The sequence below is a fragment of the Populus euphratica genome, unplaced genomic scaffold, assembly GCF_000495115.2.
Source record: "Populus euphratica unplaced genomic scaffold, PopEup_1.0 scaffold1.1, whole genome shotgun sequence".
NCBI classification, from domain to species: domain Eukaryota; kingdom Viridiplantae; phylum Streptophyta; class Magnoliopsida; order Malpighiales; family Salicaceae; genus Populus; species Populus euphratica.
In genome coordinates this window covers 7785471-7840875 of record NW_011499845.1, presented here as the reverse complement: position 1 = coordinate 7840875, position 55405 = coordinate 7785471, and the positions used below count along the sequence as shown (strand labels likewise).

Sequence of the window (55405 nt, the reverse complement as noted above, 5' to 3'; positions counted from 1 at the left end):
TCTCACATAATTTAACCTTATTTAAAATGACTTGTAATTATAATTATCAACCAGTTTAATATTAAAAAAAATAAAATTAACAAAGATAATTTAAAAAAATCATAAAAAACATATTGAGAGACACTCTAGTAATCCATAGTGTTTTGTAAGGAAAGTTACAATGCTTTCCCCACATAATTAAGCTTTATTAAAAAGTTAAATTCTAAACAAATTAATATTAAAAAAATAAAATCAATAAAGATAATTTAAAAAATCATAAAAAAATAAATAAAAAAACTATGCAGAGAAACACTGTAGCAATCAACAATATTTTTTTAAAATTACAAAACTAAATTCTCAATCAGCTCAATATTAAAAAAATCAATAAATATAATTTTAAAAATAAAAAAATAAAATAAAAAATCATGTGAAAAAATACCATAGCAATCCAAAGTATCTTAGCTCAATATTAAAAAAAATCAACAAATATAATTTTAAAAATAAAAAATCATGTGAAAAAATACCTTAGCAATCCACAGTATCTTAAAGAAAAAAATTATAAAATAAAATTTTTAACCAACTCAATATTAAAAAAAATAAAATTAATAAAGATAATTTCAAAAAAAAAAGGGGAAGTTGGAAAAAAAGAAAAGAAAGTAATTTTGAAAAAAAAATTAAATGAAAAAAAAAAGAGAAAAGGAGATAGTTGGAAAAAAATTGAAAAAAAATTTAAAAAGTAAAAAAAAGAGGAATTTGTAAATCACAGTATATTATGTATGGGTGAATAGTAAATTCTCCTTACCCTATAACTTATTATTTAATATTAATTTTTTATTTTATTTTTAATTATATAAAAAACCAAGTAAAAACTTTTAACCAGCTTAATATTAAAAAAATTAATAAAAATAATTTTACAAAAAAATGGACAAAAAAAGGATGAAAGTTGGAAAAAAAAAGAGTAATTTTAGAAAAAAAAAGAAGTTGAAAAAAATTGAAAAAAGAAATATATTATGAATTACTATTATAATCCATAATATATTAGGTGTATGTGAACAGTAAATTCTCCCAATTCTTTAACTTATTACTTAATATTAGCTTCTTTTTTTTTCCAAATATATATAAAAAATAACTAAAAACTTTTGTTAAGAAAGCATTAGTACTTTCGATCTAGCTACACAAATTATTTTTTATATTTAAATGATAAAACAAAAATATATATATATATATATATATATATGATTATGTACAATTTTTAATAAATAAAACAACAAAGGCATTGAAGCTTTGAATTAATGATTATATTAGTTCTTCTTTAAATTTTTCCTCTTGTTTTTGCTAGATTGCTCTCTAAACTCTGGATATATCATGCAGATTTTGAACCAGTAAAAACCGACCTCTGATTTAGTTAATATTTTTTCACAAAACTTGAAATTAATTTAAAATCTAGGGGCCAAAAAAACAGTGAGTTTCATTGCTAAAAACTACGTGAAGGCAAAGAGAAAAAAGTTATTCCGGCCGTATACACGATTAAACCGGTCCTAGTTATCTCCAGTAAATAAAACCAAAGAATGTGGTTTTTCCCATATATATATATATATATATATATATATATATATACATACATGTTGAATGAAACGCACGTGTTTAAATTCAGAGAAGATACGTTTTTGTAAGAGAATAAAACAGAAACGGGAGCAGGAGCTGCATGGGTGTAAGAAAACTAAGTGCTGGAAAAGTCAAAAGGCATAAATTGCAAGATGGTCCTTCAAATATAAGGATTTCACGTGAGAATGGTGGAGGTACACGCGTCTATATAAAGGCTCTGCATAGTTACAGGATTCTTTTCTCCAAGTAAACCATATCCACAGAACGGCCATCGAATTAAAATTGAAATGATCCATAAGAGACCAGTAAGGCTGCGGCATTAGCGATAAATTCAACATATATATATATATATATATATATATATATATATATATATAAACATGAAATAATTAATTAATACTGTTGAGGAGAGATCGAGTGCTGAAAGAAGTATCTTGGTGGCTTTTTAATTATTGATTTCTTGGTAGTTAAGGACTTGAAAGGGTTGGCTTTTCCTATGCAATTAAAGTGTGAGTTGAGTTCCCCCCACCTTCTTTGCTAAAACATAATCTCCGAAGGCCATTTGTCATGAACACACTTTGTGTCAAGGTCTTGGACCTCCTTTTGACTTTTCAAATTTTATTCTTGGTCTACAATTTGGATAGATTTTGCGATCTTAAATGATTATATTTTCAGTAAGAAGTTAAGAAATCATGTTAAACTAGGAATTTAAATTATTAAATAATTTTATATTATTTTTTTATTTGGATTTTGAAACTAGCACAGCTAAGCTATTAATTATCACATGTTTGACTTTGTTAATTTATATATATATAGTGAAAATAAAGGACGAGACTATTAAAGGGCTTAATTCTTGTCCAAGTTGGCTTACTGTCAAATGCTATTTGTCTGGAAAAAAAAACAATTGGAATTGATTTTAGAACATGCTTAGTTACTATGAAAGGATATGATCATCATTCCTTAATTTGTCCCAATTAAACTAATGCCCGAGTCATGGGTTGGAATTGAAATGCAAGATAGTGATTTTCTTGATTTAAACACGATAATGAATTAAATATTAAACTGTAGAGAATATATGCATATATCAAGGTGGAGAATATTCCACCATTTAGGGGGGAAAATAGCATCCTTGAATGAATGTGAGTTTATTGTGAAGCTTTAATTTAGAGGGGAAATTAAAAGGGAAAAAGAAAAGGAAAGGAAAATAAAGCACAAGGCTTTTAATTAGCATTTGTGGTGGGTCTACATAAACATGGCGACGTCACCAACAAAAGCCAACCATCAATATCCACCCACCACAGATCCCACTCCAAAATGCACTCAAGCTTTTGCAAAAATAAAACCAGTCCCAGCAAGAGACAATGCCAAAAAAACTGACTGGCTCATTCATCTTTGGATATGGATAACACAGCAGGCCCTCTTTTGTGTTTCTTCTGCCAATAAAGAAAAAAAAGAGAGGGATCGAATAATCAAAGAATTATTATATGAGACGCACGAATGTTTATTTATCAATCTCATAATTTTTTCATGCTTACCATGCCACGAGATCCTTGATCTCATCGTGAAGAAATTAATTTTGTCAATCGTATATTTTTCAATTGACTCATTCTATATGAAATTCTCATGATTGTTTCATAGAGAATCCTTACACCGCATGAAACGACTGGAAAATATTAATATGGATGGAGTCAAATTGAGGAGGAGTGTTTATAATTGAAGGACATATTGACATATATTTTATTAGTTTAGGGTTTTAATTGAGGATTTGTGAAAAAGTAATGAATTAATCTGAGATTTAATTTCTCTTAAAACACTGAGATTGGATATATAAACAAGTGGTGTCCACGAAACTCTTGGGTCACCATACAACAGTATGTTGATGGTAAGTGGTAACAAACTTGAATGGCAGCCATTTGAATTGATGTACACACACTGAACCACAGATTAATTAACAGACGAGAGATTGTTTTTATTTTATATAAATAGGTGAGCAATACATCCACTGATCTATTCATCTTTACACCAAATTAACCTCTAGGTTAGGTTGGAGTATGAGCTCAACACCATTATTTGAGCGCGCGCGCGCGCGCACAAATATATATATATATTAAGCTCAAGTGTGGATCACGAAGGAAAAACTGATCATCACTGGTGGCCAGCCTCAATATTAAGCTCAAATATTCAATACGATTGAATTCTCACCATACTTGAGAGATTGTTTTTTCTTAAATCAAACAACATAAGAATATACTCGTGGTCGTAAAACCATTTTGTCACATCTCTTTTTGTACAGGGAAAAAATGTTGCCCTCCACATATAAAGCAATGGATGAACGGTATCCTAGCTGATAGATCCTTTCATTAAATGGCCATCCATGTCGCCCACCACACACACAGTTGTCCCTTTCCTTAAATTCAAATTCAAATCCCCTCCTCCCCAAACAGTCGGCTTCACAGTGAAAGTCTTGTGGTTGAATGTAAGACTATGGCTAGAGCTAGGTAGGTCATCCATATTGCCTTTGAGAAAGAAGTGCTGCTTCTTGGACTTGCCAAAGAAGGTTTACCTAAAATAAGATAAGGGCTATTATTATTATGACTCATTGAAGGGGTCCATAATGCTGGTTTTGAATTACGACCACTAGAGTTTCTATGTGCTTATCCATTTGATTTCTTTTCAACTGGCTGGCAACGGCGCTCGCCAGTTACAGTAGTGCTGAAAGCCATGTTGAAACCCCTACATATTTTATTAATAATACTCGTTCCTGCATGCCTTAAATATTAGGAACGAAACAGAGAATTTATTTCTGTGCTTTATGGTAAGGAAAAGTGGGGGCACCGGTATCTTTTTTATGGACAGAAAAGGAAAGTAAAGATAAAGATACCCCCATCTCTTTTTCGAGAATATTCAACAGAATCACTAGCTTTCTTTCGAAAAATATAATTAAGTTTGGTACCACGTCCGGGCCAGCTTTAAGTTTGGTACTCTTCATGCTTAATTACCTACGACGTCTCCTGTAGCACATATACAAATCACAGAGTCCAGGAATTAATTAATTTGTTTGTAATTTTATTGCTTATATATTCAACTAATAAACAATAGTTGTGTTGCTATGTGCTAGCAGTTAAATTTAACTGTCTAGAGTTAACTAGTTTAGTTTGTATTTGTCTCAATAAAATTACAAACATTCAATCAGTAAACAGTAGTTGGCTCGTAGTCAAATTTAGTTGTCTATAGTTAATTAGTTAGTATTTGTCTCAATAAAATTACAAACATTCGACTAATAAACAATAGCTGTGTACTCGCAGTCAAATTTAACTGTCCAGAGTTAATTACATGGTATTTGTCTCAATAAAATTATGAACATTCAACTAATTAATAAACAATAGTTGGGTAGCTCTGTGCTTTGCAATCTAATTTAGCAGTCTAGCTAGAGTTAATTAGTTAGTATTTGTCTTAATATATAAAATTATAAATATTCAAAAGCTGCTGTAGCTGTGCGCTCCCAGTCAAATTTAGCTGTTTATAGTTAATTAGGTGGTATTTGCCTCAATTATTTGAGAAGCCCAGCAGGAATTGAACCCTTGCAGTAGACATGAATAACATGCATGGTGGATGAGAATCATAATTAATACGGTGAATTTCACTACTAGCACACTCAATTTGTGCTTATGGTCCCTTCTAAGCCGGTTTCCCTTATTAATGATTTGTCATTGTGAAGTGTGAGATATTGATTAGAACAGGGGAAGGCTATAACTGGTGCAATTCAAGCCATCATAAGATGTTAATGAACTTAATTATTGAAAACGAGTGGCTAATTAGATTTTTTGTTCTTTTAATTTGATGTTACCATGCATGGAAATGCTGCCAGTGAGTCCTTCATTTTATAGATTTTAAGTAGATTTTTCTTACGATCTCTACACATGTACGTAAGAGTACTTTTATAGGGATCAAGATTGGCATATTATTGAACCTACAAGAAAGCACATAAACAATGAAAATTAAGAACTCTTCCTTTTATCTCTTACGAATTCTTCTTTTTCATGCAAGAAGTTTTGTGTCCGATCGATATTTTCACTCTTCCTTTAAGTGATTGTGTTTGATCTCCCAGAATTCCGGTCTTTAACGTCTAGGGATTAACTTTTTACCGCAAAAAAGAGAAAGAAGACATGAACAACTCACCCAACAAAACATCTTTTCAAGCACTTTAGTCTCCTCCCAATCAACTAAAAAAGTTGGCTTTTCCTTTCAAGGGTGGGTTGGGTTCGGCAAAAATCTCACCACCTCCATGCAAAAACAGGAGAAAAAATAATTAATAAATGCTATAGAAAAAGGGCCTTCCTTTGATCATTAACTTTTGACCTCACCAACCACTTACACCCGATAAAACAGGTCGTAGTAGATTACATTGGATTTTGACGGGGAAACAAGAGGAATTCTTACAGATTCTTAAATCTCGAATGATTCTTTTGTTGGGAGACTAAGGCAAGACAGGTTCAATGTCATGTACTTCCAATGGGAAACATGAGGAATTCAAGGGCAGGCGGCCATAAAAAATTCCAGGACAGGTTCATGATCCTTTGAATTACACAAGAAAAGGAAAAACAAAAGAGTAAATTCCTTGCCAAACTCATGATCCTATGGAGGCCGGCTTTGGCAGCATACATATTGTGAAACATGCATGTTAGCACTTACGAAAGCATTGACATTTTGAACAAAGAGAACACTGGAATCTGCCCCTTTTCAATAAATTTGATTAAGGTTCCTCTTGGCATCGTTTGTTTTCCTCCCCCAAACATTGATGATGGTATTTCTCTTCTCAGAATTGATAGGCTTTATCTTGGGAATTCGAGACAGTACTGTTTGGCGAGCATTTTAAGAGTACTTTTTTTTGGGTATAATTATCAAGAATTTTTAGAAATCATTACTGTTACTTTTTTTTCTTGGAGATTGCGCCATACGATGTTACTATTAAAATTACAAAACTCTGACAATTATTCAGAAATTGAAAGAATAATTACTCAGTAACATATTCCAACGTGCAAGTACTAAATACTTAATTTATGTGGGATAGGGTTGGAAGCTTAAGCTACCACCTACCACCGTTTCTTTAACATGTATACAACTTATAAGTAGTTATTTTTAAAAAAAAATTTCATTTAAAAATATATTAAAAATTATTTTTAATATTAGGTATTAAAATAATTTAAAAATACAAAAATATATTATTTTAAAATACAAAAATAAACAGTACCATGATTCCATCAACAGAATTCCGGCTGGATCGAGTGTCCTTGCACATAAAAGAAAATGAATGAAGTCAAAGCCCTCGATTGTAAGTGGGGAGCTTGAACAGTAGAAACTAGGGTTCGGCTCCCACAAATCTCGGCCTAGTTTTCTCGATCCAAATTTTGTCTGTCGGCGTCCTCTAATTAATTTGATTGGTCTAAAAAATCAAATCCCTGGTACCATGAAAATCGTCATTTTTTGACTAAAAAACATGTCGCCCATTTAAAACTCGTACAAAGCGAGGGGAGACATCGTGGGCTGGTGGCATTAGTTGCTGTCTAATCAGGCGTGGAGCTGTTTTGGCAACCCTGTGAAACGAATGGATCGTGGAGACTAAGCTCGCCGGGCCTCCCTTGAGGTTGAGAAATACATATACACATAAAGAAATGACAATGACCCTGGTGGCCGATTTTCAGAAAGGAGAAGACAAAAAAATCCTAACTTTGAATGGGTTTTGATGCCAATACCATTTTGGTGGGTGGAAAAAGAGAGCAGGAATTGAATTAGCTTGAGCTAAAAATGGGATAGAAATTCTATCATAGAATTTGAAATCAGCATTTCTAACGGCTTTTAATCACTCTCCATCAACAGGGTAACATTATTAATATACTACAAAGAAATGATACTTTCATGTAGAAGTAATCCGAATGCAAATTTTATTATTTTTAATTAAATACATTCATCTAGCTTTTGATTTATAATTAAATTTTTAAAAAAATATTTAAAAAACTTAAATATTTATCTTTTTTTACCAAAATAAATTATTCAACCAAATCAAAACACAAATTAAATAACTAATAATTACTTGTTAAGCAACAGTGGATGAAATATGTTTGATGAAATATATTATCGTCAAAGATCAATAAATTTGATTTAGTTATTTAAATTTCCTATAAAAATAGTTGCAAAACTAGGATTTTTTAAATGAGATGGACTAACAAATACTTAATATTATATATACATATGTTATATAAAAAATCAATTTAAAATATATGTATTAACTCATGTTAAGCAAAATTAATTTAAGAATACTTAAATATATATATATATATTATAATTGTTCTTTTCAAGTTTTTATATTTTAAAACTACTTCATAATAACTATATTTTTAATATTTTCTTAATATATATAATCAAACTTTTATTAATCTATTTCTAAATTTTTCAATGACTAGTAAAGTTTTTTACAATAATTCTTTACTAATATGGTATATAACAGCTAAAACTATAACATGAAAGGATTGTAATCATAAATTGATTTTATTCTTGTAAACTTTGTTGTTTTGTATAAGTTAGTTAAATATAAAAATTATTTTTTTTAATTTTTCTATTATATTTCTAATTTTTTTAGTTATCTTGTACTTCATTTTTAATTACTAATAAGTTTATCATTATTATTTTGCATATAAAATTCATAACAAAATTCATATTAATTTATCAAAACTCATATTAATTTATCAAAACTCATTTCAATTCATATTTATATAATATTACTTATACATAAATTAATTCAACAAACTCATAAATTATCATAAACCTTAACACTTTCAATAACTAATTATAAATAAATAAAACTATAGATAATAAAATAAATAAAAAATATGAAGAAAGCTTACCTAACTCATAAAGCATAAAAGGTTAAGAAGTTCCTTACTTAACTAATTAATAGCTTAGGACTGAAGAGAAATTTTATAAAAGAAAAGGAGACAAAGACAAGAGTTTAAAAAGAAAAAAGAAGAGCCTGGATCAATTAGTAGCCAACAATAAAAATTAAACTTGCTAAGTTATTATATTAATATTTTAGTATAAAAAATATTCAAAAAAATAAAGGGGCAATTGCCTCCTCTTATCCTATATGGCTTTGCACTTTATAAAAGGAAGTTCTTAATGTAAAAACTTCGGGTGGTGTTTTTTAGATAGGAAACTTCGGGTGGTGTTTTTTAGATAGGGTTTGTTTACTATATGAAACTTAAAAGATGGAAACAATATATTCAAAAGAGAAGAGATAGAATTAAAAAAAAAAAGAAGATAAAATTATATTTTATAATGGTGTATAAGATAAAATAATTATGATGGACAAAACAAAATAAAATATTAAAAAAATATTTTACCCTTAATATGTATTATTGTTAAATTTATATATTTTAAAACATAATTAGATATTTTTTACTTTAATTTATATTGGATATTAAAATTAATAATATTATAATAATCCTGATTATAAAACCAAGACTGACTTAACCTAGGGCCTAGATTTGGTCTCCACGAATGACTTAACCTAGGGCCTAGATTTGGTCTGAGTTTAAGAAAAAGAGAAATGATTGACTCCATCTAACTCGATTAAAAACTTAAGTCAACTCAGGATAGAAAAAATGGATCAGAAACTAATTTTTTTAAAAAAAATTAGTCAAAATAAGATTATTTTAATTATTTTTAACTTTTTTCGAGGTCAATTAGATTGACCCTCCAGACCAGTGACATGAACCTTGTATCGGGTCGATTCTCAAGTTAGATTTTTAAACTATAATAATAACTATTTTTATTCATACATTGATTTGGGTCACCTCGTGTTAACCCTCTTGACCTATGACCTAGGGCTTGCCCTAATCAACCTAAGTCTTGCTCTAATCGACCCTTAAATCAAGTTTTAAAACTATGATAATAATAATTTTTATTATTATATTGACTTGGGTCAATCTATGTTAACCTTTCTAATCGATGACCTAAGTTTTGTCTTGAGTTAATCCCTAAATCAAATTTTAAAACTTTAATAATGACCATTTTTATTTTATATTGATCTTTTTAACACATGACATTGGTCTTACCTCGAGTCGACACATGAGTTGAGTTTAAAATTATAATAATATTCTTATGTTAACTCAATGTTGACTCAAGTCAACAGTCAACATCACTCATAATCTAAGTTTTGTTTCATGTTAACTCTCAAATCAAGTTTAAAACTATAAAAATAATTTTTTTTCCTTACACTAACTTGGATTAATCCTATTTATGATCCAAGACTTAACTAGTAACTTAAATTTTATCTTAGATTAACTCTAAGTTGGATTTTAAAACTATAATAATAAATATTTTTAATCTTATATATCTTAGTTAAAAATTTTGAAATTGAAAGTTTTTTAAAATAATGTTTTAAAAGTTAGAAATAATAAATATTATCTTTGAAAAGACATGTTTTTTATATATCTTGCTTTGAAAATACACAAAATATATTTATTTTTATATCTTTATCTTTATTTTTTTAACCAAATATATTTTTATCTTTACTATATTTATCTTTTTTTTTAATCCAAAGACAACAATCATATATTGCCTTGATACTGCAAAAACTCACTTAATATGTAGCAATTAGCCGGCCTCTCACTTCCCTCAAATCATCATTTTATACATTGATCATAATCATATGCTTTGTGTTAGATGCATACCTGCAAACAACATAGGCAACCAGCCTGACTCCTGATAATTACTGAACAGCTTCTTACCTTTTCCTATTCTTTACAATAGAGTTTTCTTTTACAGCCTTTTGCTTCAACTTAGAGGCTAGAAAAATGGATACTCACGAGCCACGAGTGTACTGTTTCTTTGTACCTCCCAAATATAATAAAGCTACATCCTCTGCCAGCATGAGTTGCTTAATATATCCATCAAGCATTACTTGATCACCTCCATGTTTTGAACATAAACTCAAAAAATACTTCATTCTCTCTATGTTTTGAGTCCCGCAACAACTTACATCAACTTAATTTACCTCAACGAGGTGGAGAAAAAGCATACAAGGATACTGCTTATATCAACTGAACCACAAGGATGTAATACAATGGGTGGAAGGTTGCCTATGGCAAGGTGCCGCTTTATATTATCAGACACCATTTCACCAGATATATATAACTAGATATACAGTAAAAACTTCAAATGGAAAAACATGTTTCTTTTTTCCATTAGGCAATAAGACAAATACAAGTAATGTACATACATTTATTTCCCAATAAATGCAAATCGTAACCGCTCTCTCTGTTGCATTAGAATTGGATCCTTCGGAGATGATGTCTTCCCTCCTACGCCTGCCTGCCGCATCATCTCTGCAATAAGCACTCAAATATCATACCGCTTAAAGAGATCAATAAATATATCAATTATGATTAGAGCCGAACTCGTGTCAAATGCAGCTCTGCAATAGGCACTCAAATATCATACCGCCGAAAGAACTCAATAAAATGTATCAATTATGAGTTTAGAGCCGAATTCGTGTCAAATGCAGTCTCATATGATCTTTTGCTGGTAAATTGTTCTAAAATTTCGTTTTGCATGCTTTTGCCACATTGTTTTTTCAAATAATTTTTGCGCAAAAGAAATCTGTTTGCAAATATGTCCACACATTTTGTCAATATAACTAAACAACTTCAACTAGAAGGATCAATACGCAAGTTGCATGAAGGCAATGAAATGTTGGGGCCCTAGAAAACTATCTACCTATCAAGGGCTAGGTCAAGTCATGCTACTAAGTTCATGAGAAATACACCACCAACCATTTTCAGCTCAATATGCAAACATATCTTATTATACAAGAGGTCATCCATTCACTTGCTCATCTTGCAGCCCGCCCAACCATCTTCACATTTTCATCACCTAAGGGTAAAAGTCCAGGACTCAAGAAAGAGTTAAACGTTTTTTCAGAAATAGCATTTCTTTTCTCAAGCATCAATACATGCGGCACTTTGAGAATGAGATGAAGTTCTAATACCAAGACTTCAGCTAAGGAAAGAAAGCCTCAAATTTACCTCAATGGTGGTTCATAGGACCAATCCCAGCAACAAAAAACTGATAGAAATTTAGTCTTAAAATCAAGATATTAAATTAAAACTTGCCTCGTTTTCTTTCAAGTTCTTGATAAAGCTCTTCTTCCCATTTTCTTTGCCTCTCAGAGAAGTTTGTACTGCAAGTCAAAGTAATGTCATTCTCAGGTAACAAACATATTTCAGATGTGATTCTTTAGTAAAATTAAGATAAACCAGGCAACAAATAGTGGCAAACACACCTAGACGTAAGTGTTTCCTGCTGGCCATCATGAAGAAACTCTTTCCACTCACTAAGCTGAGGTGGCTGAATTTCCTGCAAAGCTCGATTGTGTATACTACTTTCGTTTGCTACATGATTAGTTTGACGACCAGGACTTGCAATGCTGGGAGCATCAACAACTGCAGAGAGTCTTCTGCTAGGCAAACGTTTGGGTGACCTGCTTTTGGGGGGTAAACTCGGTAAATGAGTAGGATTTTCACTGTTTTCTGTTCCAACTGCAGTTGGGGCACCCATGGTATTCAAAGTGCTGTTGTAAAACTCTTCATATAGAGGTGTCTGCAGCTTCTTCAAATCTAAAGCCTAGTGGAGTTTTAAAGAACAAGTATTAACAATTTCATCATACCAGTGAATAGTGTTACCAAAAGAGGGAAAGGCATAAACAAAATTTTGATTACATTACATCTTTGACTAGTTAAAGATGTAAACCTCCAATCCGTGTTACAAGGATGTAATAACTCAATAAAAAACCAAATCTAATAATAAAAGACAAGAAAAAATATCAATTAAAAAAACAAAAACAAATATTTTTTTATAGGATCGGGTAAGTTTATTTATTGCTATAATAATTTCCCAACATGTTTTAGTGTATTGTTAATTGGTGCCCACGAAAAAAAAATGTACCTTCTCATCCAAAAATGCTCTAATTTTTGACTCGGTAACTTCATCATCATCCTCAGGTACCACTGGACCACATGGAAATGTGAAGTCGTTCTGTCCCCTACCGGATGCTTCATGGATATCAATAGCTTCATGGTTTGATTGACTGCAAGACAAGTTATATCCACTTCTAGCTTCATGGTTTAATTGACTGCAAGACAAGTTATATCCACTTCTCTTAAACAATGGATCCTCATGAAACTTGCATGGCCAGTCATCCAAGGGTTCGCACATTGGGTTGACACTCTGGTTTAAAGAAACAATTCTGTCATTAAAGATAATACAAGCTCCTGAAACGCATAGTTAGACAAAGAAGTGTTCGTCACCTTATTTAAATCAGCAGATGCTAAGGTAGATTTGAACCCAGTGGATGCACTAACCGCAAAATCATCTTTATCATCTATCAGACACATGTCATCATCAAAATTTGCTGCACCCCAGTAGGATCTTGATGTTGACAAATTATCACGATATACAGTTGAGGACTTCATACTACCCATTTCACAAACATCCTTCAATCCTGCACATGTTGACCTTCTGATCACAGAGTTCATGCTGCGCCATCGATACATCTTCAAGAGTCAAAAATAGCATAATAATAATAATAATGAAAATGAAAACACGCGAAGTTAAAAAAAGCTTACGAGCTCTTGAGATTCGACCCGGTCGCAGCTATCAGATTTCCAGATTCCTAAACAGGAAAAAACACATTAATTGACATGTCGATGGTCACAGAATACAGTAATCAAACCAGCACATCTTACTACACTTACTCTAACTGAGTTGCGGAATACTGAATGAGTTTCCTGATAATCCCCAGTGACAAATGGATGCTGCACATGTTTAGAAAAGGATGCAATGAGATAAAATCTAAGCCGAGTTTAGTTCGCTATAATTAAGCAATACCAAATAGTTTGAATAAATTTTGTCTAGGTGATAGGAACAGGAATACAAGAATTGATAATAATGAAGGTTACTGCGGTGATTTTCAAAACAACCAAAATTTAATCTTCTATACCCTATCATTATCTCCAATCAACAGCACATTTGTCATCCCGCTAACCTAATTCTCTCCATTCTTCAGCTCATTAACTTCTTTTTCAAGTATAAAATTTGAAAAATCTTTTCACGTCCAGGTATTTCTGCCAAGCATATGTTCATATTTGAGTAATATTACGCCTAGTTTATAATTTTTATAAACAATATACATATCAAAATCACCTGCAATAACTCAGATGCAGCAGGCCTTAAGTTTGGTACCCTGCCACCACGTATATACATAAGAGTTTAGTACAGACATATATCTAATACAATTCATAGAAATTATGTTTCAGAATTCATTGATGAAAAATACAGAGTCACTTCTGCCTAAAAATGTTGGCTTGTTCAAAAAGAACAAAGATTACTAGAGAAATGAAGGACTTGAGATAAATAAAAGTGAAACATACTCCTGAAGACATTTTAATAAGAAATCCTTTGCCTCAATAGATAGATGTTCAGGAATTGGAGGATGAGATTTAGTTGTCCCAATGTGGAAGAGAGCAGCAACCTGAAACCGAAACTTGTTTTCAGACTGCAAACTAATCTAAAAACCAATAAGCACCAACCAATACATTATAGTCAATTTTCTTACACATTAATAGAATTAAAAAAAGAAATCAGTCAATGGCATCAAATCTGTACCTCCTGATACTGTTGACTCCATGGAGGTTTCCCTGTGGCCATCTCAATCACAGTACAACCAACGCTCCATATATCAGCAGAACTATGAAATTGAATGTCAAAGACAATGGCGTCCAAAGAAGAAGAATTAGGACTAGCACACAAATCTATTTCTCTACTGAAGGAATAAGTGCACAACGATACACTACTGCATGAAAGCGTGGCATACATCATTAATTTCCTCTTATGCAAGTTCTGACATTTTTCTAACTTTATAGAACTGCAAATAAAACTTCAATACCCTCATATTATGCAAATGCTGACTAATCCACAAGTTGTATTGGTCATTATCTCCATGCGTTCCAAATATAAATTATATTGACACTTTTTTTATGATTCAAAAAATCCAACTTTTAACTTGATTATTGATATGTAAATATCTAATTCCTCGCTAAAGGAATGAATAAGATCACCCTCTGCATAAGAGAATAGCACACATATTAAATTTCCTCATTTGCAACTTCTGACATTGTTTAAGTTTTTCGAACTACAACTAAAAACTCCACGTGTCACAAATGTGAGTATTTTTTTTTGACATTATTTATGATTCCAATTATGTATTATTACATCCTTGCATTTTAAATCCACTGCATGATTTTATGATATGAGATTGTGATTTTATGATATGAGATTGTGTGGAGCTTCCATTTGAAGAAATCATATGGTGGACCATGTCATAATTTTTTTTTTAAGAAAAATCTACTGAGATGGTCAGGGAGGATTTGAAATTGTGATATCCTCTTTAGCAGAAAGGCGTGGCTACCTGTAAGATTATGCCTTAGCCATGTCATAAAAATCACAGAGAACTTGATTATACATATGTACATACTTCTACTCTAATGTAAAGATACATAATGGACAAATATGAGGAGAATAAATTGAAACATTGTTCTTACAAGCTATGCCCAGTCTGGAGAATAACCTCGGGAGCCATCCAATATGGAGTACCTTTCATTGACTTGGCACCATTTATAGTAGCCTGTAATCAACATAGCAACTTAGCAAAGATGCCGACAGAAACTCAACCAGTAAAGAAAGATTTTAAAATAGTAATATAAATAATACCAGTTCAACTACTTTCTTGGATGCTCCAAAGTCAGCAAGTTTAATGCAACCCTTGTTATCAACAAGAATGTTTGCCCCCTGAAACGAAGCATGCTCAATGTCAAATTTTGGAGAAAGAGAGGGATTTTCTAAATAAAATGTACTTTATATAACAACAACACAATACCTTGATGTCCCTATGCATAATACCATTCTTGTGAAGGTATCCCAATCCCAACAACAGCTGTTTCGTATACATTCTTATTACCTGCATATAAAATGATTTTAAATAGGACCATCATCAGCATTTCAAATACCACCGACATTCTAATATTTCAAAACTAGAAATCACTTACCGACTCAGGGAAAGATCCAAATTTTCCCAGTAACGATGATATGGATCCACCCGGTACAAATTCCAATAAAATATTCAACGAATCATCCTCTCTGGCAGTTCCCAGGTATCTCTAACAAACATGGAAATAACATAAATAAGCCAATAACCAGCCAAAGTCGCCAAAATGAAAGAGAGCTAAATATCATACTCACAACAATATTTGGATGCGAAAGATTCTTGAGAAGCTTCACTTCTTCCTCGAGCTCTCTGATGTGTGCCTATTATAAAATTTTAAGTAAAAACTTCTCTGTTAACCATGAGAATACTTGATCAAGAATAATTCTGGATTGAACTGGTTAAAAAGTTGTAGCTTTAGTTAGCTTTCCTATGTTTTGAGAAAAAACATAATAAAAACAATAATAAAGCAATATTGTAATAAGTGTCAGTGTGCATGACTTTTTAGTTTGAGGCATAATCCAAAAGCTTTTCCTAACAAACGTGAGTGGAAATCACTTTAAATTAGAAGTATGTTAGATGAAAAAGACTCAAATCAACTTTTTATAAGTTAGAATCCATAAATAAAAATTAGAAATTTTAACTTTCAATTAAATCAATTTTTTAACTCAATTTTGTAACTAATGTTTCATTTAAGCCATTCAAGCATATTTATGACTTTTCTACAAGACAAAAGTTAAAAAAAAACTTAAATCAATTTGCAAAATTCACGCCAAATAGAAATTCAACCATTGTAATTGTCAAGAAATTCAAAAAAATAAATTAACCATCTAAAATTACCAAAATACGCCAAAAGTAACCGAAAAAGAAACTAATTGTCCACGTAAAAGTAAAATTCAAATCCAGCCCTCACCTGCGTTTTCTCCTTAGAAGCACTACTGGCAGCAATCGAAACCTGCAAAAAATATAATGATTTATAATGATCGAGTAATTGTTAAAAAGCAAAGGAAAAAAATAGCAATTGAAGTCATTAACCTGTTTAACAGCGAGAAGCTCTCCAGAATCAAGATTCATCCCCATATACACCCTACCAAAAGCGCCGCATCCAATCAACTCACCCTTTCTCCATCTGATCGGCGGCGCATCTTCTTTTTTAGATGGCGGAGGCAAGGACGGTATTGAAGGCTTGGCGAAGAGGCCGATTCGCGATTTGCGAATGCTAGAGCCGATTTTCTCAACGAAACCACTGAATCCTCCATCTTCTCCGCCTCCTCCTGAAGTCGATTTAAACACTAAGGATCGACGAACCGATCCAAAAATGTCTTGCATTTCGTGGATCTTTAATTTCTAGGGTTTTTGCCTTTTCGGTGATTTTTAGACTCGAGTGTTTTAGTTTATGTTCGAGAGAGACAGAGTGAGAGAGAGAGAGAGAGAGGTAGCCGTTAGAGGCGTGTGAGGTGGTTCATTTTTTCGGGGAAGTGAAAATTTGAAGGGAGGGAAAAGCAGGGTGAGAGATCTATTTTCAAAAAAATAAAAATAAAGAATAAACAAATGCAAGGCAGATTAAATGATTGGTTAGTTTCTTTTAAGGGCCTTGTGCCTTGTTTGTACTGGATTATCTGGGTCGGTAGCAGTACAATTTTGGTTTTTTTTTATTTATGGAAAAGCCACATATTTGTTGTGTTATTTTACATATATACTGATTTTGTGTTGTCTTATTTGTTATTGGTAAATGACATCACTTTGTTATCAATTTTTTGGATGGATCAGATTGTATGTTGATAAGAATAAGTTCTTTTTTGTTTGTTTTTTAATGTTTTTGTATTTGTATTTATATTTGTGGTGAAACAAATATGATAAAGATAAGATGTTTCGTAACAAATTAAATTATATTTTGTATTATGAGATCCATTAAAAAATTAAATTTAAAACGTAATTTTTATGCAGTATTTTTTATGTTGTTTTTAACTAAGTTTTGTAAAAAAAAAATGGAATTTTAAAAGTATTTTTAAAAAATTAATTTTTTTTATTTGTTTTTTGTTTTAAATTAATATATTTTTTATTTTTTCAGATTATTTTAATGTGTTGATATCAAAAATAATTCTTAAAAAATAAAAATAAAAAGTTATTTTAATGCATTTTCGAGTAAAAAACATTTTAAAAAACAATCGTGACTACACTTTTATAAATCATTTTATGCATGTTTTTTTATTATACATAAATTTTAATTATAAATTTCACCATGCATATATTTAAATTTAACTAATCATAACTAACTGTAATTTTTTAAAATTATAATTATAAAAACAACCTTAAAAACTAATATACTCTAAATAGTTTTAAAAATATGATTTTATATTAGTTTGATATATTTAAGAGAATATAATAAATCTTTTATATGTTTGCTATAAAATTTAAATTTAGAAAGTTGGGTGATGAAGTTTTTTTATATGTGATTTTAAGATAACACCACGGTAAAATAATGTTCATGTCATATATAGAATAATTTTTTTATAAAAGAAAATTATTTTTTTAAAATAACAATATTTTGAATGATTACCGGGACAATGACGTTCATTAATTTAAATAACTTAAGAGGCAGAATAAGCTACACTTGCTTCTGCATATTCAAGTTTTCAATTTTTCTGCAATGACAAAAAAAATCTAAGAAAAAATAGGCATTGTACTTGGAACAATACTCTCGTCCGTTTTTTGATCCCTTGTGCTCGTATATTGTTCTTTATTTCTCTACGTTAAAATAATGTTTCATGATTTATATAAATTTTTTTTATTTGTCTTGCGAGGAATTGTGCTTGATGTTTTTAAAAGCATACCCTTGATGATAAGAAAAAAAAATTAAAATACATGTTGGTGATATTTTGTTTTTTTATATATTTTTAAAGAAAATATTAACAAAATAACATAGTTTTAAAAAATAATAAAATAATATAATTTATACATATTACAATTAAAAAAATATAATATTTAAGTTTGTTGTTGCGCAAAATCATAATATTTAAAAAACAAATTTGAATTGGTTCATATTATATGAGAGAGGATAAAGATAAAAAATAATTTTATAAGTACATCAAAACTCTAACTAGATAATACAGGTATTTTAAAGAAAATCTTGACAAAATAAATTTAGTGACATCAATAACAATTATTAACAGTTACCCAAGTGTATTATTTTTATTGTTTCAAAGTGGTAAGGGGCTCATTTATTAAAATATAATTAAAATAATTAAATAAACTAATTTATTATAAATTTAACAATTAATTAATTTTTATTTAAATATTAAATATAATATTTAGTAACATGTCATTATCCCTTAAATATCATGAATTTTACAGGAGGTTCAACTTAATCTTTTAAAGATTAGTTTCTCAATATAATTATTATAATTTCATCATTAATGTTTTGATTTAAATATTATAACGACATGTTTTTTTTTCAACACCATAATTCATTAATTTTTAAATATTATTTAAAAATCTCATTCTACTTGGCACAAAGATTTACAATAAATACTATTTAAAAATATAAGAAATATTTTTTATCATTCACATGGGATAATAAATTTTCTTTTGATTACTTGAATAGCTCATGTAGCTTATACTACATCCAATTTATTCGCTTGTTGTCATTTATTAGGATAGCGTGTCACAAGATCAAAGCATAAAATCATCTATATAATATAACTTAGTGATTTCAAGTTCAATGATTAATTACATGTATATACCGTGAGCTATTTCATTGACATAAATAATCTATCCATGTAAAATTCTTATATTATCCAGCAAACACATTAGTTACATGTATTTCTAATAACTAAACCTATAAAAAAAACCACTTCAATTCATAAATGAAATAGCGATCTTTTTACATATAATTTTTATATTATCCAATAATCATCTATATATTAACTATAAATATCCACATGTTTTTTTTTCAACACCATAATCCATTAAATTTTTAAATATTATTTAAAATTATTTAAAAATCTCATTCTACTTGGCACAAAGATTTACAATAAATACTATTTAAAAATATAAGAAATATTTTTTATCATTCACATGGGATAATAAATTTTCGTTTGATTATTTAAATAGCTCATGTAGTTTATACTATATCCAATTTATTCGCTTGTTGTCATTTCTTAGAATAGTGTCACAAGATCAAAATATAAAATTATCTATATAATATAACTTAGTGATTTCAAGTTCAATGATTAATTACACATATATACCGTGAGCTATTTCATTGACATAAATGATCTATTCATGTAAAATTTTTATATTATCTAGCAAACACATATATATTAGTTACATGTATTCCTAATAACTAAGCCTATAAAAAAAAACATTTCAATTCATAAATGAAATAACATAATATGTACTAGTGTCAACAATTTCAGTGGAATTCTCATGTCACATGTGATCTTTCTACACATAATTTTTATATTATCCGATAATCATCTATATATTAACTATAAATATTTTTTTATATTTAAGTTTATGTTAACAACTACTTTATTTTATAAAGAAAATAATATAATATGTATTGGTATCAATAATTATAATTAATATCCAATTTTAATAGAAAATTAATTAGAAATATTTAGAAATAATATTTTGTTGTAATAAAAATATTTTAACTATAGTAATTTTATAATTTTTTTTGTAAAATATATATATTTTTTAGATTTATTAATCAAATATTTAATAAATATTAAAAGTACATAGATTTATATAAATAAAATCAATACTAAATATAACCAACAATAAACAATTGATACAAAACAAGCACGCTTTAAAATGCAAACGAGTGAATTTGTAAAATCCAAAGGGCTATGGAAAACCCTTTTAGAGGGTACTGGGGGTGACGCATTCTGGGCATATCACCTCTTCCGACAGTAAATCCATCAGTCCAGGTACTTGACTCTGCTTTTCAGTGTTAGCTTCTGCCTAGCATAAAAATTGTTGTTGGTCTTACCTTTTGATCATTGAGCTTATGCGCAGAGGGCCCGGCCTGTGGGATAGACTTGGGATTCGAAGGGAGGGATGAGGCGGGGGAATGGAGAATTTTGATTTTACCATCTGAGCTTTTGATTTTCCACCTCTGAGGTGGGAGATTTTGAGAGGTGGACTGTTGGGAATTTCGACCGGTGATGTTCTGATACTTGCTCATAGGAGGGCCAAGCACACTGACACAATATTTAACGTGGTTCGGCAAAACCGCCTACATCCACGGGAGAAGTCAATATATTTAGAGATAGAGAAAGAATACAAAACAAATACATGGAGGAGGAGGATTACACCCTCTCATACTCAACTCTCAACTCTCTTTGCTGCACTTGCAGCTGCTGCAATGGCAGCAAGGCTGCTGCCATTGCAGCTCTCTCTTCCTCTCTACTCTCTTCACATTTTCATAATTCTCTTCACTCATTTTGCTCTCTTGCATATGCCTCTATTTATAGGCATTCATGGAGGCTTTTCTTCAACAAAGGTGGCTGCCAACTCCAACTCTTCTTCAACAATGGTGGCTGCCAACCTTTGACATCTTGGATGAGTGCACATGGTTGGTGCAATAGTCAATGGTTGTTGCACATTAATGGCAACCAACCTAACAATCACCCCCTTTGCCATTCATGTGGGGCAACTGTCCTCATTCTTCTTCAACACAAGCTTGCATCTTGCAGCTCTTCCAAGCTTTCCATTTTGAGAGCTTTTGTAGCCAAGTTTACAGGTACTTGCCAAACCTTTCAATCATCAGAGTGACCTAAGCACACCTTTTCTCACACAAAAGGATCACTATAACCAGATGGTCTGCCACATCACATCTGAATAGTGTTAACGCTTGTCTCTGGAACAACATTCCCCTTCGAGCGTATCAACCACGCTCAGTCCGGAATGATTCCTCAAGCCTCACATCAAGGCTTACAACACCCCCTCAAACGGATATTTCAAGTGCGACAGTCATTATCTGAGTATCTCAATATGATCACAAGCTCACCACTCTTCCAAGAGTCTACTCATCCAGGAGTTGCGCCTGCCCTCTATTCCACCCTAGGAACCACGCCTTACTTCTCCATGAGTCTCTCGCTCTTAGTCTCAAGAGTCCAGGTAGCTTTCCACCTTTAACCATGGGGGCAACCCATAAAAAGTTGATCCATATCTGTCTTCATACTCTGAGTATTACAATGCCATTACCGAGCTCACCACCTTGACAAGAGTCAACTTGTTCCCGGAACCTGCGCATGCCCTCTGCTCCTTCATAGCAGCCACGTCTTAATGCTCCACAAGTCATCCACTTATTGTCCAAGGCAAATGTCTTCTAGCTCATTGATCTTTAGCATGGGGGCAATATCCATGAAAGTCAATCCTGCATTTGTCTTCATACTCATCATAGCCCTTTTATTGGCTATCCATCTATCCACTCATACCTAGCCATCACATTGGCTCTGGGGCGTTCTGAACTGGGCTCCTTCCACGGCCCTCACACCTTCTCCTGAGGTGTCTCCGCTCGTCGTCATGCGGCGGTCTGATCATGGGCTCATCTCATAGCCCTCACACCTTCTCTTTAAGGTGTCTTCGCCTTTTATAGGCAGTCGCATCCTCCTTCAACTAAGATGCTTCAAAGTGGCTCCATAAATTCTTTGCCACTAATTACATAGAAAGAGAAAGTTGCGGTATACTCCTCGCAATCCTCCACCTTAATTTCTATGTTTGGAGCTTCTACGCCTTTTCTGCTTAACAGCTCCACCCGCACCAACTCCCTTTGGTGTCGTCGCCTTTTATCATAGGCGGTCGCCTTTTATCACAGGCGTTTGCACCCCCTCAATTAGGTGCATCTACAACAGCTCATCCTTACATCCTTACATGCATTGAAAGGTCCTCGCTTGTTGCCTTTATCAAGAGCACAAGAGACTTTTTGTTGTACAACTTTTTCATAGTCTCTGCTCTGAGCTTCATCTGGGAACTCTTCTTCTCCTTGCACCTGTTGTCTCATTATAGTACCTCGTTGGATCCTCAGGGTACTCCTACACAACCTTCATGTGCTCTCGTGCAATTTTGGTTCTCCAGATTTCTCCCTATTCCTTGCTTATGTTTGACAGCAGCTCATCCTGTCACAACATCTATCCAAGTTTAAATAGGGTGTCAATCTTTATCCCTTTGTTGTATTTCTCTTCCATTATCAGGGTCTTCATCAATTCTCCCCTCGAGAAATTATAGTCACCGAATCTAACTTCCTTGGAGAAATCACCACTCCATCAAATCCTTGATCATACGGAACCCAACTGTTCCTTTGTGTCGTCATCCTGCTAGTCTTCAACAGTTTCATAACAAACTGTCACATATACGAAAATAGTACCGTATGGATAATCCTTCCACTAAGCAAGTTCCCAGGAAAGATTGGAGGGGTCACAATGGTCCCGCTTAAAACCCAATCTCCTAGCCAGAACTTCTTAGGCCATATCTATCCATCGTACTGTCTTTTCGTATATACAACCATTTGCTAGCTTTGTTGCGGCTTTCCTTTACAAGTGATCTGGGGTATCCTGGTTTTATACCTGATTTCTCAATATCTGACGAGACTACCAGTGCTCAGATTCGTCAAGATTGGTCATCATCAAATTTCACTCTCCACCTCAAATTGTTCAAATGATCGGGTGTCCAGAGTGTCCCAATTTTAACTTCCCTCAAGGCAATTAAAATTCCCCACATAATAGTTCAACACATGTAATTAGGCAAACATGTGTGATTTCTTCTTCTTCAGCTCCATCGACCACCATGATGGCCATTAGATGCCTCCTAATCGGGCAATCTCTCTTTAATAATTCATCACTGCCTTTTATGATCTCAATCTCAACGATCGGACCATACCATTGCATTCGGAACGATCAAATTAGCTGGAAACAAGTCTGAAATCATCCAAATCGCACTTCAGACGGCTAAGATTTGATCAAAACAATTCTGGCCTGATAAACGGCCCAGATTCAATCTCAGAACCGGTTGCACGTAGACTCTGCCACACAGGATCAAAATTCAGGGAGCTGACGTGGCTGTAATGACGTGTCATCCACGTAGGACATATATGTCAACCAAATCTGACGTGGCAGTTTGACTGGTCAAAGTGCTGATGTGCCAGGTGATGTGCCTGATTACTGTGTAGGACTGCTGATGTGCCTAATGACGTGGCAGTTTGACTGGTCAGAGTGCTGATATGTCAAGTGACGTGTCTGATGACTGTGCAGAACTACTGACGTGGACAGTCACCCCGCCGGCGCGTGCGACGGTTTCCGACGTCCGATTTCGACGCGGTTTTCACCAGTGGCTTCGTCTCTTCCTCCTCTACACAGTAGTATGGTCAAAACACAATTTTGACAACTTTCATTTTTGAGCAAAATCAAACACCACTTTAAACCGAACGCTCTGATACCAATTGTTGGGAATTTCGACCGGTGATGTTCTGATACTTGCTCATAGGAGGGTCAAGCACACTGACACAATATTTAACTTGGTTCGGCAAAACCGCCTACATCCACGGGAGAAGTCAATATATTTAGAGATAGAGAAAGAATACAAAACAAATACATGGAGGAGGAGGATTACACCCTCTCATACTCAACTCTCAACTCTCTTTGCTGCACTTGCAGCTGCTGCAATGGCAGCAAGGCTGCTGCCATTGCAGCTCTCTCTTCCTCTCTACTCTCTTCACATTTTCATAATTCTCTTCACACATTTTGCTCTCTTGCATATGCCTCTATTTATAGGCATTCATGGAGGCTTTTCTTCAACAAAGGTGGCTGCCAACTCCAGCTCTTCTTCAACAATGATGGCTGCCAACCTTTGACATCTTGGATGAGTGCACATGGTTGGTTCAATGGTCAATGGTTGTTGCACATTAATGGCAACCAACCTAACATGGACTGCTCTTTTTGGAGATGTTCCATTAAATATACGCTCTCACTCAGGATTTTTGTCTTTTAGGTTCTGCTTAGATATTTAAATGATGATGGTGAGTACGGAAGTGATTATAATTTAAAGTGTTTTTTATTTAAAAATAAATTAAAAAATATTTATAACATCAGCATATTCAAATAATTTTAAAATATAAAAAAATAATTTTAATAAAAAAATTAAATTTTTACAAAACAATTATTCTAAATTTCTCCATTTTGAAGAAGATGATTGAGGGACATGACTAGAAGGTTTATCCATGGTGCAGGATTGAATTCCTCATCCTTCGTAACTCCTTTTGATACGTGAGAATTTTCGTTACCAAACAGGTGCCTACCCTGTTACATGGCTTAAAAAAGAAAAGCTACATCAGTTATTCAGCAACTAGGGATTAGAAATAGCAGTTGTACACAGTTTTGAATTTCTTACGTTGCTGATGATCATAAAAAAGCCAGTTCAAATATTAAAAAATGATGAACTTAAAGTGACAGCCACTTGACAAATGACTTTGTCACCTCGACCAAGGAAAAACGTAGAATCCTGAAATGAGTTATAACCTGAGGAGTGAAGAATCAGGAAATAGCGAGTTACATAGAAATGGGGAGCCTCTTGACAGCACGAAACAAGAAAATTATACTTGCAAGCCTGCACAATACCTGAACACAGCAAAAGGTAACCTGGAGAGGCTCTTGAAAGGTTCACAAAAACACAGCACCAAAACAAGACCAGAGTTTCAGCCAACACAGCACGCAACTAAATCATATGATCCAATTCAGAACAGAAAGCAGGTCAGATCCCTAAACATCACAGCATCTGGGGATCACGGGCTATAAAGAGCACGTGCTTAGCTTTTAATTAATAACTTCAGTTTGTAAGGAGACCTGTGTAATTATGTCCATCAATAATCGCTCATATGAGTTTATAAATGGAGAAGATGAAAGAAAGTTGAAGAATTTCTTATGTTTGATTAAAGAGCAGGAAGTGTAGATAATTTTCGCATCATACATTGCATTCATGTCATCGGAGATAGAGTTCCTAAATTACAAGGACATTATAGAGATTTTCCCTCGCTTCATTTTCTGTTTCATGCCGTCAAAGGTATTCTTGGTTAGCATGCACGTTACTCCAAACTAGTCCATTCAACGAAATAAATTCCTTTGAATTATGGTCTCTTGAAAAGTCTAAGAAAGGGAGTAAATGTTTGCTCAAAACCTCCTTCCCTCCCTTAATATTTGAAATAATGTTTCTTTTTTCTATCTCAAATACTTGAAAACCACAAGAAGATGGCGATGTTGATTTTTTTTTCTCATTTAATGAAGGAATTAGTATTAGTGATCCAAATTAGCGAAGGTTCCGAAGCAGAGTCAGTGCTACAGGCTATACAAGAAACTGTTTATCAGACAGTTTTTGGTAAAAAAGCTTATGGTTAATTTGTAGCTGACTTGCTAGCTGCCAATTTCTATCATCTTAATACTATACTGGTGCCAATAAATGGATAAAATCAGTGTAGGAAAGTAGGAAATTCGTAGCAAATTGCAATTGTAAGCACATGAAAATTTGCTTTTTTAAAAATATTATTGCAAGCCGCCACAGTTCCTAGAAGCTATCTGAGATTTCTTGCAACGGAAACCTCTAAAGAAATACAAATGGTGCAGACAGCTAGCTGAGTTTTTTTTTTTTTTTTTCCGAGCACTTCATATGAAAAGAATGATGTATCCAACTCTTGTGTCTTCTTAACATCCATCCATCCAGGAGCGCCATGACAGTGCAAGACTTGTGCTCCCACCTCATTTGCAGCCAACATGATCCGAATAACTATATGAACAAATAATGACACCACCACCATTAGAGTGATACACCAGGCATTAAATCACAATAACGAGCATCAACTTTTAACTTTTTACATAAAAGAAGATGCTTAACTTAAAAAAAAAAAAAACCCATCAAGAGTCACCTGTGACTTGCCTGCGCAGCACGTGACCTTGGTGAATTTGGCGGAGAGTGGAGGGCTTCTCATTATCTTTAGCATTATCATCAGCTGCTTTGGTTTGTGAAGGAGAATTCAGAATGGCCTTCGATGGCTTAAAATTTGGTCAAGAAAAGAAGACATATAGCCCTGTTCTCTTTATAAGGATTACCTGGTTTCTGGTTGAAGTAGAAAAAAACGTTTCGAAAATAAAACAGCCTGTGAAACTGGTTGAAGGTGAGAAGCTAAGATTATAGAAGCCAATGCCGGCTTAACTGTCGGTTCACTCTCACTGGCTAGCGGCAAAAAAACGATACAGGTGCCGGAGATTGATCCATTTGGGCATGTGCTGGACTAGATGGACTAAAAAGTGAGTTTTAAAAAAATATAAATTATATTGTTTTCATTGAAGGTACTTTTAAGTTAAATCTATGCTAAGCTAAACTATATGTTAATTAATTAAATAATTAAACTAAACAAAATGCAATTTTAACTTTCTGTCATCACATAATCACGGTACGTTTGCATGTTGATGTTTATTTGAAAAGTATTTTTATTTTTTAATGTTTTTAAAAAGTATTTTTTATTGTTTTTTAATTTTTTATATTATCATATCAAAATTATAAATCACTGAAAAATACAAATAAACTTTGAGAAGGGATACCTGCTTTTCTTTTTGTGATTTTTGTTGTTTTTAGAAAATAATTTTCTAACGCGTGGATTAGTTTAGTCTAAGTTCTTGCAGGTGACATGCGTTTTGCATGACCAGTAGGCTTAACAAATCAATAATAGGATGTAATTTTTTTGTAATGCTCCTTGTAATTTATTAAATTTGTTGATCATACCCTGTGAGGTATTTGTTAATAACTTATCTTGTATATTTGTTTTTTAATAGCGTTTGGAAACATGGATCTACCCATATTTTCTAAAAAAAATATTTTTTTATATTTTTAATTATTTTGATATGTGATTTTAAAAATAAAATAATATTATTTTAATATATTTTAGTATAAAAAATATTTTTTAAAAATAATAAATACACTTGTAAACAGGCCCTACGCTTTGCTTTCAGCGACTTCTTTTGAGATTCATTGATTTTAATCGCGTCGGTGATCGAGGAAAGGGCTCACACAAAGGTATGGTGGCTTTGACGAGGGAATGGAAAGAAAACTTTGCTTCTAGACTTGGAAGGAAAGGAGAGGAGATGGGTAGGTGAGTGAGGTGATTCCCCTTCTTGGAAGTAATTTCAAGCTTCAATCGTAGGTTGAAGTCATAATTACGTGAAAGAAGATTTGGTGTAATTGTTAGGGTGGAGGGTCAAATTAAACAATCAAATGTTGCTTTGAAATTAATTTATTCCATTTATAACTTTAATTAAATCAAGAAAAATATGTTTTATAAACGGAAAAATGTAAATCATTATATTGGAAAAAAAGAAGAGAGTAGAACATTAGAACCTCAAGGAAAAAATGCAGTTCAAAAAAGCAAAAACCCCTGTTTTATAGATCGTTTGCTATTACAGTATAACCATATTTTTAAATTTTATTTTATTTTTAACTTTAAATTGTTTTTTTATTTTTTAAGATTTTTTAATATTAAAAATAAATTTTAAAAAATAAAAATAAAAAATTATTTTAATATATTTTTAAATAAAAAATATTTTAAAAAAATAACACCTATTATTCTCTCCAATAAATCATATCTGTATGTGTTAAAATACAAGTTTTCGATGTCTCTCTTTTTTTATTTTTTATCTATTCTTAATCAGTTTTCCTTGTAATTGAGAAAAAGAGGACCACGTCAAACCAATCAATAATTTATTTCATTTTTTTCTTGTCAAATTTATGCAACATATAAAGAGAAAATTGTCCTTTTGCTTTAAATATAAATGAGAAATTGACTTCAAGCGATGCATGATCTCGATGGAGACTGATGAGATTACCCATTAGCCTAACTTGATCATATCTTCTCAGTTACAGTAGTAGGATTGGACCCGAAATTAAAATCTAACGTTCCTTTTGCTTTAAATAATAATTTTTTATTTTTTAAAATTTATTTTTAATATAACATATCAAAATAATTTAAAAAATACTAAAAAGTAATTTTTAAATATTTAAATAAAAACACGGCAATGACAAACACTCCAACGTGTCAATAAAATCTTAATTTTATTGGTAACTAAATGTGGCACGGCAATCTAAAAATGGTTTGTTAAATGAAGGTTAATCTTATCATTCCATCCAAGCACAGACCAGTTTTAACAGTAGGTGGGGGTGGGTACAGCAGTAACTAACTAAAAGAAGTAAAAAAATACCACGGGATACGGACGGACTTGTAAGCATGAGAGCAACGGGGTGTGCTAGATCGAAAGTTAAAAATTAAAAAAAATATTATTTTAATTTTTTATGCTTGTTTTATAAACCGGAGAGAGTACTATAAACAAAATGCTAAAATATTTTTATTTTTATAAATATTATTTATACATGTCTTTTAAAAAAAGTTAAAATTAATAAAGTGAGGTCAATAAAAAATAAATCAATTGAATGTAACAATATTGAAAAAAAAAACATCAAACTCATTAAAAAAATAAAATAAATATTTTTTTCCCTCTAATATAGATAGCTTTTTAAATATATTTTTTTTTGTGAAATATATATAGTAAAAAAAATTATATTTATATTATTTAAAATATTATTTTATCAATTTTAGATCTTCAAAATAATTCAGGCGTCTCTTTGGGTGAACAACCACTCGGGGCATTGAAGCAATTTGGAAAAAAATAAATCAGATGTAATTAATTAGTTAACCGACTGTCGGTAAATAACTTTAATGCCAGAAAGAATCAGAAGAGATTGACCAATTCCATGGAACCGTCTGAATAGGATTCCCTTGCCTGCATTTTCTGCCTTCTCCCTTTTCCTCTCCTGTAGTTCTTTTCGTTTCTTTGACCGTTTACAGACACTCTCTCTCTCTCTTAAGGCCTCTTCTTCTTCACCACCCTCCCCTCTGTTTTCCATCAACTCAAACAGTGTCTTTCTCTCTCTCTCTCTCTGAAATGGCGAGTTTTACTTTGCTTTCCTATTCAATGTCTGACGCTCCAATGATCTCAGCTCCTGCGTATTCATCTTCTTCTTCTTCTTCTTCTTTGGGAGCTGGAGGCGAGGATGCTTTCGAAGACGACGCCTGCAGTATTTGCCTCGATCCTTTCACCCCCCAAGACCCTGCTACTGTATACCACTCCATCACTCTTTGTTTATTCATTTTTTTTTTGTTTTTAGGGAAATAAAAGGGAAGTTTATGTATCAGTTGGAATCAAATTTAGAAAGTAGTAAGTTTGTGGCACAATCATTTAATTATCATAATTTGTTTTCCTGGTAACATTGAGGTAAATTTTATGATCTCTAACCGCTTTCTTTTGGCACCATTTTCATTCGAAGAGAACTGTTGACGAGAAATAATTTCATTTTAATGCCTAAAGAAAATATGAGCTTTTCTTTTTCCTGAAAGCACTAAAGGATGGTCTTGGAATATATAAATTATTTTTTACAATCTCTTATCTGCATATATTTTCTTGGCCCTGTTTTATTTTTTTTTTTAATTTTTGCTACGGTTTCCATGAAAGATTGATGATATAATACCAATGCTAGAATTGATCTGAGGCAGTGGCGGAGTCACAAGGGGATTAAGGGTACCCCTTAATACTTTTTTTTTTAATATTTTTTATATTAAAATTTTAATATAATAATTTAACAATTTTTTTTACTAGTGCTTTGACGAGGGAATGGAAAGAAAACTTTGCTTCTAGACTTGGAAGGAAAGGAGAGGAGATGGGTAGGTGAGTGAGGTGATTCCCCTTCTTGGAAGTAATTTCAAGCTTCAATCGTAGGTTGAAGTCATAATTACGTGAAAGAAGATTTGGTGTAATTGTTAGGGTGGAGGGTCAAATTAAACAATCAAATGTTGCTTTGAAATTAATTTATTCCATTTATAACTTTAATTAAATCAAGAAAAATATGTTTTATAAACGGAAAAATGTAAATCATTATATTGGAAAAAAAGAAGAGAGTAGAACATTAGAACCTCAAGGAAAAAATGCAGTTCAAAAAAGCAAAAACCCCTGTTTTATAGATCGTTTGCTATTACAGTATAACCATATTTTTAAATTTTATTTTATTTTTAACTTTAAATTGTTTTTTTATTTTTTAAGATTTTTTAATATTAAAAATAAATTTTAAAAAATAAAAATAAAAAATTATTTTAATATATTTTTAAATAAAAAATATTTTAAAAAAATAACACCTATTATTCTCTCCAATAAATCATATCTGTATGTGTTAAAATACAAGTTTTCGATGTCTCTCTTTTTTTATTTTTTATCTATTCTTAATCAGTTTTCCTTGTAATTGAGAAAAAGAGGACCACGTCAAACCAATCAATAATTTATTTCATTTTTTTCTTGTCAAATTTATGCAACATATCAACATGATTGTCTGTGATGGATTGTTATATTTAGGGCTTAATTTACCTTTGGACATGTTTCTTGTCTCAGGACACCTGCTGCAAACATCAATATCATCTTCAATGTATTGTTGAATGGTAGGTAACAATCACCATAACATTGTTTTATAGGAATCCATGCCTTGCATTGGATTTTGATGCTATGACTGTCATTGATTTTACTTGTTTCTTGTTTAGGTCACAGAGAAGCAAAGAGTGCCCGATATGCTGGCAGCTTCTTGTACTGAAAGACCCTGCCAGGTATATGATTTCTCGTGAAAAGCCATCTATATCAATCTTTACCTCTATTGTCCAGTTTTGCGTTGATCAAAGGAACCTAATGGATTGCGGCTTCTGTTTGCGCACCTTTGTTTTTTATTCTGTTTTTCTAGCCAAGAGCTTCTAGCTGCTGTTGAGACTGAGAGGGTTGTCAGGCCAAGGAACTCTAACCCTGCATCCATGATCGTTCATCATTTGGATGAAGATTATGATGTAGAGCAGGTGATTATTTAGTCACTTTGAAACCATAACAGCAACTCTTCATTTCACTGCATAGCTGCCTCAAAAGTTTTTCTTTTTATTTATTGGGTGCTAATGGAAATTTTTAGGATTCCTATTCAGATGACTCTGATTTCGACGATCATGTTATGCAGCATCTATCTGCTTCTGCTGCCAGCAGAGCTCGTTATGTTTGCAAAAGGGAGAGGCATAGGTCTGCCGGACTTGGTCCCTCCCAGGTTCTTGTCTTGACCTCTCCTGAACATGTATCCACTGTTCAGCAAACATACACTTCACCAGAAGAAGGTCAAATTTTAAGTTATGGGTCATCAGTGATTAATTCATCAACTCCTGGCACACCATCAATTATAATTCAAAATTTGTCATCGGTGGCCCCTCCGGTTGTGAACCAAGTCTCCACCACTGCTGTCAATAGCCCTTTAAAACCCAGGTATTATTCTTTTAATTGCAACTTGTGATGCAGACATTGTTTGTCATCTGGCTAGGTGAATAGTTGAACCACGAGTTGAATGGGTCAGAACATGTGAGATTAGCTGAAAACAATAGGGAGAAAAATAAGAATGACCCTTCCAATGCAATGCCCTTCTTTTTTTCTTTATAGCCAACCTCCATTTTCCTCCCTCATTATCTTTTAACTGGTGGTATCATTGGATGAATGGCATTTCTTTAACAGAATTCTTCTGTGGTAGATTGATATGGCATGTTTCTTGTTGTCTGTAGCTGGACTCTCTCTCTCTCTCTCTCACGCACACACACACGTGCACGCGCGCGCATTCATGGGCATGCAGCTGCCACGCGCACACACACGTGCGCGCGCGCGCATTCATGGGCATGCAGCTGCACACATTATCTTTGTGTATCTTATTTTTTCAAATGCTCGCGATGCAGGATTCTCTTTAGACAGCCACCAACTGATACTCCCCAAGGGCAAGGGTCATCAGATATGTTATCTCTCTCAGAATCTATTAAATCTAAATGGTTTGCTGCTTCAGCCAGGTAGATAATCGCAGCTTGGTTCTTTGGGACTGATGTTTACATGTTCAATTTCTGCTGCTGAAGTGTGTGGATATCTTGCAACAGGTACAAGGAATCACTTTCAAAAGGTACCAGAGGTATGAAGGAAAAGCTACTTGCAAGGAATAATTCGGTTAAGGAGCTGAGCAAAGAAGTTCAAAGGGAGATGAGTGCAGGCATTGCTGGTGTTGCACGAATGATTGAGCGCATGGATCTTACTTCAAAACGCATGGGACCCTCCATGTCTGATTCTGGTTTTACTGGGGGAACTTCAAATTTCTCCTGGAAGGGGAAGGGTGTGGAACAGAACATCATTGCTCAGGCTTTGGCCAAAGAAAGTGAGGAAATTGCTCATGATACAAGTTTAGGTGCTTCCTCACATGCCTCTGCTACTGTCCCAGCCCAAGTGGAAATCTCCCATGCGCAGGTTTGGAAACCACTGAAGTTTTAACATATCCTCCATTGCCATAACAGATTGGTTCCAGTATGTTAAATCTGAAGTGTTGACGTTTAACAATATTTTTCCATGTCATTAAAATATTTATGCCAATTGATAATGATAAACGTGGAGACTAACCACCTATGCGCATATAGTATCAGAACATGTTAATCTGTGCCTTTTTCTTCTTCCCTCGTTTTACAGAGAGGTCATTGATAACATGGCGCTTGGACCTGGTAGCTTGACTCTGTTTGAACTTATCATCTAAGAAGGCATATGATGCAAGTGACGTGCTGTGAAGAAACCAAGTGCCTGTTGGTTTGCGTCCTGCATCGAATATTTATGCACAGCAACGCCCTGTTAATTAACCAAGAATGACTTGCTGTTCTGGGATACCTTTTCCTTTTGTCACAATAAACTGTTTGAAGAGTTTAAGATAGATTAATGTATGAATTCTTTTCATTATTTGCTTTTCAAGTAAAAAGAAACTTGATGTTCTTCCTCGCCATGCCTACTCCTGTTTAAGATAGATCATTTCCAGCTTAACGTTATGAAGTGCACTGTTTATGACATATGAGTAACGCTTTCGTAATGTCGTATTCTTTATATTGGTGAAGCGATGCCGATGAAATTTAGTCCGGGGCCAGAATTTGGGCGTTTGAAACAAAATGGCCGCCTCAATTTATTTTTTTTAGATTAACATGGGTGTTCGGATTAGTTTATGCACATCACGATTATTGATTAAAACTTATTTGCATTATTGGTGAATCCACTTTCCGGAAGATGGACCAATAATGCACCAATACTTATTTGCACCAATAACAGTTTTAACATATCCCATGCAATACTTTTTTTTAGATTAATATGGATATTTGGACCAGTTTATGCACACCACGATTAATTTCATAGGCTGTCCCATGCAATACTTATTTGCATTATTGGTGAATCCACTTTCCCAGAAGATGGACTCCGCACTACTCATCCATAGATATTGCATTATTGGTGAATCCACTTCTTTGCATTATTAGATCTTCACCGAACTTCGGTTCTTTAATTTATGTGCCTGACCTCTAACTTCGTTAGATGGATAATTGATGAATTAATACTAGATTCAATTTCTTGGTTCGAGAAATTTATTTTATACTTTATTGATTATTAATAATCACACTACAAGACATTTATAAAAATATAAATGACTATTTTATAAGAGAGATTGGTATGGAAAAGAGAGGGGGGGAAAAGAGCGCTGAAATTAAAAGAAAATCTTATCCGCAAAGTTAGGTGGCTTAATTAATTATACCAACCTACCTAGCTAATTAATTACGCTCATAAATTAAAGTAAATGCATTCGCAAACCTTCTGAATAAAAATACACACGCCTTGCGGGCCATTAATTTGTATTTTAAACTTGGGTTTAATAAATATGAATAATCTGCGAAATATTTATAATACCATAAAGAAAAAACAGAACATAATTGTTTTATTTATTTATGTATTGAGAAAACATATATAATTGTTTTATTGATTGATAATAACACGCAGATAGTATCGTATTTCTTTGGCAAACACATACATATATAACAGCGTACACGTACGACCACTCGCAGAACGAACAGAACCGCGAGAGCATGAGAGATGAATTAACCATTTATAATCGTACCCCCTGCATGCATTACACCAAACAAGTCTCATTAATTAATATTATAAGTTATATATGTGTGTGTGTGTGTGCGTGGTTAATAACGAATTAAATTGTTCTACATACCATTAGGATGAAGAACTTGGCCAGTCATGTAAGACGAGCACTGATTGGAAGCCAGGAAGACGTAAGAAGGTGCCATTTCGTAAGGCTGTCCTGCTCTTCTCATTGGCACGTCAGACCCCAAGTATTCTACCTCGTATGCAGGCAGAGATGCGGGTTGCAGTGGCGTCCAGATCGGACCTGGAGCCACACCATTGACACGAATTCCTTTATCCACAAGTCTTAGAGCCAATCCCCTAGTGAAGGAAACAATCGATCCCTTGGTAGACAAATAGTCAAGTAATTGGTGAGGGGAGCCAGCATAAGCAGTAACAGATGTTGTGTTGATTATACAACTTCCTTCTTTCATGTGCTTTAATGAATGCCTGCGTGTACCAATTGAAGAAATTATTAATGCAATTAGGAAGAAATAATTAGGTGCTAAAACTAGGTTCTGTTTAATTAGGGTTGTGATTTTTGACATGGTTGGAACTGTTAATTATTGGTGGTTCTTATTAAGAATTGATTGGAGATTATACTGTTACAATGTTTTTATATATGTTGAACATTCAATACGCATAACTTCGAAACTTTTGTTTTTATAGTATGGTCTAGTTCCTGGATTAAGAGAAAAGAAAAACCGAATACACAAGTAGTGACTGTTTCTCAGCACTTGTTTTCTTACTTGGTCATGAAGAAACAACCAAATATGTTGGTTCTGAACAGCCTCACCAGCCAGTCCTCAGTAATCTCTTCTACCAAGTTGGTATAATGCTGTACGCCAGCATTGTTGACCAAAATATCAATCCGCCCATATTTACTCGCAACTTGTTCGACAACCCTCTTGCAATCTTCTTCTGATGAAACATCAGTAGCTATGGCAATTGGATCATCTGCATCGCTTGACTTAGCCTTCAGTAGCATCTTTAGGGTGTCATCCTTGTCTCTGTCCTCAATGCCTTGTACATATGTAAAGGCCACAGTTGCACCCTCTAATGCAAAATGGTAGCATACAGATCTTCCTATCCCCGAATCCCCTCCAGTCACCAGAGCTACCTTTCCCTGACGTAGTATCAGCAGACATGTATAGTTGCTTCAGTACCATTATATATGCATTGAGATAATGAAGAGAAACACACACATATATATAAGTTATAAATATATGTAAGTGTGTGTGCTTGATCATATATATCTAAGAAAATTAAGAGAAAAGGAGAAGCAAAATAACAAAGCACGTACGTTGAGTTTTTCGGAAGGCTTGTAGTCAGGGTTTATGGCTAGCGGAAGTGGGCACATGACATATTCTTTACCTGGTTGCTGAGGTTGAGTCTGTGGTGGAAACTGAGGTTTTCTTTGTTCTTCCATTGTTGCTTGAAACTGTGTGAATTCTAGTAATTAAAACCAAGGTGGGCTTTGCTAAATATTGCTATTGCTTGCATGGAGATGGAGAGCAGGATCCCTGGAGGGCTCTCCCTTTATAAGGAAAATATTACTTGCAGTAGTAGATTAACACGTGCGTGAATTAATTGAAGGCCCTGCTAAATCTGCCAAGTGTCAAAAACCATTCCATCACCGATTGACTCAACGGTTCAAATTAAGAAAAACGATTTCGAACACGTAAGAGTGGAAATGGACTAGTGCACGTGGATGCCAAGGAAGAAAGGCACCCAGGATGTGCGCGTGGAAAATATTACATGATGTGGCGGTGTACCATATTCTCGCATGGACTCTCGTGAATTAATTGAAGGTGCTGCTGAATCTGCCAAGTGTCAAATGCATTTAGCAATTTCACTAATCGATGAGTTCCAGTGGTTCACGTTACCGCTGTTCTCATCTCGGGGACTGGTTGAGTAAGAAACGAAATTACACAGAACCACGTCATCTACCGATTGATTAGTAGGTTGAAATAAAGAAAAACAATTTCGAACACGTTAGAGTGAAAAGGACTAGTGGATGTGGATGCCACCACAGCAGGGGTATAAGTGCAATTTTTCCGCTATAAGCGAGACAAGATGGTGAAACCGAAAATGTTGACTTTTAGGTTTGTGCCCTCGTTGCTGACGGGTTCATGAGATTGGGATAGAGATAGATGCACTGCTGGAATTCTAATTGGGTCGATCACAGCCATAGGGGCTAACTCGAGTAAGATTTTTAGTGGGCAAAACTCAAAAGCTGGCCCAAATCAAATAATCGAAGCTGTTATCGAAGCTGTTTTGTTTTTATGTCTTAATAGTATTTTTTAAAAAATATTATTAAAATTATTTTTTAACCAGTTTATTGGATGATTATTTTTTAAAATATTTTTTTTGAAATATATTAAAATAATATATATTTTTTAATTTTTTAAAATTTATTTTTAATATTAACCTATCAAAACAATCTAAAATTATAAAATAATAATAATATTTTTAAAATATAAAAATAAATAGACGGTTAAACCAGCCATAACCACCCATTACCACCGAACCCACCGTCCTTCTACTAGATGCCAATTACTGATTAGAGGGACAACTCAACAAATTTAGACTTAATATTGATTATGAGATGAACGATTTGTAATCCTAAGATTGTTAATTATTGTCTGAAAATTTTTTTGGTCTTTCTATGTCAAGTCCATATATGAGGAGTAACATTGTCTGTAAGAGACTTTGAAAAAAGAAAAAAGAAAAAAACAATTTCTCCTTCGGTCCTGATCGTTTTCAAAATCAACCGTCCAAAAACACACAAAATAGTGTCTAAAACATAAGGATCCATTTTTAATTTTCTAATTTTATAAATAAAAAAAACTCAAATTTGAGATCTGAAATCCCAAACTCATAACAAGACGATGGTTGTTGTGGTGGTCATAACTGAGGAGGTGATGGTGGAGGAAATGGGGTGGAGGAGAAGAGTGTAACCAGTACTTGTTATGGATTTTGTGGTTTTTAACAGGTCAATTTCTTCGGGTTATAATGATTTTGATGGTGTTTTTCAATATTGTGAATGGGTTGAAGGAATGGGAGAGAAAGAAGTGAAGAATATTGGATAGAAAGATCATATTCTTAATTCTTTTGCCTTTTGTTGAGTTTCAAGAAATCTGAAGCGCGCTTGTTTTTTAAACCAGTTACAAATTAATGATAAGGGATCTAGTTTTGATATTTTATTTATTTATTAGATATAAACTTTGAGAGTAATATTTATGAATATTTATTAAAAAAATAATATATTAAATTAATGTATGAGATGCTCTTTCAAAATTTATCAAAGAGTGAATTTAGTTCTGATTGAAGTACAAGGTGATAGGAAAGTATTTTTGAAAAAAAAACTAATTATAAATCAAGGCAATTACATACCATCCAGGTATTTTGTAATTGTGACAAATATAACCATATATATAGAATAATTTTGAAACAGTGTAAATATGATTTTGTCCTCACCATAAAAATGATTAAGCCTACAATCAAGGGTAGAAATGTTTTTTTATATGATATATTTGTCATTATAAAATTTATTGGGGACAAAATGGTCTGAATATTTTTATTGTTATAGTGTAATGATTATTTTACACTCAAAAGCAAACACACATGATCTTTTGGTGAGGAGGTTTTTTGTCCTTTAAAAAAAAATAAAGAGTAGAGTTACAGTCATGCTCTTGAATAAAAAGGGCTTGGCCTAGCGGTGGAAGGGGCTTGTCTCCTTCCACTGCACCTGGGTTCGAGCCCTAGCATGCACGCCTGTCATTCCCGCGGTGCCTTACATACCTACTGGGTTTGCAGGATATTCAGTGGGCCGTGGAGATTAGTCGTGGTGCGCGCAAGCTGGCCCGGACACCCCACGTAAATCAAAAAAAAAAAATAATAAGCTTTTTCATTTTTTTTATAAAAAAATGTAAAATAAAAAAATTAGATTTGATATTCAAAAAATAAAGGCTATTTATAATTGGCTCTACGACGTGGGTGTTTTTATTAGTTTTTATTGCACTTTGATTTTTTCATTATTTATTAGATCATCTTTAAAAATTAATTTTTTAATTCATCAAGTGACCCCAAGCTAATTCAAGTCTTTTTCTTTGGTGTTTTGTTTTTTGAAAAATAAATTTCATCTTTAATATTTTTTTTTTTTGCCAGATCACATGTTTTAGTTAATTTAACCTAAATTATATCGCTTCACCTGATGTAAAGCATAAACCTACCTATCTAGTCTCCTTTTCTAAGGTGAAAGCATAAAGGAATGTAAGGATCCATTCATATGCTTTCCAATCCTTTCGAATCGGTGTCTATTTTTTACCCGATTCGGTCTTTTTTACTCTTCGTCCATCTGAAAATCCTTTTTCCTCTCAATCTTTATGCAATCCTGAAAATTTTCGAACCAGAACAATGGCTTTATAGTCTCCAGCCTTTTTAACTTCTTAACAGAAGCGTATACATTAAGACGCTCGTTTTTTGACGAGAAAAGCTGTCAGGTGTTTAATTATCGAAGTGCCTATCAAAATTCCCAAGGTTAGTGAGACGAGCCACATGGATAATTTCAACCATTGATGCACCTCCTGCGGAATAATCCTCCTAAAAAATCATACAATCTTAGAAATGCAGTGTTTTTTCATTACAAAATAAGGACACCAAAATCTCATCAAAATTTCTGAAAACATTCTCCTACTGACCATTGATACAAACCAAAGCTAAAAACTGGTGAAATATAACCAATTTACACCATTGTTCTAAGCAATGCTGATGTTCGCTACCTGCTCCATTCATAATCTCCCCCATATCTTGGACTGGCATTGTTTCCACGGCTACTGTCATCTGGTTTTATGGAATTTGCATAGGCATGCCAGCCCAGGAGGTATGGCAAGATATACTGCAAGAGACATGAAGTACATCAGAAACAACATGATTGGAAGAATGAATAAAACAAAATGTTCACTCCATACAAACCCAATTTTGTAATTTTGATCAGGAATTTACTCGTCCCCTTATTTCACATTTGGTTAAATTCCAAGAAGCAAATTCTTTTTTTAAGGATTTACTATTTGTTAGACAAGATTCAAATGCATTTGGTGTTGATAATATGCCAGCCATCATGTTCTCTATTTGACATTTTCTGGAAACAAAATGGGAAGACTTAAAACAATAGACCCAAGTACATAATACTTTGGACACCCAATTGAAAAACACTTTAGTTTGGAACTATATTTGAAAGCAGTTTCACATATGGGGACTATTTTGAGGGTTACCCTTTTAGATTTTGCACATCATCTTGCTACTCTACGGACCCTCCAGAGGCTGCTAGATAGCAAAATTCATAATGTTGGGCAGGTGGTATAGCTAATTCTATCGCATTAATTCAGCACGATCCCTCAATTTTCTGATGCTTGCAACTGAGTGTGTATGTGTGTGTGTGTGTGTGAGTGAGAGAGAGAGAGAGAGAGATGGCATACATTAAAAGCAGAGGTGAGGACAGTGTACTCTGCCTTGGTCACTGGAATGTATATGTTCTCATCTATATTCAAAACTTTGTTTTGAACACCTGCACAAGAACGAGATCCATGACAATGTTGGATTAATTTGCCTTCAAAATGTCAATGAGCCACAATTACATTCTCAACCATCCAATTACCATTTGCGCATGAGAATTTTATTTACCATCTGCGCATGAGAACTTTATTTTTGTTCCAACTCCAATGACAGAATTGAATGTGTATGCAAAGCAGCACTTCAATGTAATACCACCACAAAACACAATTGTGGAATTCAAAGTAAACGCAAGACTGGTAAAAATGATCTATCAGGACAATCTGCACCCCAAAATTTCAACCATACATCACATATGGATTGAATACTAATACTAGTTGACATTTTTTTTTATTTTTTTGCAGATATGATGGTAGACATATTTGAAACATTATCAGGGTGGTGAACAAGCAAGAACTTGGATGAAAAAAGATGTAATCTTAATATGATAGGTCCTCTGGATGTGAACCAAGAATTGCTCCATTATAACCACATAAATCATGTTTTTGGATTCAGTACCAAGAGTTCAAGGGAAAGAGAATTACTGAGGTTAAAGAAGTGACCAGAACCATCTGGAAGTGGTTCTACCTTCAACAACTTCCTGACCTTACCTTCATCACTGCAAATATCAACAGTTTTGTTTCATTTTACAAGCTCGTTAAAACACTAAGGCTATATAACTTGCAAGAATCCATGGTAAAAAACAAGCATCCCTGCAATCTATACCGAGCTGAATGATAAATGCACATGTATCGATAGGCAAACAAGATGGAAACATGGCAATTATGTGGCTCAATACAGTTCTTAAGGGACATAAAACCAGTCTTGAATTCTGAGTATCTTATAGCATCATGACATACTACAGCTTTCAGTTACAGTCAAATATGAGAGTAGAAACATACATTGTATACTGTTAGTTGAAGAAATTATCGCTCATCAAGTATAATCACCTGATGACCGCAGGAAGATGGAATCACAAAAAAAAGATTTTCATTTATTCTTCGTTGAAAAACTCATTTCAGATTGCAACAGATGAAGTGGAGTGGAGTCATATATTCAAGACAATGAGAACAAAAAGCATTAAAGCAGGACATGGCCAGCTGATTAAGGTTATATATTCCGTATCAGCAATCATTGTGAGAACACAAGATTACAAAGAAGAAATTAGAATGCAGAAAGAGCATGCAAAGAAGTTCAAAATGTTTAACTCTTGTCCACATGAAAAAATAGAGAGTACCTTTTTCCCTTATTAGGATCATGGAAAAATTCACATGAACCTTTTGCGTCAAGGCTTACAAGATGCCCAATTTCTGTCACTGACAACGAAAATACCTACAAGATGCCCAATTTCTGTCACCCACATTGAAAATTCATCATAAATCAAACATTAAAGGATAATTGTGATGGAGGAAACATGTCAAACACAGGAATACTTTTTATTTTCTCTCAATCATATCAAAGGCCTGCTTCTCCAATTTATGCTTGAGAGTTTAGCACGTGTCTACCAAAGGTGGTTAAGGCCCTGCTTTCTCACGTACACACACATTTAAGAAATTTAGGCGCCGTTTGAGAACACGCCTAAATTGCATTTCACAAAAATTTGAATTTTTTTAAAAAAAATTAATTATTATTTTTGTTTTTGAATTGTTTTGATGTCAAAAAATATTTTTAAAAAATAAAATAAAAATTATTTTAATACATTTCCGAAAAAAAGCAACTGTAAAACATTCTCAAACTAACACCATGATCGGCAATGAACGGAACAAGCCTGATCTTAAGTTGGAAGATTTTTTTTATTTTTTTGAGAATTAAGTGGTCAAGTATGTCAAGGAAAACTATTGGAAATTGAAACGGTAATTTAATTCGGGAACAGGCTTAGGTTAATTGTAGGTTACCTGCTTTCTGGTCCAGTCATATTGACGAACAGAAGCTGCAGGAGCAAACTGCAATAGCACGAAGCCTTCCTTGACCAGTTTATATGCCCCTGACTGCCATATATTAATTTTAAAACATAAAGAGAAGAGAAAAAAGAAAGAAAGAAACAAAACGAAAGTTTGAGGAGAAGAGCAGCGGGCTTACATCTAATGGGGAAAACTCTGGGGACCGAGGCTCTACAGTAAGAGCAGCCTTCCCTTTGTATATCGAATGGCCCACGAAAACCTTAGGCGGTGATTCTCCAACTGTGTGTGTGTATATAAAAATATATAACAATAATAGTGATAAATAAATTATAAACCTTAACGGCGATTCCAATCCAACTAATCAAAAGTGAAATACGGATAAATAAAAACTACCTGGAGGAGCAGAGGAAGGAGAGGGGCGTGACGGAGTTGTGAAGGTCTTGTGCTGCTGGTCGTAGTACTGGCACTTCACTCCCAAAGTTTTCTTCTTCTCGGTGCTTGAAGTTTTACTGTTCAATGAGATACTTTTTGGTAAGCAGAGACTGTTATACTGGGGAAGCCATAGTTTAGGGTTTTGAGGGGAACTACTCACCCGGCTCACACTGTTTAGCTGCAACATTTTCCCTCTTCCCTTTTCTTTGTTGAGCCAGAGACATTGTTTAGCTGCAACATTTTCCCTCTTTCTTCCCTTTTCTTTGTTGAGCCAGAGACCGAGAGGAAGGAGGGATTGGATAGATCAAGTATACTAACAGATAGGTTGATACTCCCATCCATGGGCCATGAGCCCATTCCTATCCCCCTTGAAACGCAGTTTTTCTCGTCGTTTTATTGAATGCCATCATGCACTGTTTTTCTTGTGACACGTTTTTTTTTCCTAGCGTGTCTCATAGTAACCATACATGACCCAAACAAGTCCCCCCCTTTCACCTATTGTTTCGTCTTTGATTTCCTGTAAGTCTGTGTATTGCTCAGATGAGATAAAGGTCACCTGTTTTTTTCAAAAAAAAATTATAGATATTTAAATTAACTTATATATATTTTAATTAATTTTTTAAAATTTTAAAATTAAATATTATATAAATTTTTAACGATCGTAAAAATTATAATAATTAAATTAATGACCTTTAAAAAATATGATCAAAATCTAATAAATTAAAGATTAACATGTACTTATTTTTTGATATTAAAGTAATAATGTAAAAGGTAAAATATTAGCTTAGAAGTCAACTTAATTAACTAATTTTAAATTTAAGTCACAGAAATTTTATATCTTTCAAAATATCCATTAACTTAAATTTTTATATTTTTAAAATTAACAATTAACACAAATTAATCTGAATTATATGATGATGGTAAAAAGAATATATTATACATGTTTGCATAGTTACGGTAAACCTACTTTGCGATGGGGAGAGAGGTAATGAGTCATGCAATGGATGCAGGGGTGTTTAATGATAAAAAGAAAAAGAGGAGTTTGTAGTTAGGAAAAAGAAAAATATGAAAAGAAAGAGAAAAATTAGGTTTAAATATTATAATTTACATATCACACATACATGTTTTATATTATGTTTTTTAATTTTAAAAACTATACATTAATTGGTCAGATTTTAAATTTATTTTTTAATGATCCTTTAAGTTTTATAAATTTTAAAATTATTAAAAATTTATATAATTATTAATTTTATATGTTATGTGATTATTGAAGATACATATAAGTTGATTAGGATATATATATATTATTTTCTATTTTTCTTACTGTTCTGGAAATCTCCTTTACTTTGATCTATTGAAAGCTGGGCTACTTTGCAGGCTATAACTGTAATGAGTGGAGAAGGCCCATTATTAATACACGATGCCTTATTTTGCTCTATTGTTTCACCGCAAGGACATGCACGGACTCTCCTGCTCTCATTTCCCGCTCCTCCTCCCCATCATCATCAAACAATCACAACTCCTTGCCCAGATAAACCCCTCCTTAGCCACGGACTCTCTCCGCCCTTTCTTTACCTTTCTGTGATGTCATTGATTGTTTTTATTTGGTTCTGGTTTTGGAATAATTAAAGGCAGCTGGGTTATGATCCTTCAGGGAACTTGCTTGGACTCGAGGTCGATCCAAAGTCAAGGTCATTCCCAACTGCATCGCTTTTATGTAGTCTATTATTTGTTGATTTCTTCCTATTTTTTTTTAATTCATCTAAAATATTGATCAGAAATGTTATCTTCTCCGATTCACCTAAACCAAGGTCTTGGTTTGGTCCAAATGGTCAGTACAACAGAGAGCTTCCTCGCCCGAGGTGCAGGGAACGAGGTTACAATCATGTTCTGACTGGGGAAGTGACAAATGTAGATTAATATTAAAATATTGTTATTGTGATATATAATATTTTTTTATATTTATTTTGAGTATTTATATTAAAAAATTTAAATGTATTTTCATCTCAATGCAGATATATTTTTAGAAAGCATAAAAAAATAAAAGTTACCAGATTCTCAAATAAATATTAAAAACACGGATAAAATTGGAGAGATGAAATGGTGACCGCACCTTGTCCCTCTTTCTTGGGTGCACTCGTGCATAAAATTGAGCCCGCAGGTGCAATTATACACTCGAGTAGTTTTTAATATTCTGGACAAAAAGTTACCTGCTTCCACGAATGGTTAATTTTTAGACAAACTCATAAAAGTCCCCAACCTTCAAGATTAGTCTAGTTTAGGTCCCCAGACTATTTTTTCCTCTCGACCAGGTTCTCAACTTATCGATTAATTTTTAAACACATTCTTCCATTATTTTTAGTCAACAAAACTATCAAGTAATCACATAAAGTTAAGATGATTTTTCTCTTCCCATAAAAAAAAATTCTCTAATATCCTTGATTTTTATATTTTTTTTTATTAATATGATTGTTCGGGTAACAATTAATTTCTAAACACATTCTTCCATTATTTTTAGTGAACAAAACTATCAAGTAATCACATTGATTTTTCTCTTCCCATAAAAAAAAAATTTCTCTAATATCTTGATTTTAATATTTTTTTATTAATATGATTGTTCGGGTAAACTTGCATATACTTTAACTAATCTCAGGAATCCTTAATCTTAATAGCACATGTTTATAGATGAGACCATATAAAGAAATATATATATATATATATATATTATGGTCTATTCAATATGATGTGAGAGGTTTTAGTAAATTCATGGTTTTCCAATAAAAATAAAGAGAATTTTTCAGGTGAATATTTAACTATTTTGTTAAACTAAACTTATAAGAAGAATCTAATTGAGAAACTGATACCTGGGAACTTAATCGAGATAAAATCAGGGATCTAATTGAGATTACCCCAGTAGCATGGGGACTTGTTTCATTTTGGAGGTTTGCTTCTTTTTTTTTTTTTTCTATTAGCAGTATTTGTTTTGTTCCCATTAGGCCACATATATGGACTGTACGGACCAGTGAGGTCGGTCAAAACTCAAAAAGGCCAATGAAGCAAATCCGGCCCAACTAATCCTAAAGGTGACGCCGGCCCAGTAAAACATACTTGTGGCACACTGATCAACAACTCTACTGATCCTCCCTAAACAAAAAGTTTCTCTCTGTCTAGGGTTCCTGATTTACCGGACGTAGCCATGGCTATGCAAGCAGGAGTCAGCGTCTCTAGGATCCTCATCCTCGCCGGAGCAGGTATTAACTATTATTAATCGCTGATCAGTCATGTATACTTGCACAGATGTATTTGTCTGACCTTTGCTTGCTGTGTTGTTTACAAGGATATACCGGTACGATTATGCTCAAAAACGGTAAATTATCAGAATTATTGGGTGAACTTCAGGTAATTTGTTATTGCATTATTATTATTATTAGTAATTTAAAGAATACCTAGTTTCTCTCTGTTTTGATATGATAGTTTGCAGCTTAGTTAAATTTACCCTTGTATGTGTTAGCTGAAAATTAGTGGAGATTTATATATTTTTTCTTATTTGAAATAAAATAAAAGTTGATTTCTATGTAAATTCTGGTAACTAAATGTGTAATTGTGTTTGATAGTCCTTGACGAAGGGAAAATCTGGGGAACAATCTGATGGTGATTCTGACTACTCTGATGCCATAGCCCAACAGGTAATAAGGATTTCCAGTTTAATTTAAATAGTGAATTATATAATATTACACCTCATGTAGTTGTAACTAATTTTCTGTTTTGAAATTCCCTACAGGTGCGTCGGTTAGCAATGGAAGTTCGACAACTGGCCTCTGCACGGCAAATAACAGTTCTCAATGGGAATTCTGGCCAAATGGGTATCCTCTACTGTATTTTATATTTAATGGAAATTTGAACAATCTTTTCTTTTTCCCTTTTCCTTTCAGTACATAACCAGCATCAGGTTATTTTTTTACTGGCTTGCAAAATGTTGTGTTTTAGGCTTTTGGTACTAGTGATGAACTATTATTTTGATTATTTCATATGGTAGTTTACTTTCTCATCAGATTTTAATTCCTCCTGCCTGGTACAGGTAACCTCACTGGTCTTATAGCTCCGGCTGCCACCTTGGGGGCGTTGGGTTATGGTTACATGTGGTGGAAGGTATCTACTTAAATACCATTGCATTATCTTGTGTTTTCTTGTATCAAAACATCTTTTCATATGCTCAAAACTCTTATTTTTATTATTTATCGTATTTAGTTTTATGTAGGCCTACGGTGAAGTTAGGTGCTTTCAGGATGCTAATGTTTTTTCCTTGTTGACAACTAGGGTCTAAAATTCTCAGATTTTATGTATGTAACAAAGCGTAGCATGGCAAGTGCTGTTTCAAACTTGACAAAACATTTGGAGCAAGTATCCGAGGCTCTGTCTGTAAGTGCTGCTTCATTGATGATTTTGTTTTTGAGGGGTGGGGGCTAGGATGTGGATAATGTGAAAAAGTAGATCACATTGTGCTTCCATTAAGTTATAAATGTGCCAATCCATGTTGAAGAATATAAGTAATATGCAACCAGCCAATTGTTGTAGGTGATGAACTTTATTTGCTGTCGATTTTTCCACTGACTAGTTTCCCACCGTGTTTGTGTGGGCAATCTGCTATTCTCTATTTCTAAGTTTTTTTCCTCTCTTTTTTCTTCTCGATTGGTTGCATGAATTGTTGTTGATAATGATCGTGTAAAAGCTGATAGATATTTCTTGTATTGTGCTATCAGATTAGGCTGCATTTTTAGCAGAATTTTGCATTCCATTGAATTTTTTTGTGTGGATGCAATGGATTCATTTAATTAATAAGCTTGTTTCTTGTTGGAGGAAGGCTTTCCTGGTTTTTTGTTTTGTTTTATTTAATGCTAATGTAGAATCATGATAAGTTAGTTTTTAGTAGATAAAATTTTATGAATATTTTTTTGGAAAGGATATTTACACCTCCTAGTAATTAGAAAAGCTTCAATTAGAATTCATACTTCCTAGCAATTGAGAAAGCATGGTTGTCAACCCTCCTAATCATCAGCCAAGTCACCATGCCTTGCTCCACCTAATTGATAGATTTGTATTTTGTACATGTAAGTAGAACACTTGTCAATACTAGATGTTGGTGCTTCCATTTTATTATATTATTATGATATGATTATGATTATGATTATGGATCTCATATTTGGTACCCGCCCCTTTTTTCTTCTTTACAGAGTCTGACATGTGAGACTATAGGGTGAACTCTTCTGAAACTAATTCAAAACATAGCAATCCTTGATTTTATTATGTTGGCATGTCAAGTTATGAGTTGATTATTCTTTTGGCTGGCTGGCTGACATTGTCATGATTTCCATTTATGCTGTTGTGTTTATGTATATATTCTTTTGCTAGACTGCCAAGACGCATTTAACACAGAGAATACAACTTTTGGATGATAAAATGGAGAGTCAAAAGGAGATCTCAAAGGCAATTCAAAATGACGTAAGAAAATATGTCTCTCTTTGCCCCAGCACCTTAATTTGTGAATGAAGGACCAGGTTTATTTGTTTTGATAGACCTCATCATCAAATGTGTGATGCTTAGTTTTGGGGAACTGTATGAAACTGCATATAGAAGCATTTAAATGCAATAATTGAAACCCTGATTCTGGCTATCTTTCTTGTTAATTGATATACCTGTTGAAGGATTTGATTTCACTGAAATTGTTTTTCAAGCAGTAAACTTTATTTTATGCACATCTTATGTGCTGAAAGCCTAGTTGCATGTGAACGTTTTTTTGTTAATAAATAACCTAGTGTGATATATCAGCTCATTTAGCTGTTATTTAGAACTTATTATATCTTCCTTAATTGAAAATACAGCCTCACTTTCGACTGATTTCTATGATGTTATAGGTAATATAAGGTAATTGCAGAGCAGTCCCTTGCAATCCAAATATTATCTGTGATATGATCCTAATGTGTCTTTTTTACACAGGTCAATGCTGCCTCTGAAAATCTTACACAAATTGGTTCTGAGCTATGGCAGTTGCAGTGTTTAGTATCTGGTTTGGTAGGGTTTGCCTAATGATAATTCCTCATTTTTTTGGCTTTGCTAGCTCTGACTTTCTTTGTCAATATATATCTCATGTTCTCAAACTCATGTATCTGCACACAACCCTATTCATCCGATTGAAGCACCAAAAACACTGACAACGTGCTTTATGAAACCACGTTATTTGTTCCATTTCCATTTGAAATAGGAAAAGAAGAAAAAAAGTTCAATAATAATGAAGGGTTGAAATGGCTCAATTTTTTATTGTAATTGGGTATGTTTGTCTTTGTTTCTCTGTCCCTTCTCTGAATTCATTACAATCTGTTCTTTTTGCAGGATGGAAAGATAGGTTCATTGGAGGAGAAACAGGTGAACCAACACTTAAACATAAACATTTTTTCAATTTAAATTGAAAATCATATCTAATTCTATATATCCATGTGTTGCTGGCATTTCTATAACATGCTGAGGTTCGCTGAACATCTTTCCCCATGAAAAGTTTGCATTATCTGGTTTATTTATCTATTTTTCTTTGGAGTCGCAAGAATATTAATTGTTAAGTACATGCATCATAGATTGGACACGTTTTGTGTCGAAGATGTTTGAATGAATGTTTCTTATGTTGAAGTGCACCGTAAATCATAAACACTGAATATTTTTGTGTGATATTCTTCATGTTTGCTCAAGGAATTGAAAAATGTATTTTGAGCATCTGTGATGCCTTTAATAATTGGAATGATGTTTACATGCCATTGAAACTCTTGGTGGATGAACAAACCTTTTCTTGTTCCAAAATCTTGTTAAGAGTTGAAAAGTAATAATCCATGAGTTGTGGGTGCTCTGATAGTCAGATGAGTCTTTGAATTTTCTTTTGCTATGGTTTTTCATTGTGTGTGTTTGTTACTTAATTTTGAGGCCAGCTAAAAGCTGGGAGCATTCTCTTAACCTCTTTATTCGTTTATTAAATAGATTGATTGTAGTTGCTTATGATAAAATGGTTGCTTCGTAAGCAGGCATAGTGAGATAACTCACCAGTGTTTTATGCCTTGAAATTGCATAAATGGGCAGTTCTTGTTGTCTGAGCTCCTGTTTGTATTATTAATGTACTCTGATTCAATTGTATGGTGACAGGATATTGCAAATATGGGTGTGATGTACCTGTGCAACTTTGTTGGTGGCAAAAAAGCAAAAATGCCTAAAGCTCTAGAGGTTGGAAATAGTATTTAATGCATTTGGTTATTTTTTAATTCTATGCATCTGATTTTTACATTAGAAGTGGTTAATGGGCATTGTAAACAAATCATATCGCCTGATTGAATTAGCACATTGTAAAATTTCTCTCACCACCATCCAGAAGTGGAGGTTTTGGACAAGGGAAGGCAGTATTACTTTTCATTTTCCTGTCTTGTCAAACCTTCAACTACCTAAGTCTAGTTTTATATGACAACTTCAGCTTTCTGTATCTTGCAGGATCAGTTCAAACCTTCAGGAAGAACTCGTGCTTCACTCATGTACTCTGAAGTCCCAAGTTTGACGGTATGTTTCTTATTTAATGAATTGAATTTAAATTTCCGTGTCTTTGTTCTCCCTTATTTGCACACAAGTGTACCAATACCCTGATATAGATTAGCTGAAGTTAGTTATGCAGCTTAGCTGCAGATTTACAGTTTGATCCTTCAGCCCCTACATGCTAACTGGCCTGGGCACTGTCATTTTAATACTTAATCATGTCCCTCTAAGCCACACTTGAATCCCAGAAAAGAGAGCAAACAAATGTAAAATGTATGTTGCATGCTTTGAACCAGCCCATTTCTGCTTTCTGGTCTGTTGGCACTGCTTATTTAAGGTAACAGGAAATCTTTATGCTTGAAACATTGAGGATTTGGGCTGAGAATTTTAGGTGAAAATAAAAATGCATTTTGTTCACTGAGTATAGTCTAGACTAGAACTCGATGCCTACGCATTTTGTTCACTGAGTATAGTCTGGACTAGAACTTGATGCCTCTCTCAATCCTGACAGGGTCTAAAGGAGCTTGCAGACGATATATCTCAAACCTTCGGTGAGCCAGCCACTGATGCTATTCTGCAAGATGGAACCGATAATCTGGAAGACCAGCTAAGAATCCCACGTATTGATCAACCGAGAGCTCTGCTCAGGTTCTTTTCCCAACTTTTTCAAGTTTTAAATGCTAATAATCTGCTAGAGTAGCTTGTGCATGTGCATAGACAGTATATTGGGATGGATTTCTTTGTTGCAGGCAGAACAATAAGTTATTTACTGTTATTTTTCATAGTAATCTGAAAGGAAAAACAAGAATGATCATATTTTGTGCTCTCTAACAACTAGTGAGAAACTTTTTGGGTGGGTCTGTTTCCACACCTCCAAAATCTAAATTTACGAAAACACCATTAATAAGGTGTTTGTAAGGGGAATAATTAATTGAATTTTATATAAATTTGCCAATTCCCATGATATCTATACAGTTTGAATTGCACCCAAATGGGTGCAGTTGTTGAAGAATTGGATGTTACAAATTGAATCGCACCTAGACTTTTGTTACGTTCTTCCCTCCCTCTGCTTTCTTCTTACCTGTTGTGATGGGGACGCAGCTCCTCATTTTTTTCTCCGCTCTTTAAGGGATTTTAGTCTAACAACTACTATGAGATTAGGCATTTTTTTAGAAATATTTTTAAATTTCGAATATCTGTTTCCCTGAATCTCCCATCTGGTGACCAATATTGCTGGAGTTATAGTGTTTGACTGCACTGCTTTGCCCCTTTGGTGGGTTTTTGCATATGAAGGACTAAAGAAATGAACTTAATGGTGAGGCTTTAGCTTGGTGATTAAAAATAAAGGTGTTATTGCTGGCGGCTTCAGAACTCTGGTGTTAGAAAATTTACTTTTGAATCTTTTTTTCCCATATTTTTTTAACCCTACACCTTTGAATTAATTGATGATGATCTCAGTCTCTTTTCGAATTGTTCTGGTGTTACTGGTGGGTAATTAATCTGCCTTTTTGCATAAAGGGGGGATTAATTTGGCTATTTGTAGAAAGGGATGAAGGAGGAGTGACCCCAGGAGAGGATAGGGAGTGTTTGGATGCTTAGCTGGAAAGAATGTAAAGAAATAAATGTGGGTCTCATTATTATTTTTTCTTGGATTAGATTTTGGTGGCGTGGAGATAGAATTACCCAAACTTTATTGGTGGAAAAACTTTCCTTGTACCAAATCCGTGTTTTGGTTCTGAAGTCGTCGACCCATATACCTCATATCATAACTTAGTAGCATATACCCTGTTTCCTTATTATGTTAACGGACTATGGTGGTTGGTGATTAAGCTTGGGGTTATGTCTCACTCACTGAGCTGGTGCTTTCTGGTAGGAAAGGTGGTGATAAAGCTTCTGGGTTGTGCTTCATCTTGTTGCTCATAATTTTGTGTTTCTCTGAAATATAATGTTGAAATGCCATGCCCCTTCTTTCTTCTTGACGTGCAATTCTGTTGCTTACAGTTTTGTTCTGCACGGTTTGCCATTTGCAGGTTTAATTCTGCCAGGTGTTGATTGCAATATCCTTGACACGACACCTAGCTGCATCTTTGCAACATGCTCGTTGATTATTTATGTACAAATTAGGACATTTTCCACTACACCGAGCAACTTGATCACTCAAATGATGGTTGATTTCTCATGGTAGATTCCCTCTGTAGGTTTCTATTCGACAATATACTTTGCTCTGCTTTGGAAATTTAATAAACAAAAGCAGTCTGTTTAAAGTACAATGTGTGTTATGGAAACAACCCGAAGGCATGTAAAGTATGGAATTTTTGTAGTGACTTGTAAAATAGGCTTGTTATGAGAATGGTTTACGCCCTTGCGTGCCTGTTTGGGACATGAGAATTTTATGTTTCCTCAGAAAGTAAAAATGCGAAAGTATTTGTTGTTGTTCTCAAGCGTATTTGACATTCCAGGGATGTGTGATTATCTCCGTTAGTTCTTGTCCGTTTCCACTACTTTAAGCTGCTAAAAATAAGTCCAACAACCTTGTTTTATTTGTTTCAGCCGAGCCCTTTAATTCCTAACATTAAAAATTGATCAGATTTAGATTCCTTGGGCTTCAAATTTGAATTTGTAATTGTATTCTTGGTTTTGCTCAACCGTGAATAGCTTTTTTAGGTGCCATGGACTCTACTTTTCTTTAATGAATTTTTTTCTTGGTTTTTATTAGTTTATGTGTCCTTGTTCACTAGAATTGATTATGAAGAATTTATTATTTTCACATGAGCATCGGAGGAGATGGCATCTATCATTGATTTATTTTCAAGTGCAATTTATGGTACATATTAATAGATTAGTTCAGATGTATTGCCACCATGCAAGGATGAGACAGAAGGATGCTGGAATCTTCAGTTATGGGAAACGAAAAGGCATGCTCATCGCTTCATTCCAAAGAGATCGCTTCATTATATTGGATGGTGGCAATGTACATGTCTCTCCTCCCTGCTCTAAGCACGGCAATGAATCGTCATATGAAGTGCCCATGTGAGGTATGAAGCTGAATCCGTCGTGGAAAGCCTCCCCAGTAATGTTGTTGCCTATATGTCAAAGGTTTATCGAATCATTTTCTTCGCAAGTTCTGCTCCACAAGCTCTATAAATATTGAAGATTTAAGGAGGAGGCTAAGCGCGGTTGGGGAAGATGACTTGGTGAGAAGCCTAACGGGAAGTTTCTTCCTTTGGAAAATGACCTCATGTTTAGGGGTGTTTAAACTATTCATTAAAGAAGGGTCCATCTGGGGAATGGATAGCTGGTTTGGTTTCCCTCTAGGAAAGTGGGTGGAGAAGGTTGTCATTGGCAGGGGCTCTGAAGTTGGTTTTGATTCTTGAGGTGCATTGGCAGGGCCTCTGAACTCCATAAACGTAAATATAGAATTAAAAAAGTATAAGATTACTAAGAAGGATGACATATTATATTTTATTTCCTCTTTTATGAAACTCTGTGTGAATGTGTAGCACCAAATTGTCTCGCTATTCATTAACAGCATAACAATGTGCTATTAATGAATCATTTTCCTTGAAATTATCACAAGGATCGTTCTCAAGTTTAACAGCACTTTTTAACCCTTAATTTAGCTGCTGGAAATGATCAGAAATGCATTGAATTTAAGCTAAATGTCCTGGTTTAAATACCCTAGATTAAATTTCTGGTCCACAGTTTGGATTTAGGGATGATCAGCTGATAATTTTAATAAACATATGCAGTGTTGAAATTCTTGGAGGGATGATGGATTTAATTTTAATATATTAAGCCTAGCTCGGACAAAAGGTGAATTGGGCTTTACTCACTGTAAAGCTTCCAAATTGCCTTTTAGATTTTTGTTTTCTTAACGCGTTCTCTTCACTTGTTTTCTCCTTCTTTTGGCCTGTTCATTCATGGGATTCTTCCTCAGAGTTGCAATGTTTTCCGTTGAAATTAGAATTTTTCAAATATTTTTAAATTATTTTAATATACTAATATCAAAAATAAATTTTAAAAAATAACAATTACAATATTCTGGCACCTTTATATTTTATAAGTGCTCGTGTTTATTTTATGAGTCCATGGCTAAATTTGGAAAATTGGTTTCTTAATTGACGGCGGTGTTTTTCATGGAATCTAACTTCATTTAATACTAATATATTTTATGGATAGTTTAGGTTTTATCGGGTTCGGGTATAATTAAATAATAAAAATAAAGTCGGGTTTTCAGGGGTAAAAGAAACTGGTCTCCCCGACCTCAAATTCAACCCACACTCAGCTCGAAATTTATTTGTGTTCATAAAGTGGAAGAAAATTAAATATTAAATTATAAAATGCACGCATATACTATAATTTAATACATAATAAAAATGAAAAGAAAAAAAATGAAAGAACAGAATTAAATAAACGACAGCAAAATTAAGCAGTCTCTCGCTCTGGCTTGCTTTTCTTATTCATTTTTGCCTGTACCGAGCTCCCTCTCATTCTCTCTCTCAGTCTAACAACACGTTCACTTCAAGCAAACTCGAAAACAGACGCATACATTTCTATATCCGCTATATTTATCAGCAACATGATCAGGCTTTGATTATGTCTGCAGAGGAGTTGATGGAAGGCGTAAAGTTTCTAGCAAGGCTTTCCCTTAAAGCAGCCAAGTGAACCAGAAAATCGAGTGAGCCTGGTCACAAATGTTCCTGGTTTCGATTTCATCACGTGAAACCTTGAGATCCGCCTGCTTGAAGTGATGGGGCTCCCGGATTGAACAAAGAATGCTCCGTTCATCATGAGATCGTTGTCAGATCTCCAATTCCAATTCTTCCACTCGCTCTCTACTGCGTAATCCCTCTTGGTCACCTGCATAAAAGTACGTTACGTTAAACAATTGATTAGCATGAAGAAAATTCAATTGATCTCCAAGCATTTGGAAGAAAAAAAAAAAAACTACCTGAAGGGCACTATAATATCTGCTTATTTACATACCTCCTTAGCAAAAGTGTTACCAGGAGCAATAAATCGATTGCCCTGACTGACGATGGTAGGGTTGTGGCTTCCACCAATGGCGTACATCATCCAGTGGGTGTAGTCATTGTTGACCACGTGGAAGAAACCCCATCTGCACCTAGGCATCCTCTGAACCAATCCCTTACCAAAGTGATTGAATGAAACTGTAATTTGCATTATAGAATCACCCGAGTAGC

General features: G+C 33.5%; 6 protein-coding genes and 1 long non-coding RNA gene across 11 annotated transcripts in view; 3 read left to right on the top strand and 4 right to left on the bottom strand.

Annotated features, from left to right (window-relative positions):
- Window positions 1–11742: 11742 nt before the first annotated feature.
- Window positions 11743–17184, bottom strand: LOC105126758 (mitogen-activated protein kinase kinase kinase NPK1-like). The gene is given in 15 exon segments (XM_011027726.1): window positions 11743–12264; window positions 12586–12867; window positions 12948–13176; window positions 13266–13312; window positions 13395–13454; window positions 13843–13882; window positions 14070–14170; window positions 14305–14386; window positions 15240–15322; window positions 15409–15486; window positions 15575–15655; window positions 15744–15854; window positions 15937–16002; window positions 16593–16634; window positions 16715–17184. Coding segments are annotated over 15 exon segments (2118 nt in total). The 5' UTR covers window positions 17009–17184.
- Window positions 17185–29386: 12202 nt separating this feature from the next.
- LOC105126738 (E3 ubiquitin-protein ligase RHF1A-like) lies at window positions 29387–33581 on the top strand. Of its 3 annotated transcripts, XM_011027709.1 has the most exons (8): window positions 29388–29838; window positions 31159–31205; window positions 31305–31367; window positions 31499–31607; window positions 31715–32055; window positions 32514–32621; window positions 32706–33066; window positions 33283–33581. In XM_011027709.1, exons 1-8 carry the CDS (start codon window positions 29665–29667, stop codon window positions 33292–33294), a joined length of 1215 nt encoding a protein of 404 aa, XP_011026011.1. In that variant the 5' UTR covers window positions 29388–29664; the 3' UTR covers window positions 33295–33581. The 3 variants fall into 3 exon arrangements, with proteins under 3 accessions (XP_011026017.1, XP_011026011.1, XP_011026003.1); XM_011027715.1 differs by having other exon boundaries at window positions 29387–29838; window positions 31760–32055; window positions 32706–33581; XM_011027701.1 differs by having other exon boundaries at window positions 32706–33581.
- Window positions 33582–34536: 955 nt separating this feature from the next.
- Window positions 34537–36273, bottom strand: LOC105126728 (glucose and ribitol dehydrogenase-like). Its single transcript, XM_011027689.1, has 4 exons — window positions 36059–36273; window positions 35505–35881; window positions 34844–35205; window positions 34537–34741 (listed from the first exon to the last, which is right to left on the bottom strand). The coding sequence occupies exons 1-4, from the start codon at window positions 36182–36184 to the stop codon at window positions 34719–34721; spliced, it is 888 nt and encodes a 295-aa protein (XP_011025991.1). The 5' UTR covers window positions 36185–36273; the 3' UTR covers window positions 34537–34718.
- A 3081-nt stretch (window positions 36274–39354) lies between these two features.
- LOC105126712 (single-stranded DNA-binding protein WHY1, chloroplastic-like) lies at window positions 39355–42866 on the bottom strand. 2 transcript variants are annotated; one of them, XM_011027674.1, is made up of 8 exons: window positions 42603–42866; window positions 42388–42488; window positions 42204–42296; window positions 41546–41640; window positions 40854–40927; window positions 40236–40324; window positions 39522–39655; window positions 39376–39477 (listed from the first exon to the last, which is right to left on the bottom strand). In XM_011027674.1, the coding sequence occupies exons 1-7, from the start codon at window positions 42826–42828 to the stop codon at window positions 39536–39538; spliced, it is 798 nt and encodes a 265-aa protein (XP_011025976.1). In that variant the 5' UTR covers window positions 42829–42866; the 3' UTR covers window positions 39376–39477; window positions 39522–39535. The 2 variants fall into 2 exon arrangements, with proteins under 2 accessions (XP_011025967.1, XP_011025976.1); XM_011027665.1 differs by having other exon boundaries at window positions 39355–39655.
- On the top strand, window positions 42746–42921 carry LOC105126721 (uncharacterized). The gene is made up of 2 exons (XR_842472.1): window positions 42746–42826; window positions 42880–42921. It is a non-coding gene; the product is annotated as an uncharacterized LOC105126721 (long non-coding RNA).
- A 2826-nt stretch (window positions 42922–45747) lies between these two features.
- Window positions 45748–52639, top strand: LOC105126692 (uncharacterized). 2 transcript variants are annotated; one of them, XR_842469.1, is made up of 14 exons: window positions 45748–45892; window positions 45979–46040; window positions 46256–46327; window positions 46423–46504; window positions 46720–46790; window positions 46959–47060; window positions 48051–48140; window positions 48636–48710; window positions 49029–49061; window positions 49824–49901; window positions 50163–50228; window positions 50713–50849; window positions 52232–52430; window positions 52467–52639. XR_842469.1 is itself a non-coding variant. In XM_011027636.1 (13 exons), the coding sequence occupies exons 1-13, from the start codon at window positions 45838–45840 to the stop codon at window positions 52251–52253; spliced, it is 945 nt and encodes a 314-aa protein (XP_011025938.1). In that variant the 5' UTR covers window positions 45748–45837; the 3' UTR covers window positions 52254–52638. The 2 variants fall into 2 exon arrangements, 1 of the variants encoding a protein (XP_011025938.1); XM_011027636.1 differs by having other exon boundaries at window positions 52232–52638.
- A 2076-nt stretch (window positions 52640–54715) lies between these two features.
- The window catches only part of LOC105126703 (probable pectate lyase P59), a 1980-nt gene continuing 1290 nt past the window's right edge, over window positions 54716–55405 (bottom strand). Inside the window, exons 3-4 of the mRNA XM_011027652.1 lie at window positions 55188–55405; window positions 54716–55061 (exon numbers count right to left, since the gene is read on the bottom strand). The exon at window positions 55188–55405 is cut by the window's right edge and continues 25 nt beyond it. Coding sequence (XP_011025954.1) covers window positions 54834–55061; window positions 55188–55405 — 446 coding nt within the window. The 3' untranslated portion in view covers window positions 54716–54833. The remainder of the gene's footprint in view (window positions 55062–55187) is intronic.

What these genes read in the sequence shown, in the direction of transcription:
- LOC105126738 (XM_011027701.1), top strand. Translation starts at nt 29,665, where the DNA reads ATGGCGAGTTTTACTTTGCTTTCCTATTCAATGTCTGACGCTCCAATG. An exon ending in CTTCAATGTATTGTTGAATG is followed by an intron (nt 31,206 to 31,304) that starts GTAGGTAACAAT and finishes TTTCTTGTTTAG; the next exon opens with GTCACAGAGAAGCAAAGAGT. An exon ending in TGGTTTGCTGCTTCAGCCAG is followed by an intron (nt 32,622 to 32,705) that starts GTAGATAATCGC and finishes ATCTTGCAACAG; the next exon opens with GTACAAGGAATCACTTTCAA.
- LOC105126728 (XM_011027689.1), bottom strand. Translation starts at nt 36,184, where the DNA reads ATGGAAGAACAAAGAAAACCTCAGTTTCCACCACAGACTCAACCTCAG. An exon ending in GGTTGTTTCTTCATGACCAA is followed by an intron (nt 35,206 to 35,504) that starts GTAAGAAAACAA and finishes TGGTACACGCAG; the next exon opens with GCATTCATTAAAGCACATGA. An exon ending in CCAAGTTCTTCATCCTAATG is followed by an intron (nt 34,742 to 34,843) that starts GTATGTAGAACA and finishes TAATGCATGCAG; the next exon opens with GGGGTACGATTATAAATGGT.
- LOC105126712 (XM_011027665.1), bottom strand. Translation starts at nt 42,828, where the DNA reads ATGTTGCAGCTAAACAGTGTGAGCCGGGTGAGTAGTTCCCCTCAAAAC. An exon ending in CAGAGTTTTCCCCATTAGAT is followed by an intron (nt 42,297 to 42,387) that starts GTAAGCCCGCTG and finishes AATATATGGCAG; the next exon opens with TCAGGGGCATATAAACTGGT. An exon ending in GATCCTAATAAGGGAAAAAG is followed by an intron (nt 40,928 to 41,545) that starts GTACTCTCTATT and finishes TGATATTTGCAG; the next exon opens with TGATGAAGGTAAGGTCAGGA.
- LOC105126692 (XM_011027636.1), top strand. Translation starts at nt 45,838, where the DNA reads ATGGCTATGCAAGCAGGAGTCAGCGTCTCTAGGATCCTCATCCTCGCC. An exon ending in AATTATTGGGTGAACTTCAG is followed by an intron (nt 46,041 to 46,255) that starts GTAATTTGTTAT and finishes TGTGTTTGATAG; the next exon opens with TCCTTGACGAAGGGAAAATC. An exon ending in AAGTATCCGAGGCTCTGTCT is followed by an intron (nt 47,061 to 48,050) that starts GTAAGTGCTGCT and finishes TTCTTTTGCTAG; the next exon opens with ACTGCCAAGACGCATTTAAC.